Source organism: Ranitomeya imitator, chromosome 4, assembly GCF_032444005.1.
Source record: "Ranitomeya imitator isolate aRanImi1 chromosome 4, aRanImi1.pri, whole genome shotgun sequence".
Classification (NCBI taxonomy): Eukaryota; Metazoa; Chordata; class Amphibia; order Anura; family Dendrobatidae; genus Ranitomeya; species Ranitomeya imitator.
In genome coordinates, this window is record NC_091285.1 from 668,615,559 (window position 1) to 668,687,647 (window position 72,089).

The 72,089-nt window shown below is 42.9% G+C and overlaps 2 protein-coding genes across 5 annotated transcripts; one reads left to right on the plus strand and one right to left on the minus strand.

Annotated features, from left to right (window-relative positions):
* Window positions 1–19,966: 19,966 nt before the first annotated feature.
* Window positions 19,967–24,657, minus strand: SWSAP1 (SWIM-type zinc finger 7 associated protein 1). The gene is made up of 2 exons (XM_069767215.1): window positions 24,409–24,657; window positions 19,967–21,303 (listed from the first exon to the last, which is right to left on the minus strand). The coding sequence occupies exons 1-2, from the start codon at window positions 24,655–24,657 to the stop codon at window positions 20,869–20,871; spliced, it is 684 nt and encodes a 227-aa protein (XP_069623316.1). The 3' UTR covers window positions 19,967–20,868.
* On the plus strand, window positions 24,565–44,156 carry LOC138677226 (uncharacterized). 4 transcript variants are annotated; one of them, XM_069767214.1, is made up of 2 exons: window positions 24,565–24,697; window positions 41,553–44,156. In XM_069767214.1, exon 2 carries the CDS (start codon window positions 41,556–41,558, stop codon window positions 43,221–43,223), a length of 1,668 nt encoding a protein of 555 aa, XP_069623315.1. In that variant the 5' UTR covers window positions 24,565–24,697; window positions 41,553–41,555; the 3' UTR covers window positions 43,224–44,156. The 4 variants fall into 4 exon arrangements, with proteins under 4 accessions (XP_069623315.1, XP_069623313.1, XP_069623314.1 ...); XM_069767212.1 differs by lacking the exon at window positions 24,565–24,697 and adding an exon at window positions 24,713–24,816; XM_069767213.1 differs by lacking the exon at window positions 24,565–24,697 and adding an exon at window positions 25,461–25,811.
* Window positions 44,157–72,089: the final 27,933 nt, after the last annotated feature.

Below are 72,089 nucleotides of genomic sequence, written 5' to 3' on the forward strand. Positions count from 1 at the left end.
ACAGCCCCTGCTCCAATCTCAGAAGCATCAACCTCAACCTGAAACGGAAGCGAAACATCTGGCTGGCACAACACAGGGGCAGAAGAAAAACGACGCTTCAACTCCTGAAAAGCCTCTACAGCCGCAGAAGACCAATTGACCACATCAGCACCCTTCTTGGTCAAATCAGTCAACGGTTTAGCAACAGTAGAAAAATTAGCGATGAAGCGCCGATAAAAATTAGCAAAGCCCAGGAACTTTTGCAGGCTCTTCACAGATGTCGGCTGAGTCCAATCGTAAATGGCCTGGACTTTAACAGGGTCCATCTCGATAGTAGAAGGGGAAAAAATGAACCCCAAAAATGAAACCTTCTGAACTCCAAAGAGACACTTTGACCCCTTCACAAACAAGGAATTCGCACGAAGGACCTGGAACACCATTCTGACCTGCTTCACATGAGACTCCCAATCATCCGAAAATACCAAAATATCATCCAAATACACAATCAGGAATTTATCCAGGTACTCTCGGAAGATGTCATGCATAAAGGACTGAAATACTGATGGAGCATTGGAAAGCCCGAATGGCATAACCAGGTACTCAAAATGGCCCTCGGGCGTATTAAATGCTGTTTTCCATTCATCGCCTTGTTTAATACGCACAAGATTATACGCCCCTCGAAGATCTATCTTGGTGAACCAACTAGCCCCTTTAATACGAGCAAACAAATCAGACAGCAACGGCAAAGGATACTGAAATTTGACTGTAATTTTATTAAGAAGGCGGTAATCAATACAAGGTCTCAAAGAACCATCCTTCTTGGCCACAAAAAAGAACCCTGCTCCTAACGGTGATGACGACGGGCGAATATGGCCTTTCTCCAAGGATTCCTTTATATAACTCCGCATAGCGGCGTGTTCTGGCACAGATAAATTGAACAATCGGCCCTTAGGAAACTTACTACCAGGAATCAAATTAATTGCACAATCGCAATCCCTATGAGGAGGTAGGGCACTGGCTTTGGGCTCATCAAATACATCCCGATAATCCGACAAAAACTCTGGACCTTCAGAAGGAGTGGAAGACGAAATAGACAAAAATGGAACATCACCATGTACCCCCTGGCAACCCCAGCTGGACACAGACATAGATTTCCAGTCCAATACTGGATTATGAACCTGTAGCCATGGCAACCCCAAAACGACCACATCATGCAGATTATGCAACACCAGAAAGCGGATATCCTCCTGATGTGCAGGAGCCATGCACATGGTCAATTGGGTCCAATACTGAGGCTTATTCTTGGCCAAAGGCGTAGCATCAATTCCTCTCAATGGAATAGGATACTGCAAGGGCTCCAAGAAAAAACCACAGCGCCTAGCATACGCCAAGTCCATCAAATTCAGGTCAGCGCCTGAATCCACAAATGCCATAACAGAATAGGATGACAAAGAGCAAATCAGAGTAACAGACAATAGAAATTTAGACTGTACCGTACCAATGGTGGCAGACCTAGCGAACCGCTTAGTGCGCTTAGGACAATCGGAGATAGCATGAGTGGAATCACCACAGTAAAAACATAGCCCATTCCGACGTCTGTGTTCTTGCCGTTCAGCTCTGGTCAAAGTCCTATCACATTGCATAGGCTCAGGCCCATGCTCAGATAGTACCGCCAAATGGTGCACAGCTTTACGCTCGCGCAAGCGTCGATCGATCTGAATGGCCAAGGACATAGACTCATTCAGACCAGCAGGCATGGGAAACCCCACCATGACATCCTTAAGGGCTTCAGAGAGACCCTTTCTGAAGATTGCTGCCAGGGCACATTCATTCCACTGAGTGAGCACAGACCACTTTCTAAACTTCTGACAATATATCTCCGCTTCATCCTGACCCTGACACAGAGCCAGCAAGATTTTCTCTGCCTGATCCACTGAATTAGGTTCGTCATAAAGCAATCCAAGCGCCAGGAAAAACGCATCAACATCACACAATGCCGGATCTCCTGGCGCAAGGGAAAATGCCCAGTCTTGAGGGTCACCACGTAACAAAGAAATAATGATCTTTACTTGTTGAACAGGGTCACCTGAGGAGCGAGGTTTCAAGGCAAGAAACAATTTACAATTATTTTTGAAATTCAAGAACTTAGATCTATCACCAAAAAACAAATCAGGAATTGGAATCCTAGGCTCTGACATCGGATTCTGAACCACAAAATCTTGAATGTTTTGTATCCTTGTAGTGAGATTATCCATCCAAGAGGACAGACCTTGAATGTCCATGTTTACACCAGTGTCCTGAACCACCCAGAGGTAAAGGGGAAAATAGAGACAAAACACACTGCAAAGAAAAAAAAATGGTCTCAGAACTTCTCTTATCCCTCTATTGAGATGCATTAGTACTTTGGGCCACCTGTACTGTTATGACCTGGTGGTCAGTACAATAATGGACCTGGTGGTTAAGAGCACACGGAATGACCTGATAGTTACTGATAATAAGGACGAGCTCTGGGACGTGGGAACTCTGCTGACCGCAATCCCTAAACCTATCAAACACACTAGAAATAGCCGTGGATTGCGCCTAACGCTCCCTATGCAACTCTGCACAGCCTAAGAAACTAGCTAGCCCTGAAGATAGAAAAATAAAGCCTACCTTGCCTCAGAGAAATTCCCCAAAGGAAAAGGCAGCCCCCCACATATAATGACTGTGAGTAAAGATGAAAATACAAACACAGAGATTAAATAGATTTAGCAAAGTGAGGCCCGACTTACTGAACAGACCGAGGATAGGAAAGGTTACTTTGCGGTCAGCACAAAAACCTACAAAAAGACCACGCAGAGGGCGCAAAAAGACCCTCCGCACTGACTCACGGTGCGGAGGCGCTCCCTCTGCGTCCCAGAGCTTCCAGCAAGCAAGACAACAAATTAAATAGCAAGCTGGACAGAAAAATAGCAAACCAAAGAAATACAAGCTGGAACTTAGCTTCTGATGGGAAGACAGGTCACAAGAACGATCCAGGAGTGAACTAGACCAATACTGGAACATTGACAGGTGGCATGGAGCAAAGATCTAAGTGGAGTTAAATAGAGCAGCAGCTAACGAATTAACCTCGTCACCTGTGAAACTCAGAAACACCCACCAGAGGAAGTCCATGGACAGAACCAGCCGAAGTACCATTCATGACCACAGGAGGGAACCCGACAACAGAATTCACAACAGGGAGCCCTGTTAACCACCTCTTGCCTGACGGTATTCCTGGCTCTGGTGGGATGCATTATGGTGGGGTGTGCATACAACTGCGTCCCAAATATATATAGATTTACCACAATTTTCCAAGCGTTAATCAATGCACAAGACCTGATCCAGCAACCACATTAATAATCTTCTGCCACCAGATGGGAGCCATGTGAACCACCTCTTGACCGCATCCCTGGTTCTGGTGGGATACTGTATGGTGGGGTGTGCAGACAACTGCGTCCCAAATATATGTGGATTTACCACAATTTTCCAAGCCTTAATCAATACACAAGACCCAGTCCAGCAACCACATTAGTAATCTTCTGCCACCAGATGGGAGCCCTGTGAACCACCTCTTGACGGCATCCCTGGTTCTGGCGGGATACTGTAAGGTGGGGCGTGCAGACAACTGTGTCTCAACCACTTTGTGTGAATACAACCCAAAGAACAACAGTACCTAAGCGCACTTAAAGGGTTTGTCCACATCAGCAGTTCATATTAACTGATAGAGCCAGACGGGCAAGTGATCGTGACATGATCTAAACATGACCCTGAACCCCCCTATAATAAAGTACACCACAAGCTGGCACCCTCACAAATCAGTTATGATCTGCAAGTGTTCAATTTCCCTACAGCACCCCCGCAGGTGAAACGAAGCATTACACAGTCCAAGCTCCAATCAGCGAGTTGTCCGCTTACGGCTCCCCCACAGGATAGACAATCTTTGTTGCCGCTCTCTAATATATGATGATAAAAAAATGAATCAGTGAGAAATCCAGTTGTTGATGGGTGCGCTGAATGTTGGTGATGGGTCGATATGGAACCCATTACACTGGTGTGGCATATCAAGATTCCTTGTGCTGGAGAAGGCAACATGTGCACATGACACTTTTGACATGTTACAGATGACAATGTTCAAGTGTGGTACCCGGGTTGTGGGATACATTTAAAAGAGCATTGCACTGACGGTAGAAGGAAGCTCAGACAATGGCTGGGCTTCACAGGAGATCAGAAATTTTGTTCTACAGATCCAAGTCACTAAAAGGGTCTAAAAAAATGTTTAAAAAACAAATATAAAAGTTTAAATTTCCACTTTTCCAGAATAGAATTAAATAAATAAAAACCATGTTTCTCGGAAATAGTTTAAAACAAACTGTGTTTGACTTGCCCTCCCAGATCCAGCGCGGAGTTTCCGCTGCCACGTCCAGTGGTGCTGCTTATGTCACATCATCAGCACTGCAGTGAATGAGTGGTCTCCACGGCTGTGCCCAAATCGGCGGCGCAAACTGCTGATTGACTGCAGCACTGTCAAAGTGATGTCAGCAGCGCTGTAGACAATAACAGACAACAGTAGCAGTGGCGGAGATGCAGTACTGGACCCAATGAGGGTGACAAAAGAAAAGTTTGGGGGTTGTTTTGTTTAAAAACAAACTGCAGTCATAGGATAGGGGTTTTATGAAACTGCAAGGAAATCTTCAGAATCTGAAAGTTTACGATTAATCCCAGTTCTCTTGGTTCGGTCGAATGTATACCATAAAAATGGACATCCCGCCTTGACCCCTTGTATGAAAGCAGGAGGTATGATTCTGGATGGTAGATATGTGTCGGTAATGTAAGCTGTACCAGTAAAATTAGGCTACTAGGGTTTAATGTGACTGGATTTTGAGACCGGGTTTTTTGAATAACCAAAAGAATCTGGCTGGGAAGTGCCGATTCTATGATCCAGTCCGGGGCCAATTAGCAGCAGCTAGGTTAGCCCAGCAGTGTGGAGTTGGAGTGTGCCAAGACTGGAGAAAGACAGAGCTGCTGGAGCCAAACAGAGAGGTGTTTGTTTGGTGAACACATTTAATACAAGTATGAGCGGCTGCTGGGAATATAGAGTTTGACGAGACTGCTACCTTTATGTTTCATTCAGCCTGAACGAAAGGACTGTTTCGGTTATCCAGTTCAAGATAAAGAAAGAGACTGACAGCACTCACTTATTGGGGCGCCTGGTCCGAATCCAGAGAACCTTGCTGGATATTCCACATAGTCCAAAGATGAGTAAAGAACCAGCGCTCCCTCCGGGTGTAGTAATCCAAAAAAGAAATTTATTAAGCCATGTCACAGCAACGTTTTGACCAAAAGGTCTTTCTCAAGCATGACCTGTTTTCTTTTTGGAAGCAAAAAAATGGAATATAAGTTGGAGTTGCAGGGTACAGGCGCATGTTCACACTGGCCACTAAACAAACCGAACCCAAGATAAAAACATAATAAGCAAATACCCTGCACTAAATAAATAGCAATAGTGCATGAAAATTATATAGGGTGCTTAGTTATCTTAATTTTGATCAAAGAAGCGTATAAGCCACCACGTCATAGTGACCTTATTCGAGATGATCCTAACCTCTAGTAGTAAAACCTTTCCAGTTGTCAAGTGACGTACATGTGGATAAAGGCTAAGTTGGTGTGCATGCAGTTCCCCATGCCTGGGCATCCATTAGCAGAGTCTCAGTCCTTCTCAGCCCTTATCTACATATACGTCACTTGACAAATGGTAAGGTTTAATACTAGAGGTTAGGAACATCTCGAATAAGGTCACTGTGACGTGGTGGCTTATACGTTTCTTTGATCAAAATTATGTTAACTAAGCACCCTATATAATTTTCATGCACTACTGATATTTATTTGCTTATTATGCTAAAATCTTGAGGTTTTGCTTTCATTTTGGAACTGTAAAGTTTATGATGGACAATAAAGTACATGCTATTTTGAAATAAAATGCTGTGCTACATGTACCCAAGCAGCTACCCAAGAGCGTGAACCCCTACACCCCATATCTCTTTCAAACTGTGCCATTTAGGAATTAAAATCTTATTTTCAAGGGTTACGCCACTGTAACCAGAGCTAAACTTAATAAGTGGGGTTTAGGCATTCCAGACCTCTAACTCTATTATTATCGAGTCCTCCTAAGAAGATTATTGGATGCAGAGTACACACAAGTTGAAATCAAAACTTCTCTCCCACACAATTAGGTTATTGCAATGGTTCCTCCCAAGAGTAGACCATTAATTACTGATTTCTTATCACTGACACACAATCTTTAATAACCCTGTGGGACAGGTCCTCCTGAGTCGGATTGACTTCAAATCCACAAATTGACGTACACCAAATGACAAAGTATTAGACATTGACTTCTCAGGTCACGCTTTTTTCTTGTCCCAATTTCCTTAGAGAAAAGGGGGAAATTATGCTACTTTCTTACCCATTGGAAATCAATCATAGTGCCCTCCTTTAGGGAGACGATTAATGAATTGGATCATGGAGTCCATTATGGTGGACTAGACTCTGGATTCCGTGGTCGTCCTTCAAGAATCATTTCCACCTTATCTTACTTAAACCTTAGCAGGATCGAAAGACGCGGTCCAATGTTTACTATGTTGTCCATTATAGATATCTTGGGATCCTCAACGTAATGCCAAATTATTACCTTACTTTACTGCTCGGAAATCCCACCAATTTTGTGAGCCTTGCAGCTAAGAAAACTGTGCACAGTTCTTGCCATACTGTCAACTTTATTCCTGTCTGTGTATCTTTAAAAACTCAATAAAACCCTTTTCTTTTTCTTTTTTTTTAAGTTACAAAATAGTATAAAAAAAATAAAAGCTTGCCATACAAAAACAAACAAGCCCTCACACAGCTCCATTGAAGGAAGAATTGAAAAAAAAAGTTTTAAGGGTCTCCGAAAATTGCAAAAACCGCCCTGACCTGGAGAATCATGTTACCAGGTCATTTTTACTGCGCAAGGAACGCTATAGAAACAAAATACAATAGAAGAATTGCATTTTTTTGTCTGCCGCCTGCCCTGACCACTTACATGTCAACCGATCTTGGTACTCTCCACACTTGGCTACAATGACTAAGGACAGATCTATGTCAGAAATGTGTTGGTTTTTGCCTTAATCCATTATTAATCTTCTAAGCTGTACAAATAAATTGGTGAAGTTTTATATACAAAGGGCTGGTAGTTTGCTCTCCACCCAGCCCTGGCCTTTCTGACATTACATAGTGGAACAGCATTGTCTACCAGATGGTTATGGTGGCTACCTTCTGCTATATAAGGATTAAAGGAGATCCCTTAGATTCCACGCCTCAGTTTAGTCACAAAATCCTTAAAATCCAAACGGTCCGCTACTTTATCGGTGGAGGCCTCTTAACATACCGGTGTCCGGTGAACTGTCAACTTGTAGGAATACCCTTTTAGGATTTAATTTAGGATCGAAGCTTACAATAATATACCGTATTTTTCAGACTATAAGACGCACCGGACCATAAGACGCACCCCAAATTTGGGGTGAAAATTGCAGAAAAAAAGATTTTTTTTATAAAAAGGGGGTCCTTCTTATTGTTCGAATTTACAGTATCTTACCTGAGGGCTGGCGGTGGCAGAGCAGGGTCACAGGAGGCATGGTGTCGGCAGAGGCGGGGTGATGCGGTACGGAGTGCACCTGAGCAGGGTCCCTTCCTGCTCAGGTGGGCGACGCCACGGCCTGGTGTCCATGGGGGGGTTGCAGCAGTGGTGTGAGGATGGCAGAGGTGCGGGGATAATGAGCGGTATGGCGTGAGCAGGGTCCCTTCCACAGGTGAGGTGACGCAGCGGCCCGGTATCAAATGTGAGCAGCAGAGCCGGGTTAATCACCGGTGTCTCGTGGCGGCGGCCATCTTCCTGAGGCCACGCGTGTGCAGATGAAGTGCTCTGCTTCCCGGGGCTTCAGGAAAATGGCCGCAGGAGGCCGCGGCGGACATTTTCCTGAAGCCGAGATCTAAATCTGCGAAATCGGCTTCAGGAAAATGGCCACCGTGATCTCCATCTGCGCTCGCACTGCCTCCCGCGGCCATTTTCCTGAAGCCCCGGGAAGCAGAGCACTCCATCTGCGCACGAGCGGCCTCAGGAAGATGGCCGCCGCCACCGAGACACCGGTGATTAACCCTGCTCTGCTGCTCACATTGGATCCCGGGCTGCTGCGTCACCTCACCTATGGAAGGGACCCTGCTCACGCCATACCACTCATCATTCCCGCACCTCTGCCGCCGCCACCACACCACTGTCGGTAAGCCTGCATTACGACTATAATACGCATCCTCCATTTTCTCCCCTTTTTGGGAGAGAAAAAGTGCGTCTTGTAGTCCGAAAAATACGGTATGTATAAAAAAATTCATAGGTCTGCGTGACAACAGAACATATATAGGATATATATTACAACAATATAAACTCCCATATTAGGCTGTAATTACAGGGCACTAAATCATGTCTATATAGGTCATACACAGGAGTGAATCACCACCGCAAATACTGGTTTTACTGGTTCACCGGGCAATAAACATAAGGGGATAAGATCACCAAAAGTATTAAGCCCTTCCTGTTACATAACATTGTGTTACATCATATAGAAATCTTTTAAAAATATATATTAAAAAAATCATAAATATTTGAAATGTCCCCTTTTCCCAGTTAGCAAAATAAAATAAAAATCATAAAAATATGCATAATACTTAAAAATTCGATTTATGAAAATATATAATTAACCCCACTAAACATTGTGAAAAAACAAGAAAATGGCTGTTTTTCAGTCTCTCCAATGATAAATGCAATAAAAAAGCAATCAAAATGACCACTAAAAGGTGCACCTTGGCATGCAAAAAACAACAACAAACACACAGCTCCATAGATGGAAAAATAAAAAAGCTATGGATAGTAACATAGTAACATAGTTAGTAAGGCCGAAAAAAGACATTTGTCCATCCAGTTCAGCCTATATTCCATCATAATAAATCCCCAGATCTACGTCCTTCTACAGAACCTAATACTTGTATGATACAATATTGTTCTGCTCCAGGAAGACATCCAGGCCTCTCTTGAACCCCTTGACTGAGTTCGCCATCACCACCTCCTCAGGCAAGCAATTCCAGATTCTCACTGCCCTAACAGTAAAGAATCCTCTTCTATGTTGGTGGAAAAACCTTCTCTCCTCCAGACGCAAAGAATGCCCCCTTGTGCCCGTCACCTTCCTTGGTATAAACAGATCCTCAGCGAGATATTTGTATTGTCCCCTTATATACTTATACATGGTTATTAGATCGCCCCTCAGTCGTCTTTTTTCTAGACTAAATAATCCTAATTTCGCTAATCTATCTGGGTATTGTAGTTCTCCCATCCCATTTATTAATTTTGTTGCCCTCCTTTGTACTCTCTCTAGTTCCATTATATCCTTCATGAGCACCGGTGCCCAAAACTGGACACAGTACTCCATGTGCGGTCTAACTAGGGATTTGAACAGAGGCAGTATAATGCTCTCATCATGTGTATCCAGACCTCTTTTAATGCACCCCATGATCCTGTTTGCCTTGGCAGCTGCTGCCTGGCACTGGCTGCTCCAGGTAAGTTTATCATTAACTAGGATCCCCAAGTCCTTCTCCCTGTCAGATTTACCCAGTGGTTTCCCGTTCAGTGTGTAATGGTGATATTGATTCCTTCTTCCCATGTGTATAACCTTACATTTATCATTGTTAAACCTCATCTGCCACCTTTCAGCCCAAGTTTCCAACTTATCCAGATCCATCTGTAGCAGAATACTATCTTCTCTTGTATTAACTGCTTTACATAGTTTTGTATCATCTGCAAATATCGATATTTTACTGTGTAAACCTTCTACCAGATCATTAATGAATATGTTGAAGAGAACAGGTCCCAATACTGACCCCTGCGGTACCCCACTGGTCACAGCGACCCAGTTAGAGACTATACCATTTATAACCACCCTCTGCTTTCTATCACTAAGCCAGTTACTAACCCATTTACACACATTTTCCCCCAGACCAAGCATTCTCATTTTGTGTACCAACCTCTTGTGCGGCACGGTATCAAACGCTTTGGAAAAATCGAGATATACCACGTCCAATGACTCACCGTGGTCCAGCCTATAGCTTACCTCTTCATAAAAACTGATTAGATTAGTTTGACAGGAGCGATTTCTCATAAACCCATGCTGATATGGAGTTAAACAGTTATTCTCATTGAGATAATCCAGAATAACATCCCTCAGAAACCCTTCAAATATTTTACCAACAATAGAGGTTAGACTTACTGGCCTATAATTTCCAGGTTCACTTTTAGAGCCCTTTTTGAATATTGGCACCACATTTGCTATGCGCCAGTCCTGCGGAACAGATCCTGTCGCTATAGAGTCCCTAAAAATAAGAAATAATGGTTTATCTATTACATTACTTAGTTCCCTTAGTACTCGTGGGTGTATGCCATCCGGACCCGGAGATTTATCTATTTTAATCTTATTTAGCCGATTTCGCACCTCTTCTTGGGTTAGATTGGTGACCCTTAATATAGGGTTTTCATTGTTTCTTGGGATTTCACCTAGCATTTCATTTTCCACCGTGAATACCGTGGAGAAGAAGGTGTTTAATATGTTAGCTTTTTCCTCGTCATCTACAACCATTCTTTCCTCACTATTTTTTAAGGGGCCTACATTTTCAGTTTTTATTCTTTTACTATTGATATAGTTGAAGAACAGTTTGGGATTAGTTTTACTCTCCTTAGCAATGTGCTTCTCTGTTTCCTTTTTGGCAGCTTTAATTAGTTTTTTAGCTAAAGTATTTTTCTCCCTATAGTTTTTTAGAGCTTCAATGGTGCCATCCTGCTTTAGTAGTGCAAATGCTTTCTTATTACTGTTAATTGCCTGTCTTACTTCTTTGTTTAGCCACATTGGGTTTTTCCTATTTCTAGTCCTTTTATTCCCACAAGGTATAAACCGCTTACACTGCCTATTTAGGATGTTCTTAAACATTTCCCATTTATTATCTGTATTCTTATTTCTGAGGATATTGTCCCAGTCTACCAGATTAAGGGCATCTCTAAGCTGGTCAAACTTTGCCTTCCTAAAGTTCAGTGTTTTTGTGACTCCCTGACAAGTCCCCCTAGTGAAAGACAGGTGAAACTGTACAATATTGTGGTCGCTATTTCCTAGATGCCCAACCACCTGCAGATTTGTTATTCTGTCAGGTCTATTAGATAGTATTAGGTCTAAAAGTGCTGCTCCTCTGGTTGGATTCTGCACCAATTGTGAAAGATAATTTTTCTTGGTTATTAGCAGAAACCTGTTGCCTTTATGGGTTTCACAGGTTTCTGTTTCCCAGTTAATATCCGGGTAGTTAAAGTCCCCCATAACCAGGACCTCATTATGGGTTGCAGCTTCATCTATCTGCTTTAGAAGTAGACTTTCCATGCTTTCTGTTATATTTGGGGGTTTGTAACAGACCCCAATGAGAATTTTGTTACCATTTTTCCCTCCATGAATTTCGACCCATATGGACTCGACATCCTCATTTCCTTCGCTAATATCCTCCCTTAAAGTGGACTTTAGACAAGACTTTACATAGAGACAAACCCCTCCTCCTCTCCGATTTTTACGATCCTTTCTAAACAGACTGTAACCCTGTAAGTTAACTGCCCAGTCATAGCTAAGTCATGGATCTAAGAAAGTTAATTTTTTTTGTTCAATTTTGCAAGTTAGAGAAAGGTTTAAAGCCACTAATATAATAATAGAACATACAAGTTTGGTATCATTGTAAGGGATCTAACCTGGGGTATTTTTATATTACCGGGTAATTTTCACTACATAATGAACGCGGTAAAACAAAACCCAAAAAATGATGACTGCACTGCGTTTTTTTTTTTTTCACCATTTTGCTCTACTTGGAAGTTTTTCCCTTGTTTTCAGTACATTGTTAGTAAAATGAATAGTGTCATTCACATACCGAAAGTTCATGCTACATAAAACAAGCCCTAATTCACCTGTGTCGGTAGAAAAATAAAACAAAAAAAAAAAGTTATGGCTCTAGGAGGGGGGAGGGAAAAAAAAATGTGAAAATGAAAGTGGTCTGTGGTCATTCTTAAATACCATTTTGGGTTTTGAAGGTGATTTTTGTGCTCATTTTTATCGCACTTCGTTTTTCGGAAACTGATCTACCGTACATTCCCTGTGTAATGCTGCTGCAGTGCAGTATAGCGCAACCTCCACCAGGGAATGCTGGTGAGGGAAGAGAGGTTGCGTGCACAAAGCGTAACACCACTGAGCAGCAGCACAAGCGCCACCTGGTGGCGAAAGAGTGGTCAGACGAGCCGAGTCAGAAACTGTCAGGACAAGAAGTACCAGAGGTCACAGCAATGCACGTGGTCAAATACAAGACAGAAGTCAGAGCCAGACGGGAGCAGTTATAACCGAGACGAGACAGTAAAACAGGTCAGAAGACAAGCCGGGTCACATACCAAAAGGTCCAAGAACAGGGAGCGAACACCAAGACAAGCAGGGAGGCAGGAAAGGGAGGGCACGGGAACAAAGTAAACGGGCAGAGGACAAACACGGTATCAAGGGGTCAGCTGCTCTGGAAGCATGAACTATCACTGACATTGGTCTGCAGGCCACAGCAGCTTGAAATAGTCACACAGAACAAGGCAGAGAGGGTTAACCCCCATATGACCAAACCGGGGAGAGAATAACAAGAAACAAACCCCGGCCTGGATCATGACACCCTGTATAGGATGGTAAGATCACACGCTGGTTACCTGCAGCCACCACAAGAGGGAGTCAATATCTCAGTAATAACACAGTATGCCATAAGCTCATGTGCTCCCTCTAGTGGTGTCTTCAGGCAGCCAGAATGTTATATTGCAGCTTTTGTGGAAATGTACAAAACAAAGAAACAACAGATCAGAAAAAGAACAACATGACGTTTTTCTATGATTTATTATTGCTTTTGTTTAAAATGGTCACAAAAAAAGTAGGATTCTTGTAGAATCTTGATCATAAAAGCCTGCAATGAGATTAATGAGAAACGTCAGTTTGTGGTCACTAAAATGCCTTCTCCGAAAGTCCATTTGGAAACACTTCTTTATATCCTACAATATTAGACCTTATAGGACACAAGAATCACAAATCATTGCAATACAGAAGTAACTTCAAGTTCACGTCCCCTGGGGGGACGGAAAAAATAAATTATAAAATGGTTAAAAGTAATTCAAGAAAAAAAAATAAAAATGTAATATATATATATATATATATGTGTATATATATATATATATATATATATATATATATATATATATATATATATATATACACACACACACACACACAAACACATACATAGACTTACATCTAATATATAATTGCCTAGAATACTACTTCCTGCAATTTGTGCCAACTTCCGTGGCTTTGTCCGGAGCTAATGTCCGGAGCTAATGTCCGGAGCTAATGTGCGGAGATAATGTGCGGAGCTAATGTCCGGAGATAAGTGACGTCAACAGTGTCCAGTGTCTGATTGGTTGCCGCCTGCTGCGAGCGACCAATCAGAAACGTGCCGTACTGTGACACACTCCGCCCGCCATTTTGGTGTGATTTTTGAATTTTTACCTCACAGCAAGTTTCTACTGCGTGGAGGCGGCCCAGTGACGTTGCTCTTCAAGCTCCTGCCGAATTTCGTCAAAAAAATGATAATACCATTTACCAAAACTATATATATTTAGTTGTGAAGTGTTCAGTGACATTTTCACACCAATTTTGAACTTTTGTTTGGTGTTTTCTCCATATACTGCCTATTATTTTTGTTCTTTCTTACTATTATTTATTAATTGTATTATTCTTACATTTGAATAAATAAAGTATATATGGATTCTAGACTCCCGATTCTTTAGAATCGGGCTGCCATCTAGTACTCTATAATTGTCTAAGGGTCACTTCCGTCTTTCCGTTTTTACTATTGATGCCTAAGCATCAATAGTAAAAAGATCTAATGTTAAAAATAATAAGAAAAATAAAAAATCATCATATACTCACCTTCCGGCGCCTTTCCCGCTCCTCGCGACGCTCCGGTGAACGGTCCATGCATTGCAATCTCGCGAGACGATCACGTAGCGGTCTCGCGAGACCGCTACGTCATCATCTCGCGAGACCGAAATGCACTCGAGACCGCAGCGCGCGAGGAGCGTCGGTAAACGCTTCCTGGATCCAGGGGCCAACGGAAGGTGAGTATATAAGTATTTTTTAACTGGGATATGATGCCCACATTGCTATATACTACGTGGGCTGGGCAATATACTACGTGGCTGGGCAATATACTACGTGGTTGGGCAATATACTACGTGGTTGGGCAATATACTACGTCACTGGGCAATATACTACGTGGTTGGGCAATATACTACGTGGCTGGGCAATATACTACGTGACTGGGCAATATACTACGTGGTTGGGCAATATACTACGTCACTGGGCAATATACTACGTGGTTGGGTAATATACTACGTGGCTGGGCAATATACTACGTGGTTGGGCAATATACTACGTCACTGGGCAATATACTACGTGGTTGGGCAATATACTACGTGGCTGGGCAATATACTACGTGGCTGGGCAATATACTACGTCACTGGGCAATATACTACATGGTTGGGCAATATACTACGTCACTGGGCAATATACTACGTGACTGGGCAATATACTATGTGGCCGGGCAATATACTACGTGGCTGGGCAATATACTACGTGGCTGGGCAATATACTACGTGGCTGGGCAATATACTACGTGACCGGGCAATATACTATGTGGCCGGGCAATATACCCTGTATTCCAAATTATTATGCAACTTGGATTTAACCCTGCTGTTCTGTTCGGTCTGGGGAGACCTATTTTGAACTTTGGTATTTTTTGGGGTGTTCAAGATGCGGTTCTGAAACTTGTGGTTGATTGACTTAAATGAGGATGGGTCGGTCGGCCACGGGTTTCAGAGCCGCATCTTGAATATTTTAAAGAATATTGAAGTTCAAAGTCGGTCATTTTTGACCAACAGAACAGCAGGGTTAAGTGTCATAAAGATTTAATTGTTTTGTTTTTCAAATAAACTCATGGATGTTATTGTGTCTCAGGGCTCAATGATTCACTGAAATCAATCTTAAACACATGTGATAATTAGTTTTCCAGGTGATTCTAATTAAAGGAAAACTATTTAAATTATGTTCCACATTAAGCAGGCCACAGGTTTCAAGTAATATAGGAACTAAAAAGGATCTCTCTGCTGCTGAAAAGCGTTAAATAGTGCAATGCCTTGGACAAGGTATGAAAACATTAGATATTCCACAAAAACTTAAGAGTGATCATCATACTGTGAAGAGATTTGTGACTGAAACAGAGCACAGACAGAGTTCATGAAGATAAAGGCATAATGAGGAAGGTTTCTGCCAGACAAATTCATGGGATTAAGAGAGCAGCTGCCACAATACCATTACAAAGCAGCAGTTATTTGAAGCTGCTGGTGCCTCTGGAGTCCCTCGAACCTCAAGGTGTAGGATCCTTCAAAGGCTTGCTGTGGTGCATAAACCTAATATTCAGCCACCCTAAACAGTGTTCACAAGCAGAAACAGTTGCAGTGGGCCCAGACATACATGAACACTAATTTCCAAACAGTCTTGTTTACTGATGAATGTCAAGCAACCCTGGATGGTCCAGATGGATGGAGTAGTGGATGGTTGGTGGATGGCCACCATGTCCCAACAAGGCTGCGACATCAGCAAGGAGGTGGAGGAGTCACGTTTTGGGCCGGAATCATGGGGAAACGGCTGGTAGGGCCCTTTAAGGTTCCTGAAGGTGTGAAAATGACCTCTGCAAAGTATGTAGAGTTTCTGACTGACAACTTTCTTCCATGGTTTAAAAAGCAGAAACGTGCCTTCAGGAGCAAAATCATCTTCATGCTGCAAAGAATACCTCTGAGTCATTGGCTGCTATGGGCATAAAAGGAGATAAACTCATGGTGTGGCCACCATCTTCCCCTGATAGAGAACCTTTGGAGTATCATCAACCAAAAGATCTATGAGGGTGGGAGGCAGGTCACATCAAAACAGCAGCTCTGGGAGGCAAAGAAATACAAGCAGAAACTCCCCAAAAACTTACAAGTTCAATGGATGCAAGAATTGTGAAGGTGATATCAAAGAAGGGGTCCTATGTTAACATGTAACTTGGCCTGTTAGGAGGTTTTGGAGTTAAATAGCTTTTTTGTACAGTGAATGTGACCTCCTAATGCTGCAAATTCCACAAATGAGCATTTTCAGTTCTTTAAAACATCAAATGTATAGAAATTCTACTGTGCCTAATAATTTGGAACAGTGCATTGTGAGTTTTTATTTATTTTGGAGATTATACTGTTATCATTGGGAGGTTTCTTCAATAAAATTCGATGTATACTCTAACGGGTGATGACTTTTATTAGACTGACTGTCATCTGCACCGACCATTTAGGAAAATCCGAGAAAAATATAAACTGCATAATAATTTGGAACACAGTGTACTACGCGCGCTGGGCAATATACTACGTGGCTGGGCGATATACTACGCGCGCTGGGCAATATACTACGTGCGCTGGGCGATATACTACGTGACTGGGCAATATACTACGTGGACATGCATATTCTAGAATATCCGATGCGATGGAATCGGGCCACCATCTAATATATATATATATATATATATATATATATATATATATATATATATATATATATATATATATATATATATATATATATATATATATATACATACACACACACACATATATACACACACACACATATATATACACATATACACACAAAGAAATAAAATCACCACTGTTCACCGATTTAATAATTAAAAAAAAGCCTTATTTGGTATTAAGTACGAAAGAAAAAAAAATAAATAAAAAAAAAATCAGTAAATAACTGAGCAATTGCTGTGGGAAAAGGGATTAAATCTTACTGTCCAGTAAATTTCTCCTCCCCAGACCTTGCATAACTCAGTATACCCACATGCATATTTTCTGTATCCAGTGCTCACCTTTTCACTGAAAGCCATAAGACTCCCTATAAAAGATTACAAGGTCAAATTAGTTTAATTATCACAAGAAATGCCTTCATCAGTCACCCCCGGGTCACAAACGCCAATCATCACTATATAGTATCGGCCCCACAGACATAGATAGCCCACTGTCACCCACGCCTGTATGCGTAAAACTTACAGGAATTGTTGTGCTACAGTTCGAGGGTGGAAGCATCTGTACAGCAAATAGATGATGACGGGCAGTATGAGCAGCGCCACAACTACGAGGAAAATACAAGAATTATCTGGGACGTTCCCATCGGGTTTGGAGGGAGAGTGAAATACTGAGATCTTTTACCTAATCCAAACCACCATGGCGGCTTGAATCCCTCATCAGATCCCTTGTCAGATCTCCGAAACAGGCCGCTTACATTGGCAGAATTGTGCGGGGCCCCTGCGGAGACAGTTCATGGTATATACAATAATGTCCTGCTTTACTCATGTAGAATTTTACATCGCCTATTGGTTGGCTTTCTTTGGTTTAACGCGTTATGTCAAATTGTGACACGTTTTCGACAACTCTCACCAAATCTACCAAGCCCCATATAAAGGAGAACAACTCCCATGTTATTGTACTCTTCATCCCGAATACCATAAATTGGACAACGACCTCTACAGTCCACACTGGATTCCTGGTCTCCGACTATTTTGCCGTGTTCGGGGATTTAGTTTATGTCGACGCAGCTGCATGATTTGCGGCTGCTAGACAGCTTGAATACATGTGGGGATTCCCTAACAAACAGGCAATCCCCGCATGTATTCAAGCTGTCTAGCAGCAACAAATCATGTAGCTGCGTCGACAAACTAAATCCCCGAGCACGGCAAAATAGTCGGCATGCTTTGGAAAACCCGAGCAAGAAGTATACTCGCTCATCACTATTCCTTTCCTAAAGTACTAACCCCCATACAGTATACTACAACCCCCATACTACACTTCATCAAAAAGTACTAAATCCAACACTAAGACTCCCGCAATAGCAACAGACTATACTATGGACTACCAACCACTACACTACGCCATAAATTAGTCCACAAAAGTGGCAACTCCAGCATCGCTATCACCAGGTACATGGGCACATATAGTAAATAAGTATATGTCTATAAACCCTGCTTTACCGCCCAGTTACCTGGAACCTCGCACAGATGAAGAAGGTGCAGAATAACGATGACTAGGAGTCGCTTCATCTCCGAGTTACCGTCGGGACATTCACCATAAAGTCACAAGCACCGACACTGATGTCAGCATTCCGTCAACGGAACAGTAGGAAAACAAGAGTTACCGTGGTAACTAGAGGCAGGATTCTACAGTCATCCCAACTGAGTCCTTCCTAAATTTCATGCCCTGCTTTGGAGGTGGAAATGAGCCCACTTACAGCCATGAGCGAAAAGCCTAAAGGGTCACAACACTGATGAGAGGAACTGTAGGGATTGGGCTGTGTTTTAAAAGCCCTTTACAGATAGTAGCTGGGAGGGGAAGACTGTTGTACATGGCAGTGACAGAAAAAAGACTGGCACATCCAAACTAGTGTGAATAGGTGCATACCAGGAGCAGCTACCTCCATATACAATATACAAAAAAAAGGTTGCACTCTATCGTGCCAAAACACATCAAATATGAAATACATGAAATTTGAATAGCAAAATTGCTTTTTGAACATTAGGAAAAAATGTTCACCCAAGCATGCAGACATTAGCCTTTGGTAAGTGTTCACATTTGGATAGGGAGGTCAGGGACCCATCAGTTTTTTAATGAGACCACCTTGACAATGGTTGATGGGCTCACACTATTTGGCCAAATTCTGTGCTAAGCGTCTCAAAAAAATTTTTTTTTTCCTAATGTTCAAAAAGCAATTTTGCTATTCAAATTTCATGTATTTCATATTTGACGTGTTTTGGCACGATAGAGTGCTACCTTTTTTTGTATATTGTATATGGAGGTAGCTGCTCCTGGTATGCACCTATTCACAATAGTTTGGATGTGCCAGTCTTTTTTCTGTCATTTCTATGTTAGCTTACTGACTGAGCACTCCTCCCTTCACCATCTGGTTTTTAATTACATCTATTCACACTTGGTTCCGGCCAACCCATATGTAGGCCTTGCTGACAGAGGTGTCCACATTCACCCAAGCATGCAGACATTAGCCTTCGGTAAGTGTTCACATTTGGACAGGGAGGTCAGGTACCCATCAGTTTTTTAATGAGACCACCTTGACGATGGTCGATGGGCTCACACTATTTGGCCAAATTCTGTGCTAAGCGTCTCAAAAAAATTTTTTTTTCCTAATGTTCAAAAAGCAATTTTGCTATTCAAATTTCATATTTGACGTGTTTTGGCACGATAGAGTGCAACCTTTTTTTGTATGTTGTACATGGCAGATCAGAGTGTGGAGAGGGAAGAAAGCATCCAAGTCTGGGGAAAAGCATTAAAGCTGTCAAAAGCTCTATTCAAAGCCTCCATCAACGCAGCTTTACACAAATAAATTCCCCGCAACCTGCATTGATCGATGATGTAGGAAGTCGACGATTGTGTATTCACTCAAGAACCTTTTACATGTAAAACGATTGATTTGTGAAGATTGCTAACCACTGAGCCGCTGTGCTGCCCCTTTTTTAACTTAAAGGGACGTGCTTACGACCAATGATATTTTTTTTATGTCTACGTGAAAGATATGATCAATGATTAAAAAAAAAAAAAAAAAACACTGTAGTTCGGTAATTATTGCTAAAAACATGTTCAATCTTGCAATACTCATTGCCGTGTTTAAAAAAAAAAAACTTTAGAGACAGCAACATGGAGCGGCAAAAGGTTTTATATGATAAAGCAGAGTGTGGAGAGGGGGAAAAGCATCCAAATGTTCACTATGTAAGAAAAAAAAACAGCATGGGGATAATCACAACATTCATATACTATATAATCACATGTATTGCAATAATCACCCTATGTATAATGACCTCAAGAGAAAAGAGCAGGAAGGGGGAGGAGGTTGTACATAGCAGATGAGAGTGTGGAGGGAAAAGCATCCAAGTCCTATTAGAAAATAAATTGCAAAGGCATATTCAGGAGCCAAGAAGTATCGTTTCTCCTTGCGGAGAGTGACATGTTAAGCATGTCGAGGTGAGGAGACTTAAAGCCGCAATGCTCACCTCTCAATCAGCCAAACCAGATCTCCACTTTGCAATGACGAGGGGCAGTACCCCGAAATACAGTGTCTGCAAATTGAGATTCTGGTTTGGCTTTTATCCTAAAGTCATGTGACAAGGCTCGATAAAAGGGTCGACATTGACTGTTAGGATTGATACTTCCAATAGGTGGCACTAGAGTTCTAGTCCTCTTCCTCTCCGAAGAGACAATTTGCAAAGGCATATTCAAAAATCTTGCATTCACTTGTCCACGCCTAGTGTCATTCCACAGGAACGTCAATAATCGCCCAAGATATCTTGCCATGGAGCAACAGTATAGATAATGTATTCATTTTATTCAATAGATGTCATTGTTCTCCAATCTTACAAGTTTGTACAACCCCTTAGCACTGTTCAACCGGAGTCTCTAAATTCCTGATAACCTAAGAAACCGGGAAGACAGACAGATGTCATAAAAGATGGAGAAGAAAGCGATCTTCGAAATCAGGAAAGCTTTTTTTTTTTTTCACGCCATTCGACGTTAACACGAGGGACTTGTCATTAATCTGGATAATTTTAGGAAGCCAGTCTGGTAGTTAAGTCTTGTACGTCACAAGGACTGACGCGTACACCCCCATCTTCCCCAACGTGCATATTCCACTGCGGTCTGGAGGACATGAAGCTCACTTTATACACTTTCTCCTTTTCTCCACATGATAGATCGTGATACACCACACACTGGTTCGGGAAATACCTTTCCACAGCAAGAAAGGCCCCGTCGGTTCCTTCGTAGTTTGGTGCTGCAGACACTATGAGGCCGCAGTGAAGGTGGGATACGGAGTCCAACATCAGGGCGGAGATATGAGCTCCATCATGGAGGCTGCACGTAGGCTGAATGTATCGTTCAAGTCCATCAACCAGGATGAGGGAAGGTGGAGGAGACGTTAAATGGAGCGAAGAGAAGAACTGGAGAAGCTCCTTCATAGAAGGCGGGTACACAAAACGGATTTGCTACGAGGAAATGAAAAATAAAAATCAGCACGTTGATCCATTTAGTATACAGATTGTTCTGGAACTTGGATCCAGCCAACAAGAAAGTCTTTGTGGTCGATTTCTGGGTCAAACATGGATAAGTTCGGATAACCAATCCTAAAGATTAAACAACAACCACAAGACGGATTATCATTGTAATCAGTATAACGGCGCCGACCTGATAGTGTCTGTAGGTTACCGAGCACAATCCTGCTGACAGGTTCCCTTTAAGGCAATGCCAAACTTGGATATATTATATATTTCAAGTTGTGAAAAAAAAGTGTAAATTCGTAAAAATAAATAAATTTGCTTGCTGCCATTTTTCAAAAACCCATAACATTTTAATTTTTCCTATAAATTACGTTTCTTGTTTTCGGGGTGAGCTGAGGTCTTGAATAGATACCATTTGATCGCTTATTGTTTTTTTGCTGAAACCTCCCTCAACATTTTTGGCCTTTTATTTTTTTTCTCTTGGTCCTCATAGGAATACCAAGATGGCAGGCATGGGAGCTTTCAGTAGATCCCAGGCTGTCATGGCAACCCGTCGACACTCATTAACAGATCGCTCACATTCTTGTATAATTAAAAAAAAAATCAATCTGACTCCGCTCCTGAAAAGCTGGACAAGGGGAATCCGTATGGCTGAACTTATGTCATGCGTGTGCAATTACACATACATATAGCATCTGATTTTTACACACACATCTCAAAGAAACCAGGAAATTGAAGCAGGCAAGTCCACCCTCCCCCCCCAAAAAAAGAGCTTGATAGAAGAAATATTCTGCAGATATCAAATTTCACAATCCCCCCACATATTATAAAATGGCACCCTTCAGTGCCTTGCACATGTACTTTATGGTCCAGCCTTTTCACCTAATAATTGAAAAAAAAATGAAGTGAGGTCCCCTCCTAGTTTTGATAACCAGCCAAGGTACAGAAGACGGCTGTGAGCTTATGTTATCTGGCTGGGAAAGATCATGGTTATTGAACCCTTCCCAGCCTAAAAATACCAACCCCCAGATCTTCTCTACTGCCCTGGTGCTTTGGCAATCAGGGTAATGGTTTTTGGGGTTGATGTCAGCAGCTGGATGACATCAAGCCCTACTGTAAGTAATGGAGGGGTATCTGTCAGACACCCCCATTATTAACCCAGTAACAACAAATAAACACAAAAAACTTTAGTGTAAATAAATTAAAAAAAAACACTCCCTGACACTTTAATGGAAACCTGAAAAACATAAAAAGAGAGAAATAAAAGACAAGACACTATCTCTCATTCACAATTTATTATAAAACGAAAAGTTTCTAAGCAGGTCCGACGAACTCAATGGCATTCTCACGACGTTCCCCGAACCTATGGACTCTCGTCGAGAGAACGAAGCTCTATAGGCTGTAGCAGCAGCCATTCCGGGTCCCGCTGTGCTCCACGAGACGCGTTAGTTGTGTTAACTGGCGGCGTCACTTCTCATCACAGCGGCCTGGGCTCGCGGAGCGCAGCGAGACTCCATAGCCTTTGGGCGTCGTATCCTGGGGATCGTCGTGGGAATACCATAGACTTTGCTGAGTGGGAATGTTTTGGTTTTCTAATAAATTGGTAAACAAGGGAGAGTGTCTTGTCTCAATTTCTCTCTTTTTATGTCTTTCAAGTTTCCATTTGAAGACTACGTCGGATTCCCTGGATTTTTTTTTCTTAAAAATAAAATGGTCGAAGATTGTTGTTGTTTTTTTTTTATTTCTTTTTAATACTGGGTTAGTATGTAATGGGGTGTTTTGAGACGTCTCTCCATTATTAACACCAAGGCTTGATGTCAGCACCACCTGCTGACATCAACCCCAAAAAACCATTACCCCGACTGCCAAAGTGCCAGGGCAATTGGGAAGAGTCAAGGCGAAGAATCATAATTGGCGCATGTAATGTGATGCGCCACTTCTGGGGTGGGAAGGGCCCAATAACCAGGGGCCTTCTCAGCCTGATAACATCAGTCTGCAGCTGTCTGCTTTACCCGGGCTGGTTATCAAAAATTAGGTAGACTCCATGTCATTTCCAATTATTTATTAGGCGACGGAAGCTTAAAAAGCTGGACTTTATATAAAGGACATAAAGTATAAAGTGAGGGGGGAGGGGAGGAATTTTATATCTTCCGGAAATCTATTCTATCCATCATTTTTTTTGTACTTCTTTGCTTCAATGTCCTGGTTTCTTTGACATTTCTGCGTTAAAAAAAAAAAATGTGCAAATCCTACAAATGGTCCAAATTTCTCTCATCCACAGACTGGCATTGGCGGGTCTCGGCCAATACCCGCGATATTTTCTGCCGCCGGTTAGACGCCTCATGGAATAACATTGGTCTGAGTGCAACGTGAGGTTTTCTCGAATAAAAAAAAACCCTGAATCCCTCACGCAGCTCCATAGGAATAATTAAATTTTTTTTTTTTTTTTTTTTTTTTAAAACCTCTAAAATATTAATAAAAAAAATATATGTACGAGTTCAGTGTCACCATAATTGTACCAGACATGAAAAAATTATGTAGCTAGGTCATATTTTAGCGCACAAATGCAAAAAAAAAAAATCATTAAAAGGTGGAATCGTGGTTTTTATTTTTCCTTCATTTCCCAGCACTGGGATTTTTCCCCCGTTTCTCTGTACATTATATGGTGAAACGAATGGCGTCAGTCAGAAATAAAACTCGCTCTGCGAACAAAGCCGCCCTCGTACGGCCATGCTGACAGAAAAAAATAAAAGTTATGGCTCTCGAAAAAGAACACGAAGGGGGAACAAACCCCTCTCCTTTCCGCATCGATAGAAACCCGCTGCCGATATACGGACCGGTCTCGCGTACGGATGGGCGACACGACACCTGCCAATGGCGGCAGCAGCAGCGCCCCTCACCTCACCGTGGTCGGTGAAAGGATTACCTCAGGTTTAGGTCTGACAGAAAATGGCTATTACTCAAAGCAACCAATCAGAGCTCAGCTTTCATCTGCCAACCTACAGCGGGAGAAAGAAAGCTGCGCGCTGATTGGTTGCTATTAGCAACACCTCAGAGGCTGACTATATAAGCAGTCCTTGTCCAGAAGGGCACCTTTAGTATGAGGGGATCCCGGGCCACTCTGCCCGCTCTGGGCACCGTCTGCAGCGGCTCCGGACACAGATACAGCACAGCTCCTTCCTCCTCAGCCGCCAGAGCCGCCGCCATAAACATAAGCCCGCTTATTCCACAGCCCGGGGGCCCCAAGATCAACGCTGGAGGGCCACACTCCGCAGCCCCCTGACCACCAGGCTCCCGGGAGCCGCCGAGCTCCCTCAGCACCCGCAGCAGCGGCCCAGACATCGCTCGTCGGTAGTCACTACACCGGAGTTGATTTTTTGAGGTAAGATGCCACCGGAAGGGGCGGGGTCTACCGATCCGGTAAAGACCCGATAGCAGGAAGCAGCGCTGTGCTGAGGCTGCTGGAGAGAAGGGAACTACTGTGGAGCCGTGTACAGAATGGTGGGAATGGGGGCACAGGGCTCGGCGTGAGTGCTGGAGGAAAGGGTGGATGTTACTTGAGTGGGGCGGTGAAGAAAGGGGGATAATGAGGGGGGTGATGAGGGGCTGCGTGGAGAGGGGGGTGATGGGGGGGCTGCGTGGAGAGGGGGGTGATGGGGGGGCTGCGTGGAGAGGGGGGTGATGGGGGGGCTGCGTGGAGAGGGGGGTGATGAGGGGCTGCGTGGAGAGGGGGGTGATGAGGGGCTGTGTTGATAGGGGAAATGAGGGGCTGTGTGGATAGGAGGGTGATGAGGGGCTGTGTTGATAGGGGGAATGATGAGGGGCTGCGTGGAGAGGGGGGTGATGAGGGGCTGTGTGGATAGGAGGGTGATGAGGGGCTGTGTGGAGAGGGGGGTGATGAGGGCCTGTGTTGATAGGGGGAATGATGAGGGGCTGCGTGGAGAGGGGGGTGATGGGGGGGCTGTGTGGAGAGGGGGGTGATGAGGGGCTGTGTGGAGAGGGGGGTGATGGGGGGGCTGTGTGGAGAGGGGGGTGATGAGGGGCGTGTGGATGGGGGTGATGAGGGGCTGTGTGAATGGGGGGTGATGAGGGGCTGTGTGGAGGGGGGTGATGAGGGGCTGTGGAGGAAAACTGGGGTGGGTCTTATAGTACGAATATAGCTTACAGGGGGTGCACGGCGGCAGCAGTTGTGGCGTGGGGTCACAGGAGGCAGGGTCCCTGCTGCAGGAAGCCAGCGGAAGAATTGGTGTGAGGCTGCGAGAACTCGGCCGAGATCCCAATCTGCATATGTGCTGCTGGAGGCAGCCATCTTCCTGAAATCAATGCACTCCGCTCTGCGTCACTGCTGACACCCTTCCATCCAGCCCAGGGCCCACAGCCTTGCACCGTTGAGACACCCCTTCCTCCCACCCAGGGCCTACAGCATCGCCCCCACCGCTGCCGATTTCTTGCAGCACGAACCCTGTCTCCTGTGACCCCAATCCACCGCCCCCCAGGTAAGCTATCGTAAATTCAAACTGTGACACAGACCCTCATTTTAGTAAAAAATCTTTTCTTTTCCCTATTTTCTTCACCAAAATTTGGGGTGCCTCTTATGGTGTGATGCGTCAGCAGTGTATGTTGGCCTTCTGTGGCCACTTACCAGTCTCTGTGACCCATACAGCCTGGTAAGTTGTAGAAGTCATACATTAGCAGAGAGTTATTCATCTGATAACCGCAATAGCAGGCAGCTGCTGATGGGACTATTACTCCATCAATCTACACCATCAGTCTACACCTGCTGGCGCTAATAACAATGAGAGCAGGCTGCTGATGGGAGTATTCATCAGCTGCCCTCTGCGCCATAATTAAAAAAAGGTGTGGGTTAGCGGTTGATGGAAGTGATGACAAAAAGAAGGCCAGTGGTGCAATGTTTGGAGGATGGATCCTTGGAGAGTTTGGGGAAGCTATACCCGACTTTGCTGTTGATACGCAAGCTGTGGAGTAGATTGAGGCACGTACGTGGGATCACGGACTTGACTAGATACTCGCCGTTATGGCATAATAACAATCTGAAAGAATTTGAGGCATTAGGGGTATTGATAGAATGGTTGGGCAAAGGGATTCAGTATGTGTATCAAATAATTGAACAAGGTGAACTGAAATCATTTTCCCAATTGCAGGCGGAATTTGGTCTTGGGACTGCAGGGGAGTATCAGTATTTGCGGATGAGGCATGCCTTTGGAGCTCAGAGTAGGAACGGAGGTATTAGGATTCAAAGGGATATAGTATTGGAGTATGTGTGTAATGATGGGACGACTGGAGGAGTCATATCCACTCTGTACAGGGATCTGTTGCACACTTTCCTATTGGGGTTTCCAATAATGGCGAGCGCTAAATGGGAAAGATCTGGGCCCAATGGATAACGAGACTTGGGAGTCGGTGTTCGAATGGATCCCAAAACTGTCGCTGAGTGAACCGTATAGACTGTCACAGCTTTATGTGATTGTTATGTTTGCTAATGACAGGTGTTATGAAGGCAATCCAGAAACACAGTGTGCTTAGCGATCAGAGCGCACACAGTGATCTGACAAATACCCAAAAATACAAGAACGAGCTCTGAGACGTGGAAACTCTGTAGACTGCACACCTGATCCTATCCTAAACACAACTAAAAGCGGCTGTGGATTGCGCCTAACAACTACCTAGGCAACTCGGCACAGCCTAAGAAACTAGCTAGCCTGAAGATAGAAAAATAGGCCTGACTTGCCCCAGAGAAATTCCCCAAAGGAAAAGGCAGCCCCCCACATATAATGACTGTGAGTAAGATGAAAAGACAAAACGTAGGGATGAAATAGATTCAGCAAAGTGGGGCCCGATATTCTAGGACAGAGCGAGGACAGTAAAGCGAACTTTGCAGTCTACAAAAAACCCTAAAGCAAAACCACGCAAAGGGGGCAAAAAAAACCCACCGTGCCGAACTAACGGCACGGCGGTACACCCTTTGCGTCTCAGAGCTTCCAGCAAAACAAAAGACAAGCTGGACAGAAAAAAAGCAACAAAAAAGCAAAAAGCACTTAGCTATACAGAGCAGCAGGTCACAGGAACAATCAGGAGAAGCTCAGATCCAACACTGAAACATTGACAAGGAGCAAGGATAGCAGCATCAGGCGGAGTTAAGTAATGAAGCAGTTAACGAGCTTACCAGAACACCTGAGGGAGGAAGCTCAGAAGCTGCAGTACCACTTGTGACCACAGGAGTGAATTCAGCCACAGAATTCACAACAGTACCCCCCCCTTGAGGAGGGGTCACCGAACCCTCACCAGAGCCCCCAGGCCGACCAGGATGAGCCGCATGAAAGGCACGAACAAGATCGGAAGCATGAACATCAGAGGCAAAAACCCAGGAATTATCTTCCTGAGCATAACCCTTCCATTTAACCAGATACTGGAGTTTCCGTCTAGAAACACGAGAATCCAAAATCTTCTCCACAATATACTCCAATTCCCCCTCCACCAAAACCGGGGCAGGAGGCTCAACAGATGGAACCATAGGTGCCACTTATCTCCGCAACAACGACCTATGGAATACATTATGTATGGAAAAGGAGTCTGGGAGGGTCAAACGAAAAGACACAGGATTGAGAACCTCAGAAATCCTATACGGACCAATAAAACGAGGTTTAAATTTAGGAGAGGAAGCCTTCATAGGAATATGACGAGAAGATAACCAAACCAGATCCCCAACACGAAGTCGGGGACCCACACGGCGTCTGCGATTAGCGAAAAGTTGAGCTTTCTCCTGGGACAAGATCAAATTGTCCACTACCTGAGTCCAGATCTGCTGCAACCTATCCACCACAGAATCCACACCAGGACAGTCCGAAGACTCAACCTGTCCTGAAGAGAAACGAGGATGGAACCCAGAATTGCAAAAAAATGGAGAAACCAAGGTAGCCGAGCTGGCCCGATTATTAACCCCTTCCCGACCTTTGACGCATACGCTGCGTCATGAAAGTCGGTGCCATTCCGACCCATGACGCAGCATATGCGTCATGGAAAGATCGCGTCCCTGCAGGCCGGGTGAAAGGGTTAACTCCCATTTCACCCGATCTGCAGGGACAGGGGGAGTGGTAGTTTAGCCCAGGGGGGGTGGCTTCACCCCCTCGTGGCTACGATCGCTCTGATTGGCTGTTGAAAGTGAAACTGCCAATCAGAGCGATTTGTAATATTTCACCTAAAAAACTGGTGAAATATTACAATCCAGCCATGGCCGATGCTGCAATATCATCGGCCATGGCTGGAAACACTTATGTGCACCCACCCCACCCCTCCGATCGCCCCCCAGCCCCCCGATCTGTGGTCCGCTCCCCTCCGTCCTGTGCTCCGCTCCCCCGTCCTCCTGTCCGCTTCCCCGTGCACCAATCACACCCCCTGTGCTGCAATCAAACCCCCCCCGCACTCCGATCCCCCCCCCCCGCACACAGCGACCCCCCCCCGTGCTCCGATCCACCCCCCCCGCACAGCGATCCCTCACCCCGTGCTCCAATCCTTCCCCGTGCTCCAATCCTCCCTCCCGTGTTCCGATCCACCCCCCCCATGATCCGATCCACCCCCCCGTGCTCCGACGCCCCCCCCGTGCCCTGATCTCCCCCCCCTTATACTTACCTGGCCGCCCGAGGTCCGTCCGTCTTCTTTCCTGGGCGCCGCCATCTTCCAAAATGGCGGGCGCATGTGCAGTGCGCCCGCCGAATCTGCCGGCCGGCAGATTCGTTCCAGAGTGAATTTTGATCACTGAGATAGGTTATATCTCAGTGATCAAAATAAAAAAAATAGTAAATGACCCCCCCCCTTTGTCACCCCCATAGATAGGGACAATAAAAAAAATAAAGAATTTTTTTTTTTTTTCACTAAGGTTGGGGTAAGAACTAGGGTTAGGGTTAGGGGTAGGGTTAGGGGTAGGGGTAGGGTTAGGGGTAGGGTTAGGGGTAGGGTTAGGGTTTCGGTATGTGCACACGTATTCTGGTCCTATGCGGATTTTTCCGCAGCGGATTTGAAAAATCCACAGTGCTAAACCGCTGCCGATTTATCGTGGATTTACCGCGGTTTTTCTGCGCATTTCACTGCGGTTTTACAACTGCGATTTTCTATTGGAGCAGTTGTAAAACCGCTGCGGAATCCGCAGAAAGAAGTGACATGCTGCGGAATGTAAACCGCTGCGTTTCCGTGCAGTTTTTCCGCAGCATGTGTACAGCGATTTTTGGTTCCCATAGGTTCACATTCAACTGTAAACTCATGGGAAACTGCTGCGGATCCGCAGCGTTTTCCGCAGCGTGTGCACATACCTTTAGAATTAGGCTATGTGCACACGGTGCGGATTGGCCGCTGCGGATCCGCAGCAGTGTTCCATCAGGTTTACAGTACCATGTAAACATATGGAAAACCAAATCCGCTGTGCCCATGGTGCAGAAAATACCGCGCGGGAACGCTGCGTTGTATTTTCCGCAGCATGCCAATTCTTTGTGCGGATTCCGCAGCGTTTTACACCTGTTCCTCAATAGGAATCCACAGGTGAAATCCGCACAAAAAACACTGGAAATCCACGGTAAATCCACAGGTAAAACGCAGTGCCTTTTACCCGCGGATTTTTCAAAAATGATGCTGAAAAATCTCATACGAATCCGCAACGTTGGCACATAGCCTTAGAGTTGGGTTGGAATTAGGGTTGTGGTTAGGGTTAGGGGTGTGTTGGGGTTAGGGTTGTGGTTAGGGGTGTGTTGGGGTTAGGGTTGTGATTAGGGTTACGGCTACAGTTGGGATAAGGGTTAGGGGTGTGTTGGAGGTAGAATTGAGGGGTTTCCACTGTTTAGGCACTTCAGGGGGTCTCCAAACGCAACATGGCGCCACCATTGATTCCAGCCAATCTTGTATTCAAAAACTCAAATGGTGCTCCCTCACTTCCGAACCCCGACGTGTGCCCAAACAGTGGTTTACCCCCACATATGGGGTACCAGCATACTCAGGACAAACTGCGCAACAATTACTGGGGTCCAATTTCTCCTGTTACCCTTGAGAAAATAAAAAATTGCTTGCTAAAACATCATTTTTGAGGAAAGAAAAATGATTTTTTATTTTCACGGCTCTGCGTTGTAAACGTCTGTGAAGCACTTGGGGGTTCAAAGTGCTCACCACATATCTAGATAAGTTCCTTGGGGGGTCTAGTTTCCAAAATGGGGTCATTTGTGGGGGGTTTCTACTGTTTAGGCACACCAGGGGCTCTGCAAACGCAACGTGACGCCCGCAGCCCATTCCATCAAAGTCTGCATTTCAAAAGTCACTACTTCCCTTCTGAGCTCCCACGTGTGCCCAAACAGTGGTTTACCCCCACACATGGGGCATCAGCGTACTCAGGAGAAACTGGACAACAACTTTTGTGGTCCAATTTCTCCTGTAACCCTTGGGAAAATAAAAAATTCTGGGCTAAAAAATTATTTTTGAGGAAAGAAAACGTATTTATTATTTTCACTGCTCTGTGTTATGAACTTCTGTGAAGCACTTGGGGGTTCAAAGTGCTCACCTCACATCTAGATAAGTTCCTTTCGGGGTCTAGTTTCCAAAATGGGGTCACTTGTGGGGGGTTTCTACTGTTTAGCCACATCAGGGGCTCTGCAAACGCAACGTGACGCCCACAGAGCATTCCATCAAAGTCTGCATTTCAAAACGTCACTACTTCACTTCCGAGCCCCAGCATGTGCCTAAACAGTGGTTTACCCCCACATATGGGGTATCAGCGTACTCAGGAGAAACTGGACAACAACTTTTGGGGTCAAATTTCTCCTGTTACCCTTGGGAAAATAAAAAATTGCGGGCTAAAATTCATTTTTGAGAAAATAATTTTTTTTTTTTATTTTCATGGCTCTGCGTTATAAACTTCTGTGAAGCACTTGAGGGTTCAAAGTGCTCACTACACATCTAGATTAGTTCCTTTGGGGGTCTAGTTTCCAAAATGGGGTAATTTGTGGGGGATCTCCAATGTTTAGGCACACAGGGGCTCTCCAAACGCGACATGGTGTCCGCTAATGATTGGAGATAATTTTCCATTTAAAAAGCCAAATGGCGTGCCTTCCCTTCTGAGCCCTGCCGTGCGCTCAAACAGTGGTTTACCCCCACATATGGGGTATCTGCATACTCAGGACAAACTGGACAACAACATTTGTGGTCCAATTTCTCCTATTACCATTGGCAAAATAGGAAATTCCAGGCTAAAAAATCATTTTTGAGAAAAGAAAAATTATTTTTTATTTTCATGGCTCTGCATTATAAACTTCTGTGAAGCACCTGGGGGTTTAAAGTGCTCAGTATGCATCTAGATAAGTTCCTTGGGGGGTCTAGTTTCCAAAATGGGGTCACTTGTGGGGGAGCTCCATTGCATAGGCACACAGGGGCTCTCCAAATGCGACATGGTGTCCGCTAACAATTGGAGCTAATTTTCCATTCAAAAAGTTAAAAGGCGCGCCTTCCCTTCCGAGCCCTGCCGTGTGCCCAAACAGTGGTTTACCCCCACATATGAGGTATCGGCGTACTCGGGAGAAATTGCTCAACAAATTTTAGGATCCATTTTATCCTATTGCCCAAGTGAAAATGAAAAAATTGAGGCGAAAATAAATTTTTTGTGAAAAAAAAGTACTTTTTCATTTTTACGGATCAATTTGTGAAGCACCTGAGGGTTTAAAGTGCTCACTAGGCATCTAGATAAGTTCCTTGGGGGTCCAGTTTCCAAAATGGGGTCACTTGTGGGGGAGCTCCAATGTTTAAGCACACAGGGTCTCTCCAAACGCGACATGGTGTCCGCTAACGATGGAGATAATTTTTCATTTAAAAAGTCAAATGGCGCTCCTTCCCTTCCGAGCCTTACCATGTGCCCAAACAGTGGTTTACCCCCACATGTGAAGTATCGGTGTACTCAGGAGAAATTGCCAAACAAATTTTAGGATCCATTTTATCCTGTTGTCCATGTGAAAATGAAAAAATTGAGGCTAAAAGAATTTTTTTGTGAAAAAAAAAGTACTTTTTCATTTTTACGGATCAATTTGTGAAGCACCTGGGGGTTCAAAGTGCTCACTATGCATCTAGATAAGTTCCTTGGGGCGTCTAGTTTCCAAAATGGGGTCACTTGTGGGGGAGCTCCAATTTTTAGGCACACGGGGGCTCTCCAAATGTGACATGGTGTCCGCTAAAGAGTGCAGCCAATTTTTCATTCAAAAAGTCAAATGGCGCTCCTTCCCTTCCAAGCCCTGCCGTGCGCCCAAACAGTGGTTTACCCCCACATATGAGGTATCAGCGTACTCAGGACAAATTGGACAACAACGTACGTGGTTCAGTTTCTCCTTTTACCATTGGGAAAATAAAAAAATTGTTGCTGAAAAATCATTTTTGTGACTAAAAAGTTAAATGTTCATTTTTTCCTTCCATGTTGCTTCTGCTGCTGTGAAGCACCTGAAGGGTTAATAAACTTCTTGAATGTGGTTTTGTGCACCTTGAGGGGTGCAGTTTTTAGAATGGCGTCACTTTTGGGTATTTTCAGCCATATAGACCCCTCAAACTGACTTCAAATGTGAGGTGGTCCCTAAAAAAAATGGTTTTGTAAATTTCGTTGTAAAAATGAGAAATCGCTGGTCAAATTTTAACCCTTATAACTTCCTAGCAAAAAAAAATTTTGTTTCCAAAATTGTGCTGATGTAAAGTAGACGTGTGGGAAATGTTATTTATTAACTATTTTGTGTCACATAACTCTCTGGTTTAACAGAATAAAAATTCAAAATGTGAAAATTGCGAAATTTTCAAAATTTTCGCCAAATTTCCGTTTTTATCACAAATAAACACAGAATTTATTGACCTAAATTTACCACTAACATGAAGCCCAATATGTCACGAAAAAACAATCTCAGAACCGCTAGGATCCATTGAAGCGTTCCTGAGTTATTACCTCATGAAGGGACACTGGTCAGAATTGCAAAAAACGGCAAGGTCTTTAAGGTCAAAATAGGCTGGGTCATGAAGGGGTTAAGGGCGAACTCAGCCAACGGCAAAAAGGACACCCAATCATCCTGGTCTGCAGAAACAAAACATCTCAGATATGTTTCCAAGGTCTGATTGGTTCGTTCGGTCTGGCCATTAGTCTGAGGATGGAAAGCCGAGGAAAAGGATAGGTCAATGCCCATCCTACCACAAAAGGCTCGCCAAAACCTTGAAACAAACTGGGAACCTCTGTCAGAAACAATATTCTCAGGAATGCCATGCAACCGAACCACATGCTGAAAGAACAAAGGTACCAAATCAGAGGAGGAAGGCAATTTAGCCAAGGGCACCAGATGGACCATTTTAGAAAAGCGATCACAGACCACCCAAATGACTGACATCTTTTGAGAAACGGGAAGGTCAGAAATGAAATCCATCGAAATATGTGTCCAAGGCCTCTTTGGGACCGGCAAGGGCAAAAGCAACCCACTGGCACGAGAACAGCAGGGCTTAGCCCTAGCACAAATCCCACAGGACTGCACAAAAGTACGTACATCCCGTGACAGAGATGGCCACCAGAAGGATCTAGCCACTAACTCTCTAGTACCAAAGATTCCAGGATGACCAGCCAACACCGAACAATGAAGTTCAGAGATAAGTTTATTAGTCCACCTATCAGGGACGAACAGTTTCTCTGCTGGACAACGATCAGGTTTATTCGCCTGAAATTTTTGCAGCACCCGCCGCAAATCAGGGGAGATGGCAGACACAATGACTCCTTCCTTGAGGATACCCGCTGGCTCAGATAAACCCGGAGAGTCGGGCACAAAACTCCTAGACAGAGCATCCGCCTTCACGTTTTTAGAGCCCGGAAGGTACGAAATCACAAAGTCGAAGCGGGCAAAAAATAACGACCAACGGGCCTGTCTAGGATTCAAGCGCTTGGCAGACTCGAGATAAGTCAAGTTCTTATGATCAGTCAATACCACCACGCGATGCTTAGCTCCTTCAAGCCAATGACGCCACTCCTCGAATGCCCACTTCATGGCCAGCAACTCTCGATTGCCCACATCATAATTACGCTCAGCGGGCGAAAACTTCCTGGAAAAGAAAGCACATGGTTTCATCACTGAGCAATCAGAACCTCTCTGTGACAAAACCGCCCCTGCTCCAATCTCAGAAGCATCAACCTCGACCTGGAACGGAAGAGAAACATCTGGCTGACACAACACAGGGGCAGAACAAAAACGACGCTTCAACTCCTGAAAAGCTTCCACAGCAGCAGAAGACCAATTAACCAAATCAGCACCCTTCTTGGTCAAATCGGTCAATGGTTTGGCAATGCTAGAAAAATTACAGATGAAGCGACGATAAAAATTAGCAAAGCCCAGGAACTTTTGCAGACTTTTCAGAGATGTCGGCTGAATCCAATCCTGGATGGCTTGGACCTTAACTGGATCCATCTCGATAGTAGAAGGGGTAAAGATGAACCCCAAAAATGAAACTTTCTGCACACCGAAGAGACACTTTGATCCCTTCACAAACAAAGAGTTAGCACGCAGGACCTGAAAAACCATTCTGACCTGCTTCACATGAGACTCCCAATCATCTGAGAAGATCAAAATGTCATCCAAGTAAACAATCAGGAATTTATCCAGATACTCACGGAAGATGTCATGCATAAAAGACTGAAACACAGATGGAGCATTGGCAAGTCCGAACGGCATCACTAGATACTCAAAATGACCCTCGGGCGTATTGAATGCAGTTTTCCATTCATCTCCTTGCCTGATTCTCACCAGATTATACGCACCACGAAGATCTATCTTAGTGAACCAACTAGCCCCCTTAATCCGAGCAAACAAGTCAGATAACAATGGCAAGGGATACTGAAATTTAACAGTGATCTTATTAAGAAGGCGGTAATCAATACACGGCCTCAGCGAACGATCCTTCTTGGCTACAAAGAAGAACCCTGCTCCCAGTGGTGATGACGATGGGCGAATATGTCCCTTTTCCAGGGATTCCTTCACATAACTGCGCATAGCGGCGTGTTCGGGCACGGATAAATTAAATAATCGACCTTTAGGGAATTTACTACCAGGAATCAAATTGATAGCACAATCACAATCCCTATGCGGAGGTAGAGCATCGGACTTGGGCTCTTCAAATACATTCTGATAATCAGACAAGAACTCTGGGACCTCAGAAGGGGTGGATGACGAAATCGACAAAAATGGAACATCACCATGTACCCCCTGACAACCCCAGCTGGATACCGACATGGAATTCCAATCCAATACTGGATTATGGGTTTGTAGCCATGGCAACCCCAACACGACCACATCATGCAGATTATGCAACACCAGAAAGCGAATAACTTCCTGATGTGCAGGAGCCATGCACATGGTCAGCTGGGCCCAGTATTGAGGTTTATTCTTGGCCAAAGGTGTAGCATCAATTCCTCTCAATGGAATAGGACACCGCAAAGGCTCCAAGAAAAACCCACAACGTTTAGCATAATCCAAATCCATCAGATTCAGGGCAGCGCCCGAATCCACAAACGCCATGACAGAAAACGACGACAAAGAGCATATCAAGGTAATGGACAGAAGGAATTTGGACTGTACAGTACCAATGACGGCAGACCTAGCGGACCGCTTAGTGCGCTTAGGACAATCAGAAATAGCATGAGTGGAATCACCACAGTAGAAACACAGACCATTCAGACGTCTGTATTCCTGCCGTTCAACTCTAGTCATAGTCCTATCGCACTGCATAGACTCAGGTTTAACCTCAGGCAGTACCGCCAAATGGTGCACAGATTTACGCTCGCGCAAGCGTCGACCGATCTGAATGGCCAAAGACAAAGACTCATTCAAACCAGCAGGCATAGGAAATCCCACCATGACATCCTTAAGAGCTTCAGAGAGACCCTTTCTGAACAAAGCTGCCAGCGCAGATTCATTCCACTGAGTGAGTACTGACCATTTCCTAAATTTCTGACAATATACTTCTATATCATCCTGACCCTGGCACAAAGCCAGCAAATTTTTCTCAGCCTGATCCACTGAATTAGGCTCATCGTACAGCAATCCGAGCGCCAGGAAAAACGCATCGACACTACTCAATGCAGGGTCTCCTGGCGCAAGAGAAAATGCCCAGTCTTGAGGGTCGCCGCGCAAAAAAGAAATAATAATCAAAACCTGTTGAATAGGATTACCAGAAGAATGAGGTTTTAAGGCCAGAAATAGCTTACAATTATTTTTGAAACTTAGAAACTTAGTTCTATCTCCAAAAAACAAATCAGGAATAGGAATTCTTGGTTCTAACATAGATTTCTGATCAATAGTATCTTGAATTTTTTGTACATTTATAACGAGATTATCCATTGAAGAGCACAGACCCTGAATATCCATGTCCACACCTGTGTCCAGAATCACCCAAATGTCTAGGGGGAAAAAAAAAAAAAGTGAACACAGAGCAGAAAAAAAAAAAAAAAATGATGTCAGAACTTTTTCTTTCCCTCTATTGAGAATCATTAGTTTGGCTCCTTGTACTGTTATGTTTGCTAATGACAGGTGTTATGAAGGCAATCCAGAAACACAGTGTGCTTAGCGATCAGAGCGCACACAGTGATCTGACAAATACCCAAAAATACAAGAACGAGCTCTGAGACGTGGAAACTCTGTAGACTGCACACCTGATCCTATCCTAAACACAACTAAAAGCGGCTGTGGATTGCGCCTAACAACTACCTAGGCAACTCGGCACAGCCTAAGAAACTAGCTAGCCTGAAGATAGAAAAATAGGCCTGACTTGCCCCAGAGAAATTCCCCAAAGGAAAAGGCAGCCCCCCACATATAATGACTGTGAGTAAGATGAAAAGACAAAACGTAGGGATGAAATAGATTCAGCAAAGTGGGGCCCGATATTCTAGGACAGAGCGAGGACAGTAAAGCGAACTTTGCAGTCTACAAAAAACCCTAAAGCAAAACCACGCAAAGGGGGCAAAAAAAAACCACCGTGCCGAACTAACGGCACGGCGGTACACCCTTTGCGTCTCAGAGCTTCCAGCAAAGCAAAAGACAAGCTGGACAGAAAAAAAGCAACAAAAAAGCAAAAAGCACTTAGCTATACAGAGCAGCAGGTCACAGGAACAATCAGGAGAAGCTCAGATCCAACACTGAAACATTGACAAGGAGCAAGGATAGCAGCATCAGGCGGAGTTAAGTAATGAAGCAGTTAACGAGCTCACCAGAACACCTGAGGGAGGAAGCTCAGAAGCTGCAGTACCACTTGTGGCCACAGGAGTGAATTCAGCCACAGAATTCACAACATGTGATACACAGAGTTTATAGGTCTCCGATGGTGCTATATAAGGCAGGATTGCGTAATGACTCTGAATGTCCGAGGTGTAGGTCTACGGATGCAGACATTTTCCATATGATGTGGACATGTCCGAGGTTGGCTGCCTTCTGGGTGGTAGTTTTAAGTCGTATGGAAGGTGCGTATGGATGTACGGTGCCAAGGGACCCAGTTGTCTGTTTGTTGGGATGCGTGGATGAGATTGGGGTGGATAAACACCTAAAGATAGCTATAGCCAGATTGTTGTACATGGCTAGGAAGGTGATAGCTAGAAACTGGATTAGGGAAGAGCCGCCATCAAGAGGAGAATTCCTCCAGTACGTAAAACAGGGCCTGACACTAGAAAAAGGGATTTATAAGAAGAAAGGGAAAACTGAAACGTTCAATAAAATGTGGTCTCCATGGATTGCTATGGGATAGTAATGTGAAGTGTGGCTTATACGAGTGGTTGAGGGATTAGATACTCTATTGTTTTAATGATGGTAGTAATTAACAAGATGAGCTGCTTTGTGGGGTGGGGGAGGGGGGCTTTGGGACCGAAGGGGGTTGTTTGAAGGGGGAGGGGGGGAAAATACTCTGTATTGAAAATGTAAATGAAATATGTTAATTGCCTTGTTATTCTCAATAAAAATTTGAGTTAAAAAAAAAAGTGTGGGTTCCCCTGTGTTTTTTATAACCAGCCGGGTAAAACTAACAACTGTGGGCTGCAGCCGTCAGCTTCAGCAAGGCTGGTTATCAAAAATAGAGAGGAACCCACACTTTTTTTTTGTTTTAATTATTTAATGGAATGGACTTCCCCCAATTTTTGTCAACCAACCAAGCTAAAGCAGACATCTGGGAGCTGGTATTCTCAGGCTGGTAAGGGGCCATGGATATTGACCTCGCCAACCTAAAAATAGCAGCCAGCAGCTGCCGCCCAAACAATGCACATCTATAAGATGCGTAAATTCAGCTTTGGCTCTTTCCACTTGCCCTATAGCGGTGGCAAGTGGAGTAATATTTGTGGGGTTGATGTCACCATTCTAATCTCTGGTGACATCAAGCCCACGGCTTAGTAATGGAGAGCAGTGTATAAAACACCTGTCTATTATTAATCCTATAGTTATTTGGTAAATAAAGATGCAGTCAGCATAAAGTCTTTTACTTGAAATCAAAACAAAATACACTTTTCCATTTTTATTTAAAAATAACAAACACAGTTGTACTCCCCTAACACCCATTCCATTGAAGCCAACAACTCTTGTAACAAAGCAAAAAAAAAAAAACAACAATATCCCTCACCTGTCTGACGTTCTGTTCCACGTAATCCATGTCTGAGGATTAATAGTTTTCAGCCTGGATGGTGCCAAGATGTGCGACCGTCCAGGCTGAGAACCACCGGGGAATGAGCAGCTGTGAGCGCAGCATCCGTGACTAGCAGTGACCTCATCGAAGTTACTGCAGGTCAATGAGGCTGTGGTCCCTGCCGGGCTAAACTGCGGTGACGTCAGCACGGTGAGAAAAAGTCACTGAGTTCAACGAACTCACTGTGCTAAATTGCGGTGAACTCAGTGACTTTTTCTCAGTGCTGAGGTCACCACAGTTCATTGGTCTGGCATGGAACGCAGCCTCAGTGACTGGAGGTAACCTCGATGATGTCACCGCTTGTCACTGAGGCTGCGAGCAGTGAATTCAGCAGTGGTTCTCAGCCTGGGCGGTCGCATCTTGGCACCGTCCAGGTTGAAAACTATACTCGGACATAGATTATGGCGTGGGACAGAACGACGGACAGGTGAGGGATATTGTTGTTTTTCATTTTTGTGTTATTACAGGAGACAAGGGATTCAATGGAATGGGCGTTAGGGGAGTACAACTGTGTTTGTTATTTTTTTAAATGAAAATGGAAAAGTGTTTTGTTTTGATTTCAAATAAAGGACTTTATTCTGGTTGTGTATTTACCATACAACTATAGGATTAGTAATGGATAGGTATCTTATAGACACCTCTCCATTACTAACCTGTGGGCTTGATGTCACCTGACAATACAAAGGTGATGTTAACCCCACAAATATGAACCCCACTTGCCACCGCTACAGGGTAAGTGGGAGGAGCCGGGCAAAGCTTCTAATGATATTCATCTCATTCAACTCCTGTATTGATCCTGCATGTGTTCACTCTATTCTATGTCAGCAAGCAGCTTCTAATGGTATCCATCTCTGCTCAAGATAAATCAGTTAGTCCATGGCAGTTACTCAGGGCAGGAGTCAGGTAACCCAGACTTTGCACTCCCTTTTAGCCATGTGGTTAATTTCTATCCTCATGTGTTCCCTTGCCATCCAAATTCACGGCCCCCATCCAAAAACTACTTGCTCTTTATCTTCCTACTTCTACTGATTTCATGGGACATCTCCCCCAACCCTGGTCCAACATCAACACCTACCCTACCTCACATTGAAACCTTACCAACCTTATTAATATTAGCAGCACTCCTTCATCTCCTTTTAATTGTTCCCTTTGGAATCCACGGTCTGTATGTAACAAGCTTCCTTTCCTACACAATTACTTTCTGAACAACTCTCTTAATCTGTTGATCATCACGAAGACCTGTCTCCCCTGCTGCCATTTCTCATGGTGGCTTACAATTCTAACAAGGGAACCCCTGGACACTATATCCGCAGGATTAATAATGACCCCATCAGGTTTAAAGAACAATCTTTGGACCGCTATAAATGTTTTTCCGACGGGTTACCCCAAATCTGTTCTTGATATCGCGTTAAAGAGGGTTGAGGAAAGTCCTTCTGTTTCATACGAAAAGAAACGCTTGGTACAACAGAATACAATAGAAAGGAAAAACGATTTATTTTCAATATTATATTTGGTCCTATGGACAGTCAAATTAGATCTGCGATCAACAGGAATTGGCATTTGCTAGAGGGAGAAAAAGAAATTGCAGATATAGTGTCCAGGGGTCCGCTGGTTACATACCAGATGACATAAAATATAAAAGATACTCTAGTTCGGAATCGTGTTAAAATTGAATCTAATAACTGGCTGCAAAAAAATTTGCCTACTGTTCTTTTTGTTCCTTCCATCTTACTACCAAATATTTAGAGATGGGAAGTATTTCACATAAGGTCCAAGATTTTATAACATGCCGCACAAATTACATTGTATACACTGTTTTTTGCGCATGCGGTTTTCATTCTATTGGAAAGACTATTCGTCCCTTATTCGTACATTTCCATGAGCACTTTAGTCCCATCTCAGGTAAAGGGGTCCCTAGACTAATTGAACATATAAGGAAAGAACATGCAGGCAATCCTGAAGTTTTGTGGTTTGCAGGGATTGAAAATGTTAAAATGCCTGCACAAGGAGGTGACCTTAATAAATTATTATTAAGAACAGAGGCTAGATGGATTATGGGGAACAATTTGAAAAAAAATTTCTGTTGAGTTAGGTTTTTGAGCGGATTTATACTAAAATTGGCATGCTGATTCCAAAAATGTAGTCAGTTTTTTTTCTAGCACGTCAAGTTTTTCCTCCACAACTTACCTGCCAGAGAAGCATAATTGCACTGATATCTGTAATAAGACTTATCTGATTACAATTCGACTCATGTAGAGCTACGTGGCAACTTGTAAGAGTAGTCACAACTGAGACAGTGTGGTGAGAGGTGTGTGCAGCTCCCAATACGTCATAATTATCAATATCTTTACACAAAAAATTTATCATAGTAGGAATAAATAGGATTTGTGATAGCTTTTCTCTTTACATTGGGCGCTTAGTTGTAATTTATATATCTTTTATGATTTTTTTTCTTTGTTAGTTTTCAAAGCTTGTAACTTTCCATCTCGGTGTTTTATTTACATATGTACATATTTCCTTTGTTTCAGATCATGTCTGCTCCTTCTTCCTCTCGTCGTAAATGCCTAAGCAACCCTGACTCCTTCTGCTATATTTGTGGTGTTTTCACCATTCCAGTTCAAAGGGCAAACATCAGTGCATTTGTCAAACAAGCATATTTTGCATATTTTAAAGTAAAACTCGGTGATCAAGATAAGCCATGGGCCCCTCACATGGTGTGCAAGCAGTGTGTCGAGGGTTTACGGATGTGGACCAAAGGAACACGTGAAAAGTTGGCATTTGGTATCCCCATGGTGTGGAGAGAGCAAAAAAGTCATTCCACAGACTGTTACTTCTGTTTAGTGAAAACAACAGGATTTAACAGGAAAAATAAAAGTAAAATAGAATATCCAAATCTACCGTCAGCTATCAGACCAATGCCTCATTCAGCTGAAATTCCAGTGCCAGTTTTCGAACAGCTACCATTTCTAGAAGTTCTGAGTGATGTTGACGAACACAGTGACAGCAATGATGCAGAATTTGAAATTCACAAGGATTCAGTTCGTAAGGGATTTGATCAGCACGAGTTAAATGATTTAGCACGTGAATTGGGCTTATCAAAAAAAGCTTCAGAATTACTAGCATCAAGGCTGAATGAGAAACAGTTACTTGAACAAGGAGCGAAGGTATCATACTTTCGTACTAGAGAAAGTACATTTTTGCAGTACTTTCGGTGTGACAGCGGTTTTGTGTTTTGCCATAATATTCCTGGTTTACTACAAGAATTAGGGCTTTCAATGTACAATCCAAATGAATGGCGACTGTTTATTGATAGCTCAAAGCGGAGTCTTAAGTGTGTCCTTCTACACAATGGCAATTTATTTGGTGCAGTCCCTATTGGGCACTCTGTCTCTCTTCGTGAAGAACATGGAGATGTAAAGAGAGTTATTGAGTTATTGAAATATGACACACACAATTGGATCATCTGTGTTGACCTTAAAATGGTTTGCTTCCTTCTTGGTCAGCAACGTGGGTACACAAAGTATCCCTGCTTTCTCTGTATGTGGGATAGCAGAGCTCGAGAAAAGCATTGGGTTGAGTCGAATTGGCCTCCAAGATCTGGTCTTAAACCTGGAGATCCTAACATTCTACATCAGCCACTTGTTGACAGGAAGAATATACTATTCCCACCTCTGCACATAAAACTAGGTCTCATGAAGCAATTTGTAAAAGCATTGCCAACTGACGGCGACTGTTTTAAGTACATCATGTTGGCACTTCCTGGACTGTCCATTGAAAAAATCAAGGCTGGTGTGTTTGATGGTCCACAAATTCGACAGCTCATCAAAGATGAACATTTCACCGGGACTATGTCAGATCTTGAGAAGAATGCTTGGTTATCATTCAAAGACGTCGTTAAGAACTTTCTTGGAAATACACGTGCGAGTAATTACAAAGAAATTGTTCAGAAACTATTGGAGAGCTACAAAGCGCTTGGTTGCAACATGAGTATTAAACTACATTTTCTGCATTGCCATCTTGCCAACTTTCCGGAAAATCTTGGTGCTGTTAGCGATGAGCAAGGTGAACGATTTCACCAAGATTTGAAGGTTATGGAAGACCGTTACCAGGGTAGATGGGATGTACATATGATGGCTGACTATTGCTGGAGCATCAAACGTGATTGTCCTCAAGTTAAACACTCCAGAAAAAAGCTATAAATGTACATTTTTACCTTAAATACGTGTGTGTGTGTATATATATATATATATATATATATATATATATATATATATATATATATATATATATATATATATACATATAATCTATCTATCTATCTATATATCCTTTGTAAAAAAAAAAAAAAAAACATGATGGTGTTAAAAAACATATTTGTCATGCCTTTCTTATACTTTTTAGGTACAGTAGTTTACATATTTTTGAGAAGACAAAAATCCTATAGTTCAAAAACTTGACGTCATAGAGAAAAACTGAGATCATTTCTGGATTCAGCATCCAAAAATTAGTTAAGAACAGTTGTCTGACCTAACTCCTAAAAAATTGTGTTCCCCAGTGATTCGGACTCGTGCTCAAGGTCTATCAGGTTTCAATGACAAACTCGACATGTCTGTGTTTTTTGTGATTTTATTTTTTTTATATATATATTTTTAACAGTATTTTTGTATTGCATTTATTTGCTTTTCACTTGTTCATAATTAATGAGTTGCTCTCACCTGATGTTTAGTGGGTGGGACAAGGGCAATGGCTACTTCTAAATATTCTGTGAGCTCTGTCCTACATATGACCTGTTGAAGTGCAATGTAAGCGCGAAACCATCGTCGTCTGTTTTTGCTACATCATTTTATCCGCCTGCTGTTGGTATTATGATACCACAATGAAGGATTTTGTTGCACGGGACGGTATGTGCCTATCCGCTTTCTTTTCTATGGACATCATTGTAAATACACACCTGTACTTTGTATCTCCCCCACCTCATTGTAGATTGTAAGCTCTCACGTGCAGGGTCGTTTTATTTTGCTTTAATCATTATATTGTTGTTAACGTTGTTACTTATGACTGTTGTGTTTGAAACTAACTGTAAAGCGCTGCAGAAAATGTTGGTGCTATATAAATAAAGATTATTAACATTTTGTGCCTTTTCTGGGTGGCTCCTATTTTTAGGCTGGGGGACCAATATCCATGGCCCCTTACCAGCCTGAGAAAACCAGCCCCAGTTGTCTGCTTTAGCTTGGCTGGTTGTCAAAAATGAGGGGGGAGCCAACGCTGCTTTTTTTTTATTATTTACTTAAATAATTATAAAAAAACATGGGGACCCCTCTATTCTTGATAACCAGCCTTGCTGAAGCTGTCAGCTGGGGGTTGCAGCCCCCAGCTATCGGTTTTGCCTGACTGGTTATCGAAAGTACAGGGGAGACCAAGCCTTTTTATTTATTTACTAGATGGTGGCCTGATTCTAACGCATCGGGTATTCTAGAATATGCATGTCCACGTAGTATATTGCCCAGCTATGTAGTATATTGCCCAGCCACGTAGTATAATAATAATAATCTTTATTTTTATATAACGCTAACATATTCCGCAGCGCTTTACACTTTTGCACACATTATCATTGCCCAGTCACGTACTATATTGCCCAACTACGTAGTATATTGCCCAGTCACGTAGTATACAGCACAGAGCCACATAGTATACAGCACAGAGCCACGTAGTATACAGCACAGAGCCACGTAGTATCTTGGCCAGTCAAGTAGTATCTTGGCCAGTCACGTAGTATTTTGCCCAGCCACGTAGTATATTGCCCAGACACGTATGTAACAGGTTAAAATAAAAAAATAACATATACTCACCTTCCGAGGGAGCCCTTGTAGTCCTGTCGCCTGTGTGCGGTGCAGGCGGCAGCTTCCGGTTCCAGGGTTGGATGAGCGCAGGACCTGTGATGACGTCGCGGTCACATGACCATGACGTCATGGCAGGTCCTTCTCGCATAGCATCCTTAGCACCGGAACCTGCCGCTTGCACTGCCGAGGAGAGAACGCGACGGCGGAGGGTGAGAATAACCTTTTTTTTATTATTATTTGTAACAGATGTTTTTACTATTGATGCTGCATATGCATCATCAATAGTAAAAAGTTGGTCACACAGGGTTAATAGCTGCGTTAATGGAGTGCGTTACACCGCGGTCCATTAACACTGGCATTAACCCTGTGTGAGGGCTGACTGGAGGGGGGTACGGAGCGGGCACTGACTGTGGAGAGGAAGGAGCGGCCATTTTTCCACCGGATTGTGCCGGTCGCTGATTGGTCGTGGCTGTTTTTCCGCGACCAATCAGCGACTTGGATTTTCATGACAGATAGAGGCCGCGACCAATGAATATCCGTGACAGAAATGCAGCGGCCCAGAGTCCTGTTTGTTGCAGTAATGTTATTCTTCCACCAGGAGGGAGTGATGGTACGCCTGAAGGCAATGAAGGAGATCTTCTGTCCAGGTATCACAACCATAAAACACACTTCACACTCCAGTCCGCCAGGGGGAGCTAAGCTTCTATCTATTAGGGCACTCCTCACACTTAGGTAAAACTGATGGGTTGGTTCGGAAATTAGACAGAAGCTGACTGGAGGGAGTAGGAGACAGTCAGTGAGTCCCGACTGAGTTTGGCAGAAGCTGGTTGGAGTGGGTTCCAGCCAGCTCCAGACTGCGGCCTGCGAAAGACGAGGGTACACGGAGCTGCGCCTGCATCCTATGCGGCAGCATCCCAAGAGAGACTTTGAAAGGAATTGTGTTGCAGTGAGTGAGCAACGAAGTCATAGCAACAGGAGAGGAGCATCAGTGGGAGACCAGCTAGAAGCAGGCTGCCTCCTTCTGAAGCGCACTACCGGTAGCCAGAACACCGAGGGACTTAGGGTCTCTATGCCGTTACTTCAGAGACTGGCAGGACAGTTGATTCCACGTTCACTGCCCAACCATATACCAAGGAGGCAGGGTGGCAACTTGGGGCCGGGGCGTCTCTAGGGTCCCTAAAAAAAGACTCAGGCCACAAGTCATACGGGTTTGTCCTATCCGTCAGGGGGACAGAGAGAAGAGACTTAACATCTACAGTAGTTGTGAGGACCTTACCGAGTTGCTCAGCAGGGAGGGACTACAACGCCCAGACACTAGAGGAAGGCACGGTGGCTCAGTGGATAGCACTGCAGCCTTGCAGCGCTGGAGTCCTGGGTTCAAACCCCACCAAGGACAACATCTGCAAAGAGTTTGTATGTTCTCTCCGTGTTTGCGTGGGTTTCCACCGGGCACTCCGGTTTCCTCCCACATTCCAAAGACATACTGATAGGGAATTTAGATTGTGAGCCCTATCGGGGACAGTGATGATAATGTGTGCAAAATGTAAAGCGCTGCGGAATATGTTAGCGCTATATAAAAATAAAGATTATTATTATTATTAAGGCTATTGAGTTCCACCTGGATAAGGGGACTCTGGATTTGCCTTCAGACTGGCCGGACTCTGCCTACCCTGTGGTCCCTACCCTGGACTGTGGATGCTGAAGCCTTCAGTAAAGGTAAAGAGACTGCAACCTTGTGTCCTCGTTATTCACTGCGCCTCACATCATCCACCATCTACACTCTGGGAAGCCCTGGGGACATACTTCACCTGTGGGAAGGTATACCCTCTAGCTGCCATAACATCACCCCAGCGGACCCCTAAGCAACGTCGGTCACTCTGACCGAATACCACAGGTGGCGTCACGAACATTATCCCTTTAAAGACCTTTCCCCCACAATTTACAGCGGACGTTCCCCTAGAGCCACGGACCGGGTCAGCCACCGTGACATCCCCACTGAGTACAGATGAAGGGCCCGAATCCGAGTACCCCACGGCCCTTGGGGGTGCTGCAGAAAGACACAGTCGGAAGTTACCCTTAGACAATTATATAGTAGATAGCGCAGGCAGCGGCTGATGAATACTCCCATCAGCCGCCACCTGCTCTCATTGTTATTAGCAGCAGCAGGTGTAGGCTGATGAGAGTAGTAGTCCCACCAGCCACTGCCTTCTCTTGCTGTAATCAGTTGAGTATAACTCTCAACATTCTTCCCTGCTCACACTGATCGCTGGCAGAGCAGGGGAGAATAATGAGAGCCGTGTTCAGCACGCGTTGCTGGAGAACAGCACTAACTGTACTGCTGTTTTTGAGGCATCGGTACATGTCACACTGATGGCACATGGATGTCATCCATGTGTCATCAGTGTGCACGACGTTTTGAGGCCTGCGCTGCTGTTAAAAAATGGACATAGTGTATTTTGCCCATGGACATACGGTCTCTGGAAACACACTAACGTGCACAGACCCATTCACTTGAATTGATCAGGGAGGTAATCCAGCTCTTTGTTCTTTAAAATCCATTATTTATCGAAGAAATAATTTAAGTCCAGCGTAATGCCATACAGCATAAATATCACCAGCCACTCGGGTTCAATAAGCAGACGCGTTTCGAGCTTTGTAGCTATTATGCATTGCTTTAATTGTTATTCATTGCTTTGAATCATCAGAATCTACACAAAAGTGGCGAAATTACACCAGAAATGTTCTCCAGTGACCACGGACATATCTGTAATCATTTATGTCACTTCTGTGTTATAAAGTATGATGGCTGTCAGTTGCGCTCTTTTGTGATGGCTGTCGGTTGCGCTCTTTTATGATGGCTGTCGGTTGCGCTCTTTTATGATGACTGTCGGTTGCGCTCTTTTATGATGGCTGTCGGATGCGCTCTTTTACGATGGCTGTCGGTTGTGCTCTTTTACGATGACTGTCGGTTGCGCTGTTTTCTGATGACTCGGTTGCGCTCTTTTATGATGGCTGTCGGTTGCGCTCTTTCATGATGATTGTTGGTGGCACTCTTTTATGATGACTGTCGGTGGTGCTCTTTTATGATGACTGTCGGTGGCGCTCTTTTATGATTGTCGGTTGCGCTCTTTTACGATGACTGTCGGTGGTGCTCTTTTATGATGAATGTCGGTTGCGCTCTTTCATGATGATTGGTGGCACTCTTTTATGATGACTGTCGGTGGTGCTCTTTTATGATGACTGTCGGTGGCGCTCTTTTATGATGACTGTCGGTGGCGCTGTTTTATGATGACTGTCGGTTGTGCTCTTTTATGATGACTGTCGGTTGCGCTCTTTTATGATGACTGTCGGTGGCGCTGTTTTATGATGACTGTCGGTGGCACTCTTATGATGACTGTCGGTGGTGCTCTTTTATGATGACTGTCGGTGGCGCTCTTTTATGATGACTGTCGGTGGCGCTGTTTTATGATGACTGTCGGTTGTGCTCTTTTATGATGACTGTCGGTGGTGCTCTTTTTTGATGTCTGTCGGTGGCGCTCTTTTATGATGACTGTCGGTGGCGCTGTTTTATGATGACTGTCGGTGGCGCTGTTTTATGATGACTGTCGGTGGCGCTCTTTTATGATGACTGTCGGTGGCGCTCTTTTATGATGACTGTCGGTGGCGCTGTTTTATGATGACTGTCGGTGGCGCTCTTTTATGATGACTGTCGGTGGCGCTCTTTTATGATGGCTGTCGGTGGCGCTCTTTTATGATGGCTACCAGTGGCGCTCTTTTATGATCAAAAGGCAGGGAGCCAGCACACCGAGGAAATACAGGAAGCACGGATCTCCGTCCTGACGTGACGTGAAGAATATCCAAAAAACGAAAAGATGATCCAGCTTCCAAATAAAATATAAAAGTTTAATCCAACATATTAAAATAAGGAGACAACTCCTGGGACGGCATCATACACATAGTAAGGCGAGCGACGCGTTTCGACCAAGCGGTCTTTATCACAGCTGATCTGCTAAATGACATATCCGGTATATATACAATATAGCACCAATCAAATGCTAGAAAAATGTCATGTGATACATAGGTCAAAAAAAAAAAATTCACAAATGTACCCAATAAATTCAAAACAATAATGTGCAGAAGGATATATACAATAGATAATGAACAATAAACAATGCACAATGAATAAGAATAAAGACAAAGAAAATGAAAAAATACAGAGGGAGGGACATTGCTAGTAATGAAACATTAGTTCATTTCGTTTGTTTAACCCCTTTCTGACATCGGACGTACTATCCCGTCCATGTGGGGTGGGCCCCTATGACCATGGACGGGATAGTACGTCCAGCGCGATCGGCGGCGCTCACGGGGGGAGCGCCGCCGATCGCGGCCGGGTGTCAGCTGCCTATCGCAGCTGACATCCGGCACTATGTGCCAGGAGCGGTCACGGACCGCCCCCGGCACATTAACCCCTGGCACACCGTGATCAAAGATGATCGCGATGTGCTGGCGGTGCAGGGAAGCACCGCGCAGGGAGGGGGCTCCCTGCGGGCTTCCCTGAGCCCCCCGCAGCAAGGCGATGTGATCGCGTTGCTGCGAGGGTCTTACCTCCCTGCTCGAGCCCCGGATCCAAGATGGCCGCGGATCCGGGTCCTGCAGGTAGGGAGGTGGCTTCACAGAGCAGGCACTGTGAAGGCTGCAGCGCTGCATGTCAGATCAGTGATCTGACAGAGTGCTGTGCACACTGTCAGATCACTGATCTGTGATGTCCCCCCCTGGGACAAAGTAAAAAAAAAATTTTTCAAATGTGTAAAAAAAAATTAAAAAAAATATTCCAAAATAATGAAAAAAAAATATATATATTATTCCCATAAATACATTTCTTTATCTAAATAAAAAAAAAAACAATAAAAGTACACATATTTAGTATCACCGCGTCCGTAACGGCCCGACCTATAAAACTGGCCCGCTAGTTAACCCCTTCAGTAAACACCGTAAGAAAAAAAAAAAAAACAAGGCAAAAAACAACGCTTTATTATCATACCGCCGAACAAAAAGTGGAATAACACGCGATCAAAAAGACAGATATAAATAACCATGGTACCGCTGAAAACGTCATCTTGTCCCGCAAAAAATGAGCCGCCATACAGCATCATCAGCAAAAAAATTAAAAAGTTATAGTCCTGAGAATAAAGCGATGCCAAAATAATTATTTTTTCTATAAAATAGTTTTTATCGTATAAAAGCGCCAAAACATAAAAAAATGATATAAATGAGGTGTCGCTGTAATCGTACTGACCCGAAGAATAAAACTGCTTTATCAATTTTACCAAACGCGGAACGGTATAAACGCCTCCCCCAAAAGAAATTCATGAATAGCTGGTTTTTGGTCATTCTGCCTCACAAAAATCGGAATAAAAAGCGATCAAAAAATGTCACGTGCCCGAAAATGTTACCAATAAAAACGTCAACTCGTCCCGCAAAAAACAAGACCTCACATGACTCTGTGGACCAAAATATAGAAAAATTATAGCTCTCAAAATGTGGTAACGCAAAAAATATTTTTTGCAATAAAAAGCGTCTTTCAGTGTGTGACGGCTGCCAATCATAAAAATCCGCTAAAAAACCCGCTATAAAAGTAAATCAAACCCCCCTTCATCACCCCCTTAGTTAGGGAAAAATTAAAAAAATGTATTTATTTCCATTTTCCCATTAGGGCTAGGGTTAGAGTTAGGGCTAGGGTTAGAGCTAGGGTTAGGGCTAGGGTTAGGGTTAGGGCTAGGGCTACAGTTTGGGTTGGGGCTAAAGTTACAGTTAGGGTTTAGATTACATTTACGGTTGGGAATAGGGTTGGGATTAGGGTTAGGGGTGTGTCTGGGTTAGAGGTGTGGTTAGGGTTACTGTTGGGATTAGGGTTAGGGATGTGTTTGGATTAGGGTTTCAGTTATAATTGGGGGTTTCCACTGTTTCGGCACATCAGGGGCTCTCCAAACGCGACATGGCGTCCGATCTCAATTCCAGCCAATTCTGCGTTGAAAAAGTAAAACAGTGCTTCTTCCCTTCCGAGCTCTCCCGTGTGCCCAAACAGGGGTTTACCCCAACATATGGGGTATCAGCGTACTCAGGACAAATAGGACAACAACTTTTGGGGTCCAATTTCTCCTGCTACCCTTGGGAAAATACAAAACTCGGGGCTAAAACATATTTTTTGTGGGAAAAAAAAAGATTTTTTATTTTCACGGCTCTGCGTTATAAACTGTAGTGAAACACTTGGGGGTTCAAAGTTCTCACAACACATCTAGATTAGTTCCCAGGGGGGTCTAGTTTCCAATATGGGGTCACTTGTGGGGGGTTTCTACTGTTTAGGTACATTAGGGGTTCTGCAAACGCAATGTGACGTCTGCAGACCATTCCATCTAAGTCTGCATTCCAAAGCTTCCCTTCCGAGCTCTGCCATGCGCTCAAACGGTGGTTTCCCCCAACATACGGGGTATCAGCGTACTCAGGACAAATTGGACAACAACTTTTGGGGTCGAATTTCTCCTCTTACCCTCGGGAAAATACAAAACTGGGGGCTAAAAAATAATTTTGGGGGGAAAGATTTTTTTTTTTAATTTTCACGGCTCTGCGTTACAAACTGTAGTGAAACACTTGGGGGTTCAAAGCTATCACAACACATCTAGATGAGTTCCTTAGGGGGTCTAGTTTCCAAAATGGTGTCACTTGTGGGAGGTTTCTACTGTTTAGGTACATTAGGGGCTCTGCAAATGCAATGTGACACCTGCAGACCATTCCATCTAAGTCCTCATTCCAAATGGAGCTCCTTCCCTTCCGAGCCCTCCCATACGCCCAAACAGTGGTTCCCCCTCACATATGGGGTATCAGCGCACTCAGGACAAATTGGACAACAAATTGTGGGGTCGAATTTCTCCTTTTACCCTCGGGAAAATACAAAACTGGGGGCTAAATAATAATTTTTGTGGGAAAAAATTTTTGTTTTATTTTTACGGCTCTCCATTATAAACTTCTGTGAAGCCCTTGGTGGGTCAAAGCGCTCAGCACACATCTAGATAAGTTCCTAAGGGGGTCTACTTTCCAAAATGGTGTCACTTGTGGGGGGTTTCTACTGTTTAGGTACATTAGGAGCTCTGCAAACGCAATGTGACACCTGCAGACCACTCCATCTAAGTCTGCATTCAAATGGCACTCCTTCCCTTCTGAGCCCTCCCATGTGCCCAAACAGTGGTTCCCCCCACATATGGTGTATCATCGCACTCAGGACAAATTGGGCAACAAATTTTGGGGTCCAATTTCTCCTGTTACCCTCAGGAAAATACAAAACTGGGGGCTAAAAAAATAATTTTTGTGGGAAAAAAATTTTGTTTTATTTTTACGGCTCTGCATTATAAACTTCTGTGAAGCACTTGGTGGGTCAAAGTGCTCACCACACATCTAGATAAGTTCCTTAGGGGGTCTACTTTCCAAAATGGTGTCATTTGTGGGGGGTTTCAATGTTTAGGCACATCAGTGGCTCTTCAAACGCAACATGGCGTTCTATCTCAATTCCTGTCAATTTTGCTTTGAAAAGTCAAACGGCGCTCCTTCCCTTCCGAGCTCTCCCATCCGCCCAATTTGCTTGAATTTACTTTGTCTCATAATTTTTTTCTTTTTAAGGGGTCCTTCTTCCTGCAGCTCCAGGGGACAGCCATGGGGGCGTCTTTTGCACTATCTTATGCCAATCTGTTCCTGGGGCTGTGGGAGAGGGACCTCTTCCTGTCAGATCGACACTCGTCTATGGACTGCGTCCTTTTCTGGGCGCGGTACATAGACGATGTGTTTTTGATCTGGCAGGGATCTGTGGATTCTCTTCATGATTTCATATCCAGTTTAAACCAAAATAATCTCAATATTCATTTAACTTATCAGTATAACAGTGAATCTATTGACTTTTTGGACGTTAAGATTAAACGAGATGAAGAGAATGTTTTACAGACGGATATTTTCCGTAAATCCACCTCAGTGAACTCTTTACTTCGGGCAGAGTCATCACATCCTCCTGCTATGATCCGTTCGATACCTTTTGGTCAATTTTTGAGACTACGACGAATCTGTTCGAATGATGCTGATTTTTATGTACAGGCCGAAGACCTTAAGAAAAGGTTCCTGGAGAGAGGATACAGCCGACGGTGTATTAAAAGGGCCTTCAATAGGGCCAGACATACCCCTAGAGGGTCTGCATTGTATTCCTCTACTAAAAAGAATTCAAGTACGGATATCAGATTTATCACACAATATCATGGTAATACTGACTTGATGCGGTATTTTTTAGAAAAATCATGGCCTATTTTGCTTTCTGATCCAATTCTTGCCAAATGCCTGGGACCCAGACCCTTGATTACATTCAGGAGGTCTAGAAACTTGAGTGATTCTCTGGTGAGAAGTCACTATGTCAATGAACCAACTACTTTTCTATCAAATGCCAAACCAACTCTTGGATGTAGACCATGTGGCAATTGTGTGGCCTGTCCCAATATTATCCGAGCCCAATCTTTCTCTAGTTCTGATGGAAAAACAACATATAACATCAAGCATAACATTACATGCAATTCCAGGGCAGTTATATATTATGCCACTTGCCCCTGCCAATTAATTTATGTGGGTCTAACTACTCGTCCCCTCAAAGTTAGGGTGCGAGAACACGTAGTAGGCATTACAGCTGCCCAAGAAGTAATGGACGTCTCCCTGCTCAAAACCTTACCTCGGCATTTCAAGGTCTATCACAATTGTGATGCCTCAGTTCTACAGGTTAGGGGTATTGACATGATTCAGACTAATATCAGAGGTGGTCCAATTTCCAATCCCCTAGCCAGGCTTGAGGCGAGGTGGATTTGGACTCTTAGGACAGTACACCCTCTAGGTCTTAATGAACACCTCAGCTTTGTTCCATTTTTGTAGACCTTTGTGTGTCCATTTCATATGCGTTTTTTATTTGTTTTTAATTGTTTTTATATTTTATCTTTTAGCCCATTTGTTGATGTGGTCCATCTTCAATTCACCATCCAGTTGTTTACTACAGATCCATCATCACGGCACATTATTTATACTTTGACGGATGGTCTCTTTCTTCAGTATATTTGTTTATTAAATTCGTATATGTATTTTTCTTTCTTTATTTGTTAATCATTATCATCACCATTATTATTCATTTTTTATTTATTTTTTGTCATTTTTCTTATTTTTTTCTTTTTTATTATTTTTCATTTATTATTTATTTATTTATTTATTTTTTTCTTTATTTTCTTATATATATTTTTTTCATTATTATTCAATATTCATGTATGTATTTTTATATATATGTAATAATAATTTTTGTATTTATATGTATATATTTGAGCGGGTTATCTTATATGCACTTTTTGTATAATATAACATATATGCATATATATGTAATCTTTGTATATATATATAATTATTTTTAGATATCTGTATTCACTTTTCATGATTTGTATTTATATGTCTATGTTGTTATTCGCACTTGCCACTTTACTACAACTTGGTAATTTGCGGTTGTATATGCACTTTATAAATCTGTTTTTGCATACTATTTGCACTTATCATTTGCAATGTCACTTCTATGTACAGTTCACCTGCTTAGGTTTTCATATGTACATTCCCGTTCTTATACATACATGTCTGCTGGCTTGCTCAGTACGCATGCGCTGTCTGTGTTTCCTGGTTGCCGGCGGGCTCCGGCGTCTCTACGTTGCCATGGTGGCTGATCACATGCTTGTGCTTAGTCGCCCTGGCGGACGTGACGTTGGAGCTCGCGGCGCCGGTTTCCTCCTGACGGCGCATGCGTCGCTTCATGAGCAGCCTGCTTTCATTGGCCACATCATCCTTTTTATACCCCGGCTATTACACATGGACGCCACTCCCCCTGACGAAGGACGCTTGATCCGAAACGCGCGTCGGGGCGCGTCAGTCCACACTCACCACACCTGACAGGTAACCTCTCTTCCATGATCCACATGCTGTGACCGTCTATTTTTGCAGCTGCAGGTCGCAGCGCTGCTGGGTCTCACATGGTGTAGTTGGCATTATTTGTATATATTACCCACGCTCACTGATCACTACACTATGGTATGTACTCACTGATGTGAGTTATCAGATATTAATCTGCTTTTTTCTCACGTTGTACTGGTTGCCTGTTTATTTATTTATATACCCATAGTATCTCATGGTATTGGTACATCTATATGGACATTTATATGCCCTTTTACTTTATATATATATATTTAACATTTTCTTATGGGCTGTACTATTTGGATGTCATCTTATCTGTATCATGTGCATGTAGTTTATATACTTATGTGGTCTATTTGTGAGGTGTGTTTTTTGTGGGCTGATACACACTATGTGTGGTTGGTACCACATTGCCATATTGTTCTTTCTTTCTTTGTCCCTATTTATTACAAATAAAGGTTATATTTTGACTACTTTATGTATTATGATATGCTTATTTATCCTTTCCTTTTGACCTGTTTTGTTCGGTTTTTTTCTTTTTCTTGCTCTCCTATTGCCGAATGGTCTGCCATTCATATTGTTACCCCTTATCAAGCTTTGTGATACAATACTATTTTAGTCTTGTTTTCTCCTGACATTGCTTGTATAGTGTGCATTTTTTCTTATATCAGGACAAATTGGGCAACAAATTTTGGGGTCCAATTTCTCCTGTTACCCTCAGGAAAATACAAAACTGGGGGCTAAAAAAATAATTTTTGTGGGAAAAAAATTTTGTTTTATTTTTACGGCTCTGCATTATAAACTTCTGTGAAGCACTTGGTGGGTCAAAGTGCTCACCACACATCTAGATAAGTTCCTTAGGGGGTCTACTTTCCAAAATGGTGTCATTTGTGGGGGGTTTCAATGTTTAGGCACATCAGTGGCTCTTCAAACACAACATGGCGTTCTATCTCAATTCCTGTCAATTTTGCTTTGAAAAGTCAAACGGCGCTCCTTCCCTTCCGAGCTCTCCCATCCGCCCAAACAGTGGTTTACCCCCACATATGGGGTATCAGCGTACTCAGGACAAATTGTACAACAAGTTTTGGGGTCCAATTTCTTCTCTTACCCTTGGGAAAATAAAAAATTGGGGGCGAAAAGATAATTTTTGTGAAAAAATATGATTTTTTATTTTTACGGTTCTACATTATAAACTTCTGTGAAACACTTGGTGGGTCAAAGTGCTCACCACACCTCTAGATAAGTTCCTTAGGGGGTCTACTTTCCAAAATGGTGTCACTTGGAGGTTTCAATGTTTAGGCACATCAGTGGCTCTTCAAACGCAACATGGCGTCCCATCTCAATTCCTGTCAATTTTGCATTGAAAAGTCAAACGGCGCTCCTTCCCTTCCGAGCTCTCCCATCCGCCCAAACAGTGGTTTACCCCCACATATGGGCTATCAGCGTACTCAGGACAAATTGTACAACAACTTTTGGGGTCCAATTTCTTCTCTTACCCTTGGGAAAATAAAAAATTGGGGGCGAAAAGATAATTTTTGTGAAAAAATATGATTTTTTATTTTTACGGTTCTACATTATAAACTTCTGTGAAGCACTTGGTGGGTCAAAGTGCTCACCACACCTCTAGATAAGTTCCTTAGGGGGTCTACTTTCCAAAATGGTGTCACTTGTGGGGGGTTTCATTGTTTAGCCACATCAGGGGCTCTCCAAACGAAACATGGCATCCCATCTCAATTCCAGTCAATTTTGCATTGAAAAGTCAAATGGCGCTCCTTCGCTTCCGAGCTCTGCCATGCGCCCAAACAGTGGTTTACCCCCACATGTGGGGTATTGGCATACTCAGGACAAATTGTACAACAATGTTTGGGGTCCATTTTCTCCTGTTACCCTTGGTCAAATAAAACAAATTGGAGCTGAATTAAATTTTTTGTGAAAAAAAGTTAAATGTTCATTTTTATTTAAACATTCAAAAAATTCCTGTGAAGCACCAGAAGGGTTAATAAACTTCTTGAATATGGTTTTGAGCACCTTGAGGGGTGTAGTTTTTAGAATGGTGTCACACTTGGGTATTTTCTATCATATAGACCCCTCAAAATGACTTCAAATGAGATGTGGTCCCTAAAATAAAATGGTGTTGTAAAAATGAGAAATTGCTGGTCAACTTTTAACCCTTATAACTCCCTAACAAAAAAAAATTTTGGTTCCAAAATTGTGCTGATGTAAAGTAGACATGTGGGAAATGTTACTTATTAAGTATTTTGTGTGACATATCTCTGTGATTTAATTGCATAAAAAGTCAAAGTTGGAAAATTGCGAAATTTTCATAATTTTCGCCAAATTTCCGTTTTTTTCACAAATAAACGCAGGTACTATCAAAGAATTTTTACCATTGTCATGAAGTACAATATGTCACGAGAAAACAATGTCAGAATCACCATGATCCATTGAAGCGTTCCAGAGTTATAACCTCATAAAGGGACAGTGGTCAGAATTGTAAAAATTGGCCCGGTCATTAACGTGCAAACCACCCTTGGGGGTAAAGGGGTTAAACCACCTGGAAACCTTGTACCTAGATTAAAGATCCAGAACGCTTCTCTGGTAAGTAACGCTCTGTGAATATCCCCACCGCGCGGAGGTTTTTTAATTTTCTCAATACCTATTACTTTTAAAGAAGCTGTATTGCGGGAATGAAAATCAATAAAATGCCTCGCCACCGAGGAAATGGTGCGACTATTACTTGTAGTGCATTTGATGTCATACAAGTGTTCCGATATGCGTTTTTTTAATTTCCGAGTAGTACACCCGATATATGATTTGTCACAAACCGTACATTCAATTTTGTAGACTACAAATCGTGTATTACAGTTTATAAATGTTTGAATTTTGTATTGATTTTTATTTCCTCCGGTACCAAAAAACTTAAAGGTGGTAAGATGTCTGCACGTAGTGCAATTAGTTACATTACATTTGTAACAACCTATACAATGCAACCAAGTATTAGTTGAATGTTCAGAAGAAAAGTGATTAGGAGATATTATGTTGCCTAAGGTGGGCGCTTTTCTGGCTACTATATTGCATCCCTTAGACAGAATCTGAGCAAGAGTGGGATCTTCAAGTAAAATGGGCAAAGCTTTATTAATAATAGTTTTGATTTTATTAAACTGTGGACTAAATTGTAGACACACGTATGGTTTATTGCCTATATTAGTTCTATTTATAATTTTCTCTTTTTTATTATTATCGCTTGTTCCACTGTCTATCTCTGAGGGGATAAGACTTGATTGCTCTTTCTGATTTACTATATGTGCTGCTCTGTCTAACATCCAATGCGGACATCCACGTTTTAAAAATTTGTTTCGTGATTGGATTAGATCTTTAAATAAATCATTATTATTGTTACAGTTTCGCTTCAATCTCGTGAATTCACCTACAGGAATTGCCTTAACTGTGTGCCTGGGATGACTACTTTTAGCGTGAAGTAAACCATTACCTGCCATTGGTTTTACAAAAGTTCGCGTGGAAATAAGTTCATTAGGGACACCTGTCAACTCCAGATCTAAAAAGGAAATCTTGGACACAGCCTGAACATATGTGAATTTTAAATTAAAATTGTTGTCGTTAATATAATTTACAAAGTCCTGTATGGCAGATACATCGCCACGCCAAATAAACAGCGTATCATCAATGTATCTGCCATACCAATGAATACATGCAGAAAACGGATTGGAAACTGCAAAGAGGTGTGAATACTCCCAATAAGACATGACCAGATTTGCTAGGGAAGGTGAAAATTTAGCCCCCATGGCCACACCTGTGCATTGCAAAAAAATATTCAGAATCAAAAGAAAAGAAATTATGCGTCAAAAGAAAATAAGTTACCTGTAAAATAAAATTAATCAGATCACTTGAATATGAACTATACTTGTTCAGATGGAATTGTAACGCTTGTATTGCAACATTGTGAGGGATACAAGTATATAAAGAAACGACATCGCAACTTAGCCAAGTATATTCCAATTTCCATTTCTTTTTTGTTATGATACCCATTATATCTTTGGTATCCTTAATATATCCTGGGGTCCTGGATACCAATGGCTGTAGTAAAGAATCAAGCCACTGGCCAAGAAATTCATTTAGAGATCCTACGCTAGAGACTATGGGTCTCATAGGTGGAAAAGCAGCTTGTTTATGAATTTTAGGAAGCCCATATAAAATGGGCATCACTGGATGAGAAACTCGTAAAAAATCAGCCTGTTTAATGGTCAGGACCCCCAAAGATATTCCCTCTTCAATAATTTTGTCAATTTCAGATTTAAATGAGGGGGTAGGATCAGAAGTCAATTTTTTGTAAATATTAGTGTCCGCTAAAGATTTTAAAATTTCATTTTTGTAGTCAGAGGAATTCATGATGACAATTATGCCTCCTTTATCACTAGTTTTTATAACTATGTCATTCATATCTTTTATCTCCTGAATAGCTCGTTTCTGGTTTATAGATAAATTGTGTTTGACTGAAACCCTTTGATTCTGCAGGGTTTTAAGATCTCGCTCCACTATTTCTTGAAATTTATTCATACATTCAGCCCGAGACTGCAAAGGATAAAAAAAGGGATTCTTTGTTACCAAATCTAGAGATTGATTGACCAATTTATTGGATTCAGTATCCTGATCCTGTAAATCCTGGAAACAGGAACACATGGGCTACTTGCACAGTGAACAAGTCTGTAAGAACATGTTCACACACCACCAAGAAACCTGAAGACACAAAAGAGAATGGTAAAACCAAAAACACTCAGTTTGAAAAAATGTTTGCAGTAATCCGCAAGTGCTAGTAAAAGATGTAAATAACAGGGTATTTGGTTGATACGTTTTTTGCAAAAAATGTATACTAAGCTGCTCTACCAATCTTCACGGTATACCCATATCAGAGCAGTCCTAACTAATGTATGCAATCCCTATCTGATGTATTTAAAAACCTGATCATCTGTATATTACCTGTGTGAACAGGGTTCAGAGAGGAAAAATCCATGTGTGCATACAGGACAGAACAGCTTTTGTGCAGCTAGCCCAAGAGGAGTGGTGGAACTCCCCAGTCTTGTAGACACAAGAGAACAATCATGGAAACAGGAACACATGGGCTACTTGCACAGTGAACAAGTCTGTAAGAACATGTTCACACACCACCAAGAAACCTGAAGACAGGTTAAATTGGTGGTGTGTGCGGATTACTGCAAACATTTTTTCAAACTGAGTGTTTTTGGTTTTACCATTCTCTTTTGTGTCTTCCTGTAAATCCTGCAGAATCAAAAGGGACATTTGTTCATGAAAATCCAAAGAATGAAAAACATTTGTTGTCCCATAATTTTCCTCAGACAAATATTCTTGTTGTTCAGCTGAAAAAAAATGTTTTTTAATTGTAAGATTCCGAATGAATTTGTTGATGTCCAAGATTGTTGCAAAAAGATTAAAGTCTTGATCCGGCGCAAAATTGAAACCAAAAGACAATACTTCCAATTGGTCTTGTGTAAAAGATCTAGATGATAAATTTGTAACATTATTATTCATCTCATTGCACCCTTCCTGCGGCGGGTCTGCACACCATATAGACTTTCTGTGCTTCCTCCCACCGCGCCTTTTGCGTTTTTTGGCTTATTCACATGTCTAATGAGACTGGTATCTGTGAGCTCATTGAGGGAGGCATCCGATGTGCTGCAGCCATTGTCGTCAGAATCCCCCTCTCTTGAGCTAAAGCTTACAAAACACTTGTTCTGTTTTTTGCGGCGATTGGAAAACCGCAGAATGGATCTGGGTGTTTTAGAGGAGTCTATGCCTTCATTCCAGTTGAACACTTTATTGGTTGCATAGTCGTCCAAATCTTTTATGATGACTGTCGGTGGCTCTCTTCAAATATTTTACCAACAATAGAGGTTAGACTTACTGGCCTATAATTTCCAGGTTCACTTTTAGAGCCCTTTTTGAATATTGGCACCACATTAGCTATGCGCCAGTCCTGCGGAACAGACCCTGTCGCTATAGAGTCCGTAAAAATAAGAAATAATGGTTTATCTATTACATTACTTAGTTCTCTTAGTACTCGTGGGTGTATGCCATCCGGACCCGGAGATTTATCTATTTTAATCTTATTTAGCCGGTTTCGCACCTCTTCTTGGGTTAGATTGGTGACCCTTAATATAGGGTTTTCATTGTTTCTTGGGATTTCACCTAGCATTTCATTTTCCACCGTGAATACTGTGGAGAAGAAGGTGTTTAATATGTTAGCTTTTTCCTCGTCATCTACAACCATTCTTTCCTCACTATTTTTTAAGGGGCCTACATTTTCAGTTTTTATTCTTTTACTATTGATATAGTTGAAGAACAGTTTGGGATTAGTTTTACTCTCCTTAGCAATGTGCTTCTCTGTTTCCTTTTTGGCAGCTTTAATTAGTTTTTTAGATAAAGTATTTTTCTCCCTATAGTTTTTTAGAGCTTCAATGGTGCCATCCTGCTTTAGTAGTGCAAATGCTTTCTTTTTACTGTTAATTGCCTGTCTTACTTCTTTGTTTAGCCACATTGGGTTTTTCCTATTTCTAGTCCTTTTATTCCCACAAGGTATAAACCGCTTACACTGCTGTTATGGCTGGCAATCAGGCAACACAGCGTGCAGTAATCAGCGCACATACAGAGATCTGGCAATAACCAAAAACAATAGGACGAGCTCTGAGACGTGGAATCTCTGTAGACTGCAGTACCTGATCTATCCTCACACAACTGGAGGGAGGCATCCGATGTGCTGCAGCCATTGTCGTCAGAATCCCCCTCTCTTGAGCTAAAGCTTACAAAACACTTGTTCTGTTTTTTGCGGCGATTGGAAAACCGCAGAATGGATCTGGGTGTTTTAGAGGAGTCTATGCCTTCATTCCAGTTGAACACTTTATTGGTTGCATAGTCGTCCAAATCTTTTATGATGACTGTCGGTGGCTCTCTTTTATGATGACTGTCGGTGGCGCTCTTTTATGATGACTGTCGGTGGTGCTCTTTTATGATGGCTGTCAGTGGCGCTCTTTTATGATGGCTGTCGGTTGCGCTCTTTTGCGCCTCTCCCCATGAAGCTCTGCCCACTCCTTACAATGTCGCGGCTGCGGACAGGACTGGTCACAGATGGGAAAAGTCTCATTCTGGTGAAACTGAACAATCAGCGCTGAGCGTCATTATGTATTTTAGAAAGCGACAATAAAAATGCAAGTTTTATAAATCAGGAAAAAAAAAAAGAATTTTTGCCAAAACAGATAAAATATAACAGTGTAAAAAAATCATGTCTGACCTGTGATGTCTGCGCCATTAAAACCTTCAACAATTCCATAAAAAAGCATTCAAAAGCCGGATGAGGGACTACAATGAAGACTGTATGAGGGACTCACCGGAGCCGCTGATGGTCCTCGCTCCAGCAACTCCGATCTAGTGTCCTCAGTACTGAACCCTCTAGATCGGAGTGACTATGGTGAGATCCTCAAAAAAAATCAACTCTGATCTAGATGCAACCATCGTTTGTCAGTCAGCGTCATATTATGGCGGTAGCCGCCGCCATTTTGTTTGCGCCACAAGTAATGGCCGCGCTGGTTGGCTTGCTCTGAGATGAGGAGTGGAGGCTGCTAGGAGACAAAGCAGTGCACACCGATGTGTGCTGTAGTACTAGAAGTCCAAGATATTCCTGTCAGGATGTCTACACCTCAGAAACATTATCAAATGGCTGATGTATATGAGATGCAAAAAGCCATGTCTTCTCACTGGTCAGGACAGTGATTTTCTTTTCCCCTTTTTACAATATTATTTTATTATTATTTTGTTTTTTCCACTTTTTTACAATTTTATTTATTTATTTTTTCTTTTCCCTTTTTACAATTTTATATTTTTAATTATTTTATTTTTTTTCCACATGTTGCAATTTTTATTTTTGTCGATCTATTAATCTTAGACTCCATTCAGGTTACCGTATAATGTACAGAAAAATGGGGGAATAAAAAAATGTTCCTAAACTGTGAAGAAAAAAAAAACACCAGTTCCTCCATTGTTTTTTGGGTTCATTTTTCACACTATTAATTGTGCATTAGAAATGAATTATTACTGAAGTTGGTACGAATGTTGCGATACCAAACTTATAGTAATAGTAAATATGAAAAAAATAAAATAATAATAATAGTAATAAAAAAAAAAATGTAGTAAAAAAAATGGTGGAAAAAAATTGGTCACAATTCCCTGAGACTCATACCCTTTTGTTTTATTTTTTCCATCCTCAGAGCAGTGTAAGGCTTTTTTTTTTTGCCTGCGGAGCTGTAGTTTTCATTGGTACCAAGTGCACGTTCAGTATTTGGTCAGTATTTTACATCAGTATTTGTCAAAACCAGGAGAGGAAAAGTATAATAGAAACACGGCACCACTTCTGCATTTTTCACCCACTTCTGATTTTGGTTTATAAATACTGATTTAAAAAAACTGATCAAGTACTGAACATGTGACCGTGGCCTAAAATTCAGAATTTTTTACATTTTTTTTCCCTCTTTGCTTAGTATACAGGTAAATTAAAGGGGTTGTCCAGTCTAAAATGAAAACTGTGCAGTCAATTTGTGTGAAAAATAGGTGAATACACCCACATTTGCTCTGTCGGCACCATTATATTCTATGGCCCTGTTGGCGTATACTGTATAATGGCCACACATGATGCGCAATACTGTATAACGGCCACACATGATGCTCCATACTGTATAACGGCTACACATGATGCTCAATACTGTATAATGGCCACACATGATGCTCAATACTGTATAACGGCCACACATGATGCTCCATACTGTATAACGGCCACACATGATGCTCAATACTGTATAATGGCCACACATGATGCTCCATACTGTATAATGGTGACACACGATGCTCCACACTGTATAATGGCCACACAGTGCTCCATACTGTATAATGGTCACACACGATGCTCAATACTGTATAATGGCCACACACGATGCTCCATACTGTATAATGGCCACACAGTGTTCCATACTGTATAATGGTCACACACGATGCTCAATACTGTATAACGGCCACACATGATGCTCCATACTGTATAATGGCCACACATGATGCTCAATACTGTATAATGGCCACACATGATGCTCCATACTGTATAATGGTCACACACGATGCTCAATACTGTATAACGGCCACACATGATGCTCAATACTGTATAATGACCAAACATGATGCTCAATACTGTATAATGGCCACACATGATGCTCAATACTGTATAATGGCCACACATGATGCTCCATACTGTATAATGGCCACACATGATGCTCCACACTGTATAATGGCCATACAGTGCTCCATACTGTATAATGGCCACACATGATGCTCCATACTGTATAATGGTCACACACGATGCTCAATACTGTATAACAGCCACACATGATGCTCCACACTGTATAATGGCCACACTGTGCTCCATACTGTATAATGGCTGCACATGATGCTCCATACTGTATAATGACTGCACATGATGCTCCATACTGTATAATGACTGCACATGATGCTCCATACTGTATAATGGTCACACACGATGCTCAATACTGTATAACAGCCACACATGATGCTCGATACTGTATAATGGCCACACATGATGCTCAATACTGTATAATGGCCACACATGATGCTCCATACTGTATAATGGCCACACAGTGCTCCATACTGTATAATGGCCACACATGATGCTCCATACTGTATAATGGCCACACATAGTAACATAGTAACATAGTTAGTAAGGCCGAAAAAAGACATTTGTCCATCCAGTTCAGCCTATATTCCATCATAATAAATCCCCAGATCTACGTCCTTCTACAGAACCTAATAATTGTATGATACAATATTGTTCTGCTCCAGGAAGACATCCAGGCCTCTCTTGAACCCCTCGACTGAGTTCGCCATCAACACCTCCTCAGGCAAGCAATTCCAGATTCTCACTGCCCTAACAGTAAAGAATCCTCTTCTATGTTGGTGGAAAAACCTCTCCTCCAGACGCAAAGAATGCCCCCTTGTGCCCGTCACCTTCCTTGGTATAAACAGATCCTCAGCGAGATATTTGTATTGTCCCCTTATATACTTATACATGGTTATTAGATCGCCCCTCAGTCGTCTTTTTTCTAGACTAAATAATCCTAATTTCGCTAATCTATCTGGGTATTGTAGTTCTCCCATCCCCTTTATTAATTTTGTTGCCCTCCATTGTACTCTCTCTAGTTCCATTATATCCTTCCTGAGCACCGGTGCCCAAAACTGGACACAGTACTCCATGTGCGGTCTAACTAGGGATTTGTACAGAGGCAGTATAATGCTCTCATCATGTGTATCCAGACCTCTTTTAATGCACCCCATGATCCTGTTTGCCTTGGCAGCTGCTGCCTGGCACTGGCTGCTCCAGGTAAGTTTATCATTAACTAGGATCCCCAAGTCCTTCTCCCTGTCAGATTTACCCAGTGGTTTCCCATTCAGTGTGTAATGGTGATATTGATTCCCTCTTCCCATGTGTATAACCTTACATTTATCATTGTTAAACCTCATCTGCCACCTTTCAGCCCAAGTTTCCAACTTATCCAGATCCATCTGTAGCAGAATACTATCTTCTCTTGTATTAACTGCTTTACATAGTTTTGTATCATCTGCAAATATCGATATTTTACTGTGTAAACCTTCTACCAGATCATTAATGAATATGTTGAAGAGAACAGGTCCCAATACTGACCCCTGCGGTACCCCACTGGTCACAGCGACCCAGTTAGAGACTATACCATTTATAACCACCCTCTGCTTTCTATCACTAAGCCAGTTACTAACCCATTTACACACATTTTCCCCCAGACCAAGCATTCTCATTTTGTGTACCAACCTCTTGTGCGGCACGGTATCAAACGCTTTGGAAAAATCGAGATATACCACGTCCAATGACTCACCGTGGTCCAGCCTATAGCTTACCTCTTCATAAAAACTGATTAGATTGGTTTGACAGGAGCGATTTCTCATAAACCCATGCTGATATGGAGTTAAACAGTTATTCTCATTGAGATAATCCAGAATAACATCCCTCAGAAACCCTTCAAATATTTTACCAACAATAGAGGTTAGACTTACTGGCCTATAATTTCCAGGTTCACTTTTAGAGCCCTTTTTGAATATTGGCACCACATTTGCTATGCGCCAGTCCTGCGGAACAGACCCTGTCGCTATAGAGTCCGTAAAAATAAGAAATAATGGTTTATCTATTACATTACTTAGTTCTCTTAGTACTCGTGGGTGTATGCCATCCGGACCCGGAGATTTATCTATTTTAATCTTATTTAGCCGGTTTCGCACCTCTTCTTGGGTTAGATTGGTGACCCTTAATATAGGGTTTTCATTGTTTCTTGGGATTTCACCTAGCATTTCATTTTCCACCGTGAATACTGTGGAGAAGAAGGTGTTTAATATGTTAGCTTTTTCCTCGTCATCTACAACCATTCTTTCCTCACTATTTTTTAAGGGGCCTACATTTTCAGTTTTTATTCTTTTACTATTGATATAGTTGAAGAACAGTTTGGGATTAGTTTTACTCTCCTTAGCAATGTGCTTCTCTGTTTCCTTTTTGGCAGCTTTAATTAGTTTTTTAGATAAAGTATTTTTCTCCCTATAGTTTTTTAGAGCTTCAATGGTGCCATCCTGCTTTAGTAGTGCAAATGCTTTCTTTTTACTGTTAATTGCCTGTCTTACTTCTTTGTTTAGCCACATTGGGTTTTTCCTATTTCTAGTCCTTTTATTCCCACAAGGTATAAACCGCTTACACTGCCTATTTAGGATGTTCTTAAACATTTTCCATTTATTATCTGTATTCTTATTTCTGAGGATATTGTCCCAGTCTACCAGATTAAGGGCATCTCTAAGCTGGTCAAACTTTGCCTTCCTAAAGTTCAGTGTTTTTGTGACTCCCTGACAAGTCCCCCTAGTGAAAGACAGGTGAAACTGCACAATATTGTGGTCGCTATTTCCTAGATGCCCGACCACCTGCAGATTTGTTATTCTGTCAGGTCTATTAGATAGTATTAGGTCTAAAAGTGCTGCTCCTCTGGTTGGATTCTGCACCAATTGTGAAAGATAATTTTTCTTGGTTATTAGCAGAAACCTGTTGCCTTTATGGGTTTCACAGGTTTCTGTTTCCCAGTTAATATCCGGGTAGTTAAAGTCCCCCATAACCAGGACCTCATTATGGGTTGCAGCTTCATCTATCTGCTTTAGAAGTAGACTTTCCATGATTTCTGTTATATTTGGGGGGTTGTAACAGACCCCAATGAGAATTTTGTTACCATTTTTCCCTCCATGAATTTCGACCCATATGGACTCGACATCCTCATTTCCTTCGCTAATATCCTCCCTTAAAGTGGACTTTAGACAAGACTTTACATAGAGACAAACCCCTCCTCCTCTCCGATTTTTACGATCCTTTCTAAACAGACTGTAACCCTGTAAGTTAACTGCCCAGTCATAGCTTTCATCTAACCATGTCTCGGTTATTCCCACTATGTCAAAGTTACCTGTAGATATTTCTGCTTCTAGTTCTTCCATCTTGTTTGTCAGGCTTCTGGCGTTTGCGAGCATGCAGTTTAGAGGATTGTATGATACAATATTGTTCTGCTCCAGGAAGACATCCAGGCCTCTCTTGAACCCCTCGACTGAGTTTGCCATCACCACCTCCTCAGGCAAGCAATTCCAGATTCTCACTGCCCTAACAGTAAAGAATCCTCTTCTATGTTGGTGGAAAAACCTTCTCTCCTCCAGACGCAAAGAATGCCCCCTTGTGCCCGTCACCTTCCTTGGTATAAACAGATCCTCAGCGAGATATTTGTATTGTCCCCTTATATACTTATACATGGTTATTACATCGCCCCTCAGTCGTCTTTTTTCTAGACTAAATAATCCTAATTTCGCTAATCTATCTGGGTATTGTAGTTCTCCCATCCCCTTTATTAATTTTGTTGCCCTCCTTTGTACTCTCTCTAGTTCCATTATATCCTTCCTGAGCACCGGTGCCCAAAACTGGACACAGTACTCCATGTGCGGTCTAACTAGGGATTTGTACAGAGGCAGTATAATGCTCTCATCATGTATATCCAGACCTCTTTTAATGCACCCCATGATCCTGTTTGCCTTGGCAGCTGCTGCCTGGCACTGGCTGCTCCAGGTAAGTTTATCATTAACTAGGATCCCCAAGTCCTTCTCCCTGTCAGATTTACCCAGTGGTTTCCCGTTCAGTGTGTAATGGTGATATTGATTCCTTCTTCCCATGTATATAACCTTACATTTATCATTGTTAAACCTCATCTGCCACCTTTCAGCCCAAGTTTCCAACTTATCCAGATCCATCTGTAGCAGAATACTATCTTCTCTTGTATTAACTGCTTTACATAGTTTTGTATCATCTGCAAATATCGATATTTTACTGTGTAAACCTTCTACCAGATCATTAATGAATATGTTGAAGAGAACAGGTCCCAATACTGACCCCTGCGGTACCCCACTGGTCACAGCGACCCAGTTAGAGACTATACCATTTATCACCACCCTCTGCTTTCTATCACTAAGCCAGTTACTAACCCATTTACACACATTTTCCCCCAGACCAAGCATTCTCATTTTGTGTACCAACCTCTTGTGCGGCACGGTATCAAACGCTTTGGAAAAATCGAGATATACCACGTCCAATGACTCACCGTGGTCCAGCCTATAGCTTACCTCTTCATAAAAACTGATTAGATTGGTTTGACAGGAGCGATTTCTCATAAACCCATGCTGATATGGAGTTAAACAGTTATTCTCATTGAGATAATCCAGAATAACATCCCTCAGAAACACTTCAAATATTTTACCAACAATAGAGGTTAGACTTACTGGCCTATAATTTCCAGGTTCACTTTTAGAGCCCTTTTTGAATATTGGCACCACATTTGCTATGCGCCAGTCCTGCGGAACAGACCCGTCACTATAGAGTCCCTAAAAATAAGAAATAATGGTTTATCTATTACATTACTTAGTTCTCTTAGTACTCGTGGGTGTATGCCATCCGGACCCGGAGATTTATCTATTTTGATCTTATTTAGCCGGTTTCGCACCTCTTCTTGGGTTAGATTGGTGACCCTTAATATAGGGTTTTCAGTGTTTCTTGGGATTTCACCTAGCATTTCATGATGCTCGATACTTTATGATGGCCACACAGTGCTCCATACTGTATTATGGCCCCACATGATGCTCAATACTGTATAATGGCCACACAGTGCTCCATACTGTATAATGGTCCCATATGATGCTCAATACTGTATAATGGCCACCCATAGTTACCACACCCCCATCATTGCCTTCTCCCCAACCCCCATCATTGCCTTCTCTCCGTACACCGCGTACACACACGGCTCCGCTCTGCATACCTCATACACACGCGGCTCCACTCCGTACACCTCGTACACACACGGCTCCACTCCGTACACCTCATACACACACCTCGTACACAAACGGCTCTGCGCCGTACACCTCGTACACACCCGGCTCCGCTCTGTACACCTCGTACATACACAGCTCCATACACCTCATACACACCTGGCTCCACTCCGTACACCTCATACACACACGGCTCTGCTACATCCACACTGTAAACCCCTCCTGACCCCACACATAAACTTACGCTCATCCAGCATCATGACAACCAGCACAGCAGAGTCCTGCATACATGGAGGCCGATCATGTGACCCTTGACTCCTCTCCTCCAGTGACCCCATCACTGGTCCTGTGCGCACAGAGCAGCCATATATGTGGTGTGCTCTGTGCTGCTCTGCGGGTGGAGGTATATGTGGCTCTGCAGTGCGGGAAAAATTAGGTCCCGCCCGTGACAGCTGGGCAGACTCTCAAAATCAGGACTATCTCGCTGGATACGGGAAGGTTGGGAGGTCTGTTTTACATCCATTAACGGGAATCTGTCAGCAGATCTTCTCCTGCCTGACTGACTGCAAACAGAATAGAGGCTGTCAGTCAAGCACGAGGAGACAGCACTGGGCAGGGAAAAGAACTGGATTGCCAAATGCTTTAGATCTACCATAGCACTTCAGCCTCATTTGCATATCAATTCAAACGCTGATTTCTCAGGTTCAATGCGGTGAAACAATGGCGATTGGTGGTAAAATTGTTTATTATTTCCACATACCTCTGCCACACAATGTATTAGGTGTCTCAGAAGTATATATAGGTAATTTTATATGTGAAGGATATATATATATATACAGTACAGACCAAAAGTTTGGACACACCTCATTTAAAGATTTTTCTGTATTTTCATGACTATGAAAATTGTACATTCACACTGAAGGCATCAAAACTATGAATTAACACGTGGAATTATATACTTAACAAAAAAGTGTGAAACAACTGAAATTATGTCTTGTATTCTAGGTTCTTCAAAGTAGCCACCTTATGCTTTGATGACTGCTTTGCACACTCTTGGCATTCTCTTGATGAGTTTCAAGAGGTGGTCACCGGGAATGGTCTTCCAACAATCTTGAAGGAGTTCCCAGAGATGCTTAGCACTTGTTGGCCCTTTTGTCTTCACTCTGTGGTCCAGCTCACCCCAAACCATCTTGATTGGGTTCAGGTCTGGTGACTGTGGAGGTCAGGTCATCTGGCATAGCACCCCATCACTCTCCTTCTTGGTAAAATAGCCCTTACACAGCCTGGAGGTGTGTTTGGGTCATTGTCCTGTTGAAAAATAAATGATGGTCCAACTAAACGCAAACCGGATGGAATAGCATGTCGCTGCAAGATGCTGTGGTAGCCATGCTGGTTCTGTATGCCTTCAATTTTGACTAAATCCCCAACAGTGTCACCAGCAAAGCACCTCCACACCATCACACCACCTCCTCCATGCTTCACGGTGGGAACCAGGCATGTAGAGTCCATCCGTTCACTTTTTCTGCGTCGCACAAAGACACAGTGGTTGGAACCAAAGATCTCAGATTTGGACTCATCAGACCAAAGCACAGATTTCCACTGGTCTAATGTCCATTCCTTGTGTTCTTTAGCCCAAACAAGTCTCTTCTGCTTGCTGCCTGTCCTTAGCAGTGGTTTCCTAGCAGCTATTTTACCATGAAGGCCTGCTGCACAAAGTCTCCTCTTAACGGTTGATGTAGAGATGTGTCTGCTGCTAGAACTCTGTGTGGCATTGACCTCGTCTCTAATCTGAGCTGCTGTTAACCTGCGATTTCTGAGGCTGGTGACTCGGATAAACTTATACTCAGAAGCAGAGGTGACTCTTGGTCTTCCTCTCCTGGGGCGGTCCTCATGTGAGACAGTTTCTTTGTAGCGCTTGATGATTTTTGCCACTGCACTTGGGGACACTTTCCCAAGTTTTCCCAATTTTTGGGACTGACTGACCTTCATTTCTTAAGGTAATGATGGCCACTCGTTTTTCTTTACTTAGCTGCTTTTTTCTTGCCATAATACAAATTCTAACAGTCTAGTCAGTAGGACTATCAGCTGTGTATCCACCAGACTTCTGCACAACGCAACTAATGGTCCTAACCCCATTTATAAGGCATGAAATCCCACTTATTAAACCTGACAGGGCACACCTGTGAAGTGAAAACCATTCCCGGTGACTACCTCTTGAAGCTCATCAAGAGAATGCCAAGAGTGTGCAAAGCAGTCATCAACGCAAAAGGTGGCTACTTTGAAGAACCTAGAATATAAGACATAATTTCAGTTGTTTCACACTCTTTTGTTAAGTATATAATTCCACATGTGTTAATTCATAGTTTTGATGCCTTAATGAGGTGTGTCCAAACTTTTGGTCTGTACTATATATATATATATCCCCAATGGGATCAGTAAAGCGCTGTGGAACTATCGCTATATAAGCTAGCAAAATTAAATATTGTTAATCACTGTAAAATAACTCTTCCATGAATACCCTGACATCTTGTGGTCATCCTAAGAATTGTGGGACAGTACTCCCATGGGAAACCTAAGGCTATGAGCACACGTTGCGGATTTGCCTCTGGAATTTTTGTGCAGAATCTGCATCTATTGGCAGAAAATGCAGCTGCTGATTTGATGCGTTTTTTATGCAGATTTTGTGCAGATTTGCTGTGGATT

Bases quoted from the DNA above. Each gene is read 5' to 3' on its own strand.
- SWSAP1 (XM_069767215.1), bottom strand. From the start codon at position 24,657: ATGTCTGGGCCGCTGCTGCGGGTGCTGAGGGAGCTCGGCGGCTCCCGG. The intron at 21,304-24,408 runs GTGCCCTTCTGG...ATTTCCTCGTAG, and splicing joins GGGATCCCCTCATACTAAAG to CAAATCCGTTTTGTGTACCC.
- LOC138677226 (XM_069767211.1), top strand. From the start codon at position 39,901: ATGGCAGTTACTCAGGGCAGGAGTCAG. The intron at 39,928-41,552 runs GTAACCCAGACT...CCTTTGTTTCAG, and splicing joins TTACTCAGGGCAGGAGTCAG to ATCATGTCTGCTCCTTCTTC.